General features: G+C 40.8%; 2 protein-coding genes across 4 annotated transcripts; both read right to left on the bottom strand.

The window, feature by feature from the left end:
- Positions 1 to 4,500: 4,500 nt before the first annotated feature.
- On the bottom strand, positions 4,501 to 11,420 carry LOC131736986 (WASH complex subunit 2-like). The gene is made up of 2 exons (XM_059023375.1): positions 11,263 to 11,420; positions 4,501 to 9,475 (listed from the first exon to the last, which is right to left on the bottom strand). The coding sequence occupies exons 1-2, from the start codon at positions 11,370 to 11,372 to the stop codon at positions 5,902 to 5,904; spliced, it is 3,684 nt and encodes a 1,227-aa protein (XP_058879358.1). The 5' UTR covers positions 11,373 to 11,420; the 3' UTR covers positions 4,501 to 5,901.
- A 3,570-nt stretch (positions 11,421 to 14,990) lies between these two features.
- Positions 14,991 to 29,952, bottom strand: LOC117399265 (xin actin-binding repeat-containing protein 1-like). 3 transcript variants are annotated; one of them, XM_059023374.1, is made up of 5 exons: positions 29,745 to 29,952; positions 24,900 to 25,051; positions 23,606 to 23,662; positions 18,116 to 22,834; positions 17,553 to 17,664 (listed from the first exon to the last, which is right to left on the bottom strand). In XM_059023374.1, exons 4-5 carry the CDS (start codon positions 22,832 to 22,834, stop codon positions 17,656 to 17,658), a joined length of 4,728 nt encoding a protein of 1,575 aa, XP_058879357.1. In that variant the 5' UTR covers positions 23,606 to 23,662; positions 24,900 to 25,051; positions 29,745 to 29,952; the 3' UTR covers positions 17,553 to 17,655. The 3 variants fall into 3 exon arrangements, with proteins under 3 accessions (XP_058879355.1, XP_058879356.1, XP_058879357.1); XM_059023372.1 differs by having other exon boundaries at positions 14,991 to 22,834; positions 29,745 to 29,941; XM_059023373.1 differs by having other exon boundaries at positions 14,991 to 22,834; positions 29,749 to 29,941.
- Positions 29,953 to 60,948: the final 30,996 nt, after the last annotated feature.

Genomic DNA, 60,948 nt, shown 5'->3' with positions numbered 1-60,948 from the left:
TTATTGTATTACTTGTATTGTAACGCTTGAAATGTTTTTGCTTACGATTGTAAGTCGCCCTGGATAAGGGCGTCTGCTAAGAAATAAATATTAATAATAATAATATGTCACTGTGTGCAGTCTGATCTATTGAGTGATGGCATGTCACTGTGTGCAGTCTGATCTGTTGAGTGATGGCACGTCACTGTGTGCAGTCTGATCTGTTGGGTGATGGCATGTCACTGTGTGCAGTCTGATCTATGGAGTGATGGCATGTCACTGTGTGCAGTCTGATCTATTGAGTGATGGTATGTCACTGTGTGCAGTCTGATCTTTTGAGTGATGGCACGTCACTGTGTGCAGTCTGATCTGTTGGGTGATGGCATGTCACTGTGTGCAGTCTGATCTATGGAGTGATGGCATGTCACTGTGTGCAGTCTGATCTATTGAGTGATGGTATGTCACTGTGTGCAGTCTGATCTTTTGAGTGATGGCATGTCACTGTGTGTAGTCTGATCTATTGAGTGATGGCATGTCACTGTGCAGTCTGATCTATTGAGTGATGACATGTCACTGTGTGCAGTCTGATCTATTGAGTGATGGCATGTCACTGTGTGCAGTCTGATCTATGGAGTGATGGCATGTCACTATGTGTAGTCTGATCTATTGAGTGATGGCATGTCACTGTGTGCAGTCTGATCTATGGAGTGATGGCATGTCACTATGTGTAGTCTGATCTATTGAGTGATGGCATGTCACTGTGTGCAGTCTGATCTATTGAGTGATGGCATGTCACTGTGTACAGTCTGATCTATGGAGTGATGGCATGTCACTGTGTGCAGTCTGATCTATTGAGTGATGGCATGTCACTATGTGTAGTCTGATCTATTGAGTGATGGCATGTCACTGTGCAGTCTGATCTATTGAGTGATGGCATGTCACTGTGTGCAGTCTGATCTGTTGAGTGATGGCATGTCACTGTGTGCAGTCTGATCTATTGAGTGATGACATGTCACTGTGTGCAGTCTGATCTATTGAGTGATGACATGTCACTGTGTGCAGTCTGATCTATTGAGTGATGGCATGTCACTGTGTGCAGTCTGATCTATTGAGTGATGGCATGTCACTATGTGTAGTCTGATCTATTGAATGATGACATGTCACTGTGTGCAGTCTGATCTATTGAGTGATGGCATGTCACTGTGTGCAGTCTGATCTATTGAGTGATGGCATGTCACTGTGTGCAGTCTGATCTATTGAGTGATGACATGTCACTGTGTGCAGTCTGATCTATTGAGTGATGACATGTCACTGTGTGCAGTCTGATCTATTGAGTGATGGCATGTCACTGTGTGCAGTCTGATCTATTGAGTGATGGCATGTCACTATGTGTAGTCTGATCTATTGAATGATGACATGTCACTGTGTGCAGTCTGATCTATTGAGTGATGGCATGTCACTGTGTGCAGTCTGATCTATTGAGTGATGGCATGTCACTATGTGTAGTCTGATCTATTGAGTGATGGCATGTCACTGTGCAGTCTGATCTATTGAGTGATGGCATGTCACTGTGTGCAGTCTGATCTATTGAGTGATGGCATGTCACTATGTGTAGTCTGATCTATTGAGTGATGGCATGTCACTGTGCAGTCTGATCTGTTGAGTGATGGCATGTCACTGTGTGCAGTCTGATCTATTGAGTGATGACATGTCACTGTGTGCAGTCTGATCTATTGAGTGATGACATGTCACTGTGTGCAGTCTGATCTATTGAGTGATGGCATGTCACTGTGTGCAGTCTGATCTATTGAGTGATGGCATGTCACTATGTGTAGTCTGATCTATTGAGTGATGGCATGTCACTGTGCAGTCTGATCTATTGAGTGATGGCATGTCACTGTGTGCAGTCTGATCTATTGAGTGATGGTATGTCACTGTGTGCAGTCTGATCTATTGAGTGTTGGCATGTCACTATGTGTAGTCTGATCTATTGAGTGATGACATGTCACTGTGTGCAGTCTGATCTATTGAGTGATGGCATGTCACTGTGCAGTCTGATCTATTGAGTGATGGCATGTCACTGTGTGCAGTCTGATCTATTGAGTGATGACATGTCACTGTGTGCAGTCTGATCTATTGAGTGATGGTATGTCACTTTGTGCAGTCTGATCTATGGAGTGATGGCATGTCACTGTGTGCAGTCTGATCTATGGAGTGATGGCATGTCACTGTGTGCAGTCTGATCTGTTGAGTGATGGCATGTCACTGTGTGCAGTCTGATCTATTGAGTGATGGCATGTCACTGTGTGCAGTCTGATCTGTTGAGTGATGGCATGTCACTGTGTACAGTCTGATCTATGGAATACTTAATAATAAGTAAGTAAAATAAAAAAAGCCAATTCAATAACCACTTATCCAGAAAATGTAGTTATGATTCACATTTGTATTGTAATTGCAGAGATTTTATTGACCAGCTTTGGGTAAATCCGTTTGCTGTGCTATAAAAACCAAACTGGAGCCCCTTGACCCTCTTTGAGTTGACATGTCTTACTGGGCAAGTCTTTGAAATGGGATCCTGGCAGACTTGTGCACCTGCAGCAGTCCTTCTCAGGGGACAGGCGTTTTACCTGCTTCCTGTGTCACATGCTTTATCTCTCTAAATTACTCTACTTATGCCAAAAGTCCCCCCCAGTAAAGTGTTTTAATATTACCCATCATTTTACTCTGCTATGATATTTCCAATACATTTTCACCTTACACTGCGTCACTCTAGTATGCATTTCTCTTCTCTGTCTTGACACAGAGTATTTGCAAATTTCTAACAAAGACCCCAATGCCTCAAATAAAGAAAATCATTGATGTTGACTTTTTTAATGTTGTAAGGGCTGTGAGTAATACTGAAAATAAAGTAAGACGAATGAACGAAAAAGCAGCCAGTGATGTGAAAATGACTTGTTTTATTCATTATTCATTTTTCAAATATGTTTGATTGCATTTCATTTTGTGAACGCACACATTTAATACTAGTGCTGGTATGAGTTGATTATTCGATTATTCAGCTTGAGCTCCTCGCAGATATCAGGTGCGGGTTGCTGGTGTCCATCGGGCTGATGTCCCATTCCGAGTGAACAAACAGCTGCTTGGGTTTGGGATGATCGCTGCTTTTCTTTAGACTGTGTAGAGCAGTAATCCACACAAATCAAACAGCTGCCTGGGTTTGGGATGATCGCTGCTTTTCTTTAGACTCTGTGTAGAGCAGTAATCCACACAAATCAAACAGCTGCTTGGGTTTGGGATGATCGCTGCTTTTCTTTAGACTCTGTGTAGAGCAGTAATCCACACAAATCAAACAGCTGCTTGGGTTTGGGATGATCGCTGCTTTTCTTTAGACTCTGTGTAGAGCAGTAATCCACACAAATCAAACAGCTACTTGGGTTTGGGATGATCGCTGCTTTTCTTTAGACTCTGTGTAGAGCAGTAATCCACACAAATCAAGCGGCTGTTTCTTCACTTCTTTCACTTGGAACGGTAAATTAGTCCAATCAACATGCCCCTCACCTGTGGAGAGCTTGATTCGAAAAATCAGTTTGTACAGCACTATTCACGATTGTGATTTAAAAAGTGAATTTATCATACAGTGAAGGCTGGTATAATACAGACAACAGAGTGCATTGCATTCGTATTTAGTGTTATTGGCAGCATACTCAACTTTACATGTTTCATATTGCCATAAACATGTTGCTAAAAAACACAGTGCTTATAGATTTTTACAGATTAGTCTTTAATTACAAAGGGACAGTCGTCTCTGCGTATAGGAACACCTCCTAAGAGAACACTTCAGCTAAGAGAACACCCTTGTGGTGAAATGGATTTTTCCCATTGTAAGTGCTCAAGCGTCATGATGCATACAATGCATATTTATTTATCGATTCCTATTGTGACTGGTGGTGAACTCCGTCTAAGAGAATGCTTCAGCTAAGAGAACTCTTCAGCTAAGAGAACGCTTCAGCTAAGAGAACTCTTCAGCTAAGAGAACACTTTGCTTGCTTCTCGAGGGGTGTTCTCTTAGCCGTTGTACTGATTTAATACATGGTTTATTCTTCCTTGCTTCACACGTACTGTAAATTACAATGAATACAAATCTTCATTCACTTAATCATGTCATCATAGAGGTCAAAAGAAAGTCTGTATAGTTGTATTAACCTCTAATCATATTATTTAAGTGACCAGCCTTAGGAATTAAATTTACAATATAATCCTCATTAGTTAGCTATCGTTTTTTTAACAATGTTTTCATTGTTGTTGTTTTTTTACATCAACAAAAGCACTTTTTAAAAAACAATATGATTACATTTTTTCACAAAGAACTAAAGTCATGACATGGAATGTTGCTTGGCATTATTTTTCACTTTGATATCACTCTCCACATGGAATGGCAGTTGTACAGTATGTAGCATTCATATATATATATATATATATATATATATATATATATATATATATATGAATATATATCTTTCCACAATAAACAATTATTATTTCATCTTTTGTAAATACAAAATATTTATTGATTAGTTCCAGAAGAAAAATAATTTTAAAAAATCAGCTATGTTTTTTATCGTGTAAACATTTTGCCTAAATATTACATTTTATCAGCTGAGAGCAGCAAACACATTACAGCTAAGTAAACCTATTGTTAGTTGTGGAGACAGTGTTTCCCTTTAAACATCAGTCCAACACAATATGGCTTTTAAACACTGTGACCAGCTTTGGTTTTTCTCATCTTGCTTGTTTCAAATGCCTCAGGTCTTCTCCCTTGAACTTTTCATTTTTGTTAACCCTTATCCTACTTGTTGGTTTTATATCCAGTAACACATATTTTGGCAACTCAAATTAGCAATAAAGATTGCACAAATTAACAAATGGAGTTGTCAAAATTTTTTGATTGAGAATCGAGTTGCTAGAATTAGACCATTGCTCTATTTTCAGAAATTCAGTTGACAATTTTTCTACGTGCCTGTGTGTGTTCAGCCAATGATATTGCATTTTCTAATCCCCTGATTTCACTCTCAATATTTGTAAGTAGGAAGTATGGCTACAGACAAGTGGACGCATGAGGAAACTTTGCAATTGATTGAGATCAATTGCAAAGGTAATCACCAGCAGAGGTAAAAGATAAACCACATATTTTCCTTCTCCAGGCAAGATACGGAGCTCGGAGGTTCTTCTGTTTGTCTTTTACCTCCACTGGACCACCTCGAGTGCTTCTATATTGACATTATTTTTTTAAATTTGGAATTGCCAGTTGTTTTTTAGCCCATTTTCTCCCCAATTTGAAATGCCCAATTTTAAACCTGGCCCACCGCTGCAACCCCCGCGCTGACTCGGGAGAGACGAAGGCGAACAAAAGCATCCTCCGAAACGTGTGTCGTCAGCCGTCTGCTTTTTTTCATTCTGCAGGCCAGCCATGCAGCTACCCCAGAGCTACAGCGTCGGAGGACCACCCAGCTCTGGGCCGCTTGTAGGCAGGTCTGCAGGCGCCAGGCCAGTCTACAGGGGTCACTGGTGCGCGGTGAGCCGAGGACACCCTGGCTGACCTAAGCCCTCCCCACCCCGGGCAGCATTCGGCCAATTGTGCGCCGCCCCCTGGGAACTCCCGTCCACGGTCGGCAGTAGAATAGCCTGGACCCGGACCTCCAGACTATAGGACGCATCCTGCACTCCACGCGGAGTGCCTTTACTGAATGCACCCCTCGGGAGCCCCCTACGTATTTTTTAAACTATTCCAATTACTATAGCAGCTGCTGAAACATGTTTACTGCAAACAGACGCCATCTCAATATTTCTTAAAATAATTGCCAATTTTGCCAACTAGAATTAACAATAAAAATTGCTGGCTTTACAGTGACTGTGGGCTCATCCTTAACCCAAGAAATCATCAAGCCATTGGTTGTTATTTGTTTGGTCAGCCATGGCTGTCAAGATGGTGGAATCAAAAACTGGATCAAGAAGACCATCAAGAACATTCTCTGTGGTGGGTTGTGTAGGTGCAATTAAAGACTGTGAACCAAATATATCATCAGAGAAAATGTCTCCCTGGACATCAGGAACAGAAGGGCTGGATACAGTTGTCTGTTCCAGGCCGAAGATATCGTCAAAGTTGTTGGTGGAAATTGCTTGGGTAGCAGTTTCTGTGGAAGCGCTTCCAGCCATTGAAAAATCCCCAACACCAAAGATATCTTCTGGAAAAGAGGAGGATGGCTGCCCTGAGAAAGAGTCCAAGCCTGTAAAATCAGCACCAAACAAATCAACATTCGACTGAGGCGTGCTTTGAATATTTGTGCTGAAAATGTCAAGAGTGTCATCCAGTGTTATCGTATTAACCTCTGCCTGCAAAAGTGAAGCTTGGCTTGGCTCAAATGGAGTGCTGCTACCTTCTGGCTGCTCACTTCCAACATTTAGATTGAAGATATTGAATTGATCACTCTCAGCAGAAGACTGAGCTGTCGATGGATTAGGGAGCACAGGTTCAGTACTGGTTTCAAATATGTCAAGATGATCTTCAATTGGTTTTGCAGAGGTTTGTTCCAATCCAAATGGGTTTCCTGCATTTTCAAAAGCTAGACTTTGAACACTATGCGTGGTCTCAGTTTGAGAATCAAGTGTTTCTGTATTTTCAGTGTTTCTGACATAGGTTTCTGTTTGTGTTAACACAGATTCAAGGGGAACAAATAGATTTGTGGTGTCTGATGGACTGCTGGAATTAGGGCTTCCTTGGTCTGAGATATGAGTACTTGAATTAACGTCTGCCTCCATACTTGGTACTGTTTTCTCAGTGTTGCTCACATCTTCTGTTAACTCAGGTTCAGGGGGTCCAAATGGATTAACAGTTTCGACTGGAGAACTATTTGACATATCTTGTACCAGGTTTGAATCAAGGCTACGCTCGGTTTGATCTGGGGTAGATCTGCTTAAATTGAAGTCAGTCTCCATACTTGTGAGGGTGTTGTTGATGTTCCTCTCAGTGCTGTTGAAGTTGGTTTCAGTTTGTCTTAACAGAGTTTCAGGTGCTCCAAATGGATTGGCAATTTCAGGTGGAGAAGTACTTGACATATCTTTTACCAGGCTTGAATCAAAGGTATGCATTTTTTGCTCTGGGGTAGATAAACTCAAGTCAGTCTCCTTACTTGTGAGGGTGTTGTTGATGTTCCTCTCAGTGCTGTTGAAGTTGGTTTCAGTTTCTGCTAACAAGGGTTCAGCAGATCTATACTGATTGATGTTTTCAGATGAGGAGCCATTTGATTCGTTTTCAATAAGGTTAACATCTATGTTTTGTCTGATTTGTTCTGACTCTATAGCCAAAGTATCCTGAGCTTCAGTCGGGACTGAAGATCTGCCATGTTCATGTTCCTCAGCTGGGACGGCATTCGTGTTATCCTTGCGGAGGATTTCCTCTTTTGGTTCAGCCTGCTCTTTGCCTTCAGCTTTCTCGTGAGCCTCTTTAGGACTATTAGTTTCATTTTCCCTTTCCTTCTTAGATTCTTTGCTCTGTTCTGTTGAGGACTGGAATAATTTGCCCAAGGCAGACCTGGGCTTCGCCTCAGGCTTTTTGCTTTCTGTTTGTTCCTTCTTGTCCATGTTGTCTTTGCTGCCTGGATTAAATAGCTTTAAGAAGGGGCTTTTTCCTAGACCTGTCGCTTTCGACCAGGACTCCTTCCTGGCATGAGTCTTCCCATTCTCTTTGCCTTTGGAGATAGAGGTGTTCAAAGCATCAATCTTTTTAGGTGAGGACTCCGTTGCTTTTTCTGTTTTTTCACTATTTCCATTAACACTGGGCATGCTGTTAGTTACATTATTTTCTGCAATGCTGCCTTTCTCCTCTGAGTTGGGAGTTAATGAATTCTGTCCTGGAGTACTGAGTTTGCTGCCGTCAGGTGCACTATTGGAATCTGTATCCTTCAGTTCTGCATTTGACATGTCGATAACATCTGTTTTCATTTCTGTTTTTCTTTTAAACGAGCTTTCGCCTTCATCACAAACAGCTGGACGGTTTACTTCACTATGAGAATGTTTCATTGAAGTTTCTTCTTTATTGTAAACTGATTGGTTTGTTTCTACTACTTTAGTAGTATTAGTAGTGGTTGTGGTTATGTGCTCTGATTGTATGAACTTGCTCTGAACAGTAGAGTAAGAGAGTCCCTCTTTCATACTTCTATCAACAGTTTTCATGTGGGTTTCACTCAGATGATTGGTTTCTTCTGGTTCTGTAAATAATCCTGCTCTCACATTGAGAGAAGCTGGACTATGCTTAGCTTTCACTTTGGAACTGACCAGAGATTTAGGTTTCTCGTTTGGGGTAGATGCCACTGGACTACTGTCTACTTCATTGCTCTGATTTGTTTTAAGTTTGCTTCTGTAGTTTTCATTTCCTGTATTCAAATTTCTGTCACTGTTAGTCACCTTCACCATGCTGTACTGCATAGTTTTATCCTCTAGGAAATTAACTGATTTGATCTTCTTACCTGAGATAACATTGATAACCGACTGGGGTGTTGTTGCTGATGCTGAGCCAGCGACGGCTGAAGCCAGCTTTGTGACAGGTGTATTCTTTGCAGGTGACTTGTTCTTATTACTTGGGGAAATGTGATTTACCTTTGTAGGTGTGCTGTCTTGAAACATGGCAATCTTGGCTGACACTTCCCCTGACTTTGACGATACTGTCTGTGGTTTGTCCAGCACAGTTACTGCGGCTGTCTGCTTAACCTGCCCAACCTGCCCCAGACTGTTCAACTCTACCCCTTTTTTGGCTTGAGTGGGAAAAACGATACTAGCCTTTTCTTTGCCTAAAATGAAGGGAGACAGAGTAAGTCTTTTGCTTACATCACTTTTTACCAACCTGGGCATGATCTTGTCTGTTAACTCACTCTCAGAAACCTCTTTATTTTGTTCTAAAGCTAGCTTTCTGTCAGTAAATCCCCCCTTGGCTTTATTTTGTTCTAAAGCTAGCTTTCTGTCAGTAAATCCCCCCTTAGCTTTATTTTGTTCTAAAGCTAGCTTTCTGTCAGTAAATCCCCCCTTGGCTTTATTTTGTTCTAAAGCTAGCTTTCTGTCAGTAAATCCCCCCTTGGCTTTATTTTTCTCGGTGTCTTTAGGTGATTTGTTAAACTTTTCACCTGCGTTTGTTGGTGGAGGCCAGCTGACTCTCAGCTTAATTCGGGGGTCTGATCTTCTCTCTAATGTTTGGTTTTGTACAGGTGTTGACAAGTCAGCTAGGGATTGTGAACCTTCAGAAGCACTGGGTTCCCTCTTTGACTCTCTGCAAGCCATTTCCTCATTATCCTCAGGTTCTGTAGGAAGCTGCACACTTTTCTGGAGCCACTGATCCTTGTGTTGCTTGCGTCCAAACCCCTCGTCGTAATTTCCTTTCTCTCTGAACAGTTGCTGGTAGTGAAATATGCAGTAGAATTCCCCCAGAAGAGCAGCGTAATTGCGGAGGCTAAATAAAAAAAGAGTAATGGTGATTAAAAAACGGGATATTGAGCAAATCTTTTTTAGGTCCAAAGTTGTGATTTCATTTTTTTTATTACATAATAAATATTGATTTCAAACAAGTCTGTCTATAACAGTTACCTGGCTTATGAGTCATTTTTTGTAATCAAATTCAGTCAAATGCTATATTAACTGTAGTCATCATTTGAAAATGCAACTGTTTTGAAAAGAAGAAAAAAACATTTTTGGGATAACCAGGTTCTTGTTCTGATCCGGTACTATAAATAATAGGGATGTGCAGAGGAGCCATTGCTCAAACCCATGCTCCTACTTGGAACTGCATGGGTACTCCACCTTGGATCATGCTCAGAAATGGACAGCACTACAATCCAAAGCTCTAAAGGGCTGCATTTCTGGAGCTCAGAAAATGACCAGACAATTCTTTCTATGTAATTTGACAATGATTTTGATCATTTAAAAAAGTTAAAATGTGCATTTTTCTATGTGGACTGAAGGACTTAAATTACTTCATTAAAACATTATGACACTCAGAAAGTTACTTGACAGTGCTATGACATTATCGGACAGTGCTATGACATTCTCTGACAGTGCTATGACATTATCGGACAGTGCTATGACATTATCGGACAGTGCTATGACATTATCGGACAGTGCTATGACATTATCGGACAGTGCTATGACATTATCTGACAGTGCTATGACATTATCGGACAGTGCTATGACATTATCGGACAGTGCTATGACATTCTCTGACAGTGCTATGACATTATCGGACAGTGCTATGACATTATCGGACAGTGCTATGACATTATCGGACAGTGCTATGACATTATCTGACAGTGCTATGACATTCTCTGACAGTGCTATGACATTATTTGACAGTGCTATGACATTATCGGACAGTGCTATGACATTCTCTGACAGTGCTATGACATTATCGGACAGTGCTATGACATTCTCTGACAGTGCTATGACATTATCGGACAGTGCTATGACATTCTCTGACAGTGCTATGACATTCTCTGACAGTGCTATGACATTATCGGACAGTGCTATGACATTCTCTGACAGTGCTATGACATTATTTGACAGTGCTATGACATTCTCTGACAGTGCTATGACATTATCGGACAGTGCTATGACATTCTCTGACAGTGCTATGACATTATCGGACAGTGCTATGACATTCTCGGACAGTGCTATGACATTCTCGGACAGTGCTATGACATTATCGGACAGTGCTATGACATTATCGGACAGTGCTATGGCATTCTCTGACAGTGCTATGACATTATCGGACAGTGCTATGACATTATCGGACAGTGCTATGGCATTATCTGACAGTGCTATGACATTATCGGACAGTGCTATGACATTATCGGACAGTGCTATGGCATTCTCTGACAGTGCTATGACATTATCGGACAGTGCTATGACATTCTCTGACAGTGCTATGACATTATCGGACAGTGCTATGACATTATCGGACAGTGACAGTCTGTATCTATATCACCAGATGCTGACAGGGAGTACAAATCAATATACTTGTTATGAATAATGGATGCTCGATGCTTGTTACTCGGCACACCCTAATAGAAGCTGCATGGAAGTGACCCACATACAGTAATGAGAGGGGCAGGACTGTGAAGCAGCACAGCAATCATGTTCAGAGCACTCTAACATGTTAAACAATTCACAAAGCAATAGATTATTAAATACTGCCAGTACATTTTAATACAGCACAGAGGAGCTGTATGCATGATTTAGTCTCACCTCAATTTCTTTTGGCAGTGCTTGCAGCAGAAACAGGAGTGATGGAATATGAATGAATCCGCTGCCATCCTCTCCATGGGGTACACAGGCTTAAAACAGGCAGAGCACATGTCCTGAACTGGAGACTGGAACTAGGATAATAATTAGACATCATTATTATTAAAAATATGATAAGTAGCAGTAGCAGTATTTTTTATCATTATTATTTAAGCATAGAACCCAAAGAGGGCTTTACCGTCTGCTTGTATATTTAATTTCCATGTGAGAGTGTGGATGGAATGGAGTCAAATGTGGACCTTGATAAGCGGTCCAATTAATTAATTATTCAATTTGTTTTAATTGATGCAGGTGTATAAAGGGAGAGTCTGTATTTCCAGTCTCATAGAGGCTGTGGCTCAGAAGGAGCACTAGTAAGGGACAGGGGACAGGGGACAGGGGACAGGGGGTGCTGCTGCCAACAAGTATCCAGAAGTGTGAGTGTATATTGATATTATCTGTTTAAAAATGTCTCCATCACTTCTTTAACAACCCTAGTATCACTGAGTAGTTTCATCACTACCATTCATAACTTGAAAAAGGCAGGGAGAATATGATATTTTCTTATACAATGACATCACCACTTTAATTAATCAATAACTCAGATCATGGGTTCTCGTGTTTATGGGTCCTCGTGTTGCTGTAAGAATACCCTGCTACAGTACAGCTGTTAAATATACTGCACCGCACAGCTGACCTGCCAGTCATTCAGAAGGAATTCATTGCACCTTTGCTCTTGTGACCTTTGCTCTGATGTTATTGTTTAAAGCGTACTGTACATTCCAAATGAAACATGAACAAATGAGCAATATTATATTACCATTATAGAAAAACTGTACATCTGACAAATTGAAGCAAAATGAAGAGCACGACCAGTAAGATTACACTATGTAACACAATTTTTGTTCCTGGGTAGAAAGTGTTATTTCCTAATTGCTTATGCCTCAAAAGTATAGAAAATGGCTATTATTCCCTACAAACTTTGCTTTTGTGACCAGGACAGTGATATTTTGAAATTTACCTATTTCCAATGAGAAAACGGGCGAATTTGTGTCTTTTCGTTCACATAAAGTCAACATATGAATCCAAATTAACATGTATTTATACTAAAGTAATACAAAAATGACTACAAAAGATTTAGAAGTGAGTAGTTTTTCGAGATTTACGATTATACTGTAAATCACTTTCACGAATCAGCCCCCAAATGTAGTCTCCCATCATGTTCTCGTTATACTGTCCTTGGTAGCGGCGTTCAAAGTCCAGTATATCCTGGTGGAAGCGCTCGCCTTGCTCCTCTGAGTACGCTCCCATGTTCTCCTTGAATTTATCAAGATGAGCATCAAGGATATGGACTTTGAGGGACATCCTACAGCCCATTGTGCCGTAGTTCTTCACCAGAGTCTCAACCAGCTCCACATAGTTTTCGGCCTTGTGATTGCCCAGGAAGCCCCGAACCACTGCAACAAAGCTGTTCCAAGCCACTTTCTCCTTACTAGTGAGCTTCTTGGGGAATTCATTGCACTCCAGGATCTTCTTTATCTGTGGTCCGACGAAGACACCGGCTTTGACCTTTGCCTCAGACAGCTTAGGGAAGAAGTCTTGAAGGTACTTGAAGGCTGCCGACTCCTTATCTAGAGCTCTGACAAATTGTTTCACAAGGCCCAATTTGATGTGCAGTGGTGGCATCAGCACCTTCCGGGGGTCCACCAGTGGCTCCCACTTGACGTTGTTCCTCCCCACAGAGAACTCGGTCCGCTGTGGCCAGTCCCGCCTGTGGTAGTGCGCCTTGGTGTCCCTGCTGTCCCAAAGGCAAAGATAGCAGGGAAACTTGGTAAAACCGCCTTGGAGACCCATCAGGAATGCCACCATTTTTAAGTCTCCTATGACCTTGATGCCATCTCAGAAAAATGCAGATATGTATCCACTTAGGCAGCTGTAACTAAACTGAATTTAAGGCTTAAGGCCCCTGTATTTATACTACTATTTATATTACTGGAAATTTCTAGAAAGTTCTAGAAGTTACTCCAAGTTTACTCAGCACTGAATCTATCTGGAATGTTCTGGAAAATAGGTACATTTCAAAATATCACTGTCCTGGTCACAAAAGCAAAGTTTGTGGGGAATAATAGCCATTTTCTATACTTTTGAGGCATAAGCAATTAGGAAATAACACTTACTACCCAGGAACAAAAAAAAAAAAAAAAATTGTTACACAGTGTTATTGAAATTGTTTCGTTAGCTACAATCACCCAATAAATACATGAAACAATAAATAAATAAAGTGACGGATGACATGGTCCTGTGTGAATGTGAAGTGTGGTTGTGAGCAGTCCAAACTCTTGAGTTCTTGAGTCTTGATTCATAATGCTTCTTCAACCCCCCTGGCCTACACAATGCAATCCATGTTCAATTAAACTGAGCCCATGTCATACGTGAGGACTTTTTTTTAAGGGTCATTTTGTTTTTAACTCTCAAAACAAGACAAGACAAAAAGAAATCTATATTCTGGCAAACTTTTTTTTTAAAGTGTCTTTAATTTATGAAAGTCTTGTAAGCTGCAACCCCTTTAGGGTACTCTCTACTCACTCTCCATTATATACAGCTGTGCTCATCTCGTTTTAGGGTACTCTCTACTCACTCTCCATTATATACAGCTGTGCTCATCTCGTTTTAGGGTACTCCCTACTCACTCTCCATTATATACAGCTGTGCTCATCTCGTTTTAGGGTACTCCCTACTCACTCTCCATTATGTACAGCTGTGCTCATCTCGTTTTAGGGTACTCTCTACTCACTCTCCATTATATACAGCTGTGCTCATCTCGTTTTAGGGTACTCTCTACTTGCTTCTGTAGTTCAGCAGTGTGCACATGTATTAGAACACCCCATTGCTTCTGTAGTTCAGCAGTGTGCGCATGTATTAGAACATCCCATTGCTTCTGTAGTTCAGCAGTGTGCGCATGTATTAGAACACCCCATTGCTTCTGTAGTTCAGCAGTGTGCGCATGTATTAGAACATCCCATTGCTTCTGTAGTTCAGCAGTGTGCACATGTATTAGAACACCCCATTGCTTCTGTAGTTCAGCAGTGTGCACATGTATTAGAACACCCCATTGCTTCTGTAGTTCAGCAGTGTGCGCATGTATTAGAACACCCCATTGCTTCTGTAGTTCAGCAGTGTGCGCATGTATTAGAACATCCCATTGCTTCTGTAGTTCAGCAGTGTGCGCATGTATTAGAACACCCCATTGCTTCTGTAGTTTTGATTTGTTGTGCATTTGAAATCAAACCACTGGAACTGAAAATCATGGACAATTGTCAATATAGGCAAATTAGTGATGGTCTAATTTGATTGATCATTTTAATAGGCCACACATGGTAATAAAATAAAAGGAACACACAGCCACAAACGGTAAAATGCATGGATTTTATATAAGTTGCTTGATGCCAAATTAAAGCACAAAGTGTTCTAACATTTTCACACATGAGTGCCTATAGTATACTGATTACTGACTGCAAATTGAAATTTTCATACCGAGAAGTTTTCCTGCAGGTAGGTAGATAAAGGATATAAATGATGAATCTTGAAGTGTTCTAATAAATTTGCACACCTACTGTAATTTTATTAAATTTTTATTGAGAATTGGTTCAGAGAAAAAGAAAACAACCAAAAAAAAACCCCACATAAGAATATATTTTTAAAGATTTAATAATATGTTTGTAACGATACAAAAGATACAGGAAAAGCTGCCTGTAACATAATGAAAATCGTCATGCAAGTCTATAAATAAAAGTTTACAGAACATATATTAAATAAAAGTAAGAAAGATTATGAAACACGTCTAGCAGTGAAACTAAAAGATTTACAGTATGATGGCATATATTTTAAAACAAATGAATATGTCAGAAGATTACATACATAGTCTAAGTAATCTTCTTGCAGCCTGTGTGCTAAAGTATTATTAATGCAGATTTTTGCCTGCTTTTGGTGTACCAAATGTAACACACACCATACCGCCTTCATTGACTCTGTTTTCTGCTGAGTGGCAAAGTGGTCTTTTCACAAGAGGGGATGTCATGACTTCATACACAGCTGGGTTGGCAACCACCTCGTATGTGGAGGAGGTGTTCGTTTCTGACTGCTTGGTGACAGTCGTGGAGGTCTTGGATGTAATGATCTTGTTCCCAAAACAATCAGTCTCTTCGTATTTTTCGGTAACAGTCTTTGTGCCAACTCTTCCTGCGGCTTCGGGAACCGTTTTCAACTCAAGCATGCTTTTCTGTCTTCTTGGGTTCAGTGGGCTGAATACATTGTTCAGGGTTGCCTGCTGCAAAGGATCTGAATGTCTGCTGACGTCAGCATTTCTAGGCTCACACCCTGCGGGCCTTGTATTTGAAGAGTTACTTTGTGGTAAGTCAGCCGCACCTTGTTTTTCAGACATTGCCACCTTCGTTTTTCTAGCGGCTGACTGAATTGAGATATAAGAAGGTGATGATGGAGAACTGGCTCGGGGTTTACCAGTTGGGATTTCTAGTGTTGGATTTTGCACCTGGTCTGACTTCCCCTGCAACACAACATCTTCTTCCTCATTTCTTCCTGAGACCTGCTTTGTATTTTCCGTTTCGGCTTTGTTGGTGCTGATACTAATCTTCCTAATATTACTGGAGGAGGATGAGCATTGCTCGGTTCCCAAAGACTCTTTGAATAGACCCGAGAGCCCAGCAATGTCAGACTCCGATTTCAAATTAGAGACGGAAAATAAAGCCTTCCTAATGGATTCCTCTATGTCCATAAGTCTTGCTAACGTTTGCTCCTTCAGATGAATTATTTCCGCACTTGCTCTTTCAAGATCCTCAAACACAAGCTCCACAGAAGAAGTGCTTTCTGTATCATCTTTCTTTGGCTCAATCCTTTCAACCTTCTTTTGCTCTTTCGGTTTAATCTGCCTGACCTTGTTGCTGGGAACCACAATCCATTCAGGTACGTTCTCAAACAACTTCTTCAGTGATCTCACATCAACCTTAAAAGTCTCCCCTTCAAATTCCTCAACTTTTGACAGAATTATCTGAAGTTCCTCCCGTTTCTTCAAGTTTTCAAAAATATCCATCGCTGCGCTGACGTTTCCTCTTATTATTTCATCCCTGTGGAATGACAGCCTTTGGCGTCGCTCATCTTCAGTCTCTCTTCCAGTTTTCTTCTTTCTTAAAACGACCTTGTTTTCTTGTTGCTCAATCTGTTCTTTAGGCTGGCAATTGAAGCTCACCTGCACTGATGGTGTATGGATTTCAGACTGAATCTTGGAGCCTTGCTCAGAGCTTGTAGCTTCAGTGGCACACTGTAGAGCCTGGTTATACGTCTGCTGTGTAATGGACTCCTCTTGTTCTGTGCATCTTTTTCCCTCTGACGTACAAATTATGTTAGTTGCATTTGCTTGGGAGATCTTTACTTTCTTTGGCAATGCAGGAGCAGTCACAAAGACACCTTTATTTGTTTCAGTGGGTGGGCTTACGTGCACAGAGCCAGTCTTCCTTCCTCCAAAGCTCTGAAGAGCAGTTTGAAAACTCTCATGCATTTCATTTGCGGTTGTGCTATCATCAGAATAAGATGGCATAAATCCTTGCATTTCTTCTGTGGCTTGGGTTTTGTGGGGCACATGCTCAATCTTCTCAGTTACTTCACCACGGGTCTCAGGGTTTACAGTTGAAGGCTTCTTCTGTGTCAGCTGTTTATTTGAAGTATTGTCTTTGCTTTGGCCTTCCTTCCTGTGTTTATACTTCTCCTCTGCTAGCTGAAGTGGGGTTCTAATGACTTTTTTGGTACTAACAGCTGTACTTCCAGTGACACACTGAACCCCAGATGCCTCACAGTGCATATCCATGTGTTTGGAGTTCTGTGAAACCTCTGCATGGAAAGACTCCTTTTCAGATGTTTCTACAGATTTGGTCATTGAGGTCTCCTGATAGCACGAAGGCTTAGGAGGTAAAGGAGGTGGAGTGAACTTTGCTGGCAGCTGTCTTTGAGCTTTTGGAGGAATTGTTGGAGCTAGCTGGTCTTCTCTAAGGTGCTTTGGTGGAGGAATAGGTCTCTTTGCTTGTGCAGCAGAGGAGCCTGCAGCCAAGTGTTCTGGTTTTGGTGGAACAGCTGGCTTAGGGGATGGTGCTTTTTCACAAGTCTTGGGAGGGAGAGGAGTGGAAGAATTGGTAGAGTTGTTAGTTTTGTTTTCCTTACAGGTGTGGGTTACAGTTGCATCACTCAGTGTTGTGGAAGAATCGGTAGAGTTGTTAGTTTTGTTTTCCTTACAGGTGTGGGTTACAGTTGCATCACTCAGTGTTGTGGAAGGCTGCCGTTCTCTGTCAGTCACAGCAACTGGAGAAGGAAGCTCAGTGTCAGATGGAGGTACTGAAACTACCACAGATTCAGTGTTGTTTTTCTTTGTGCTAACTAAATAAGACTGTCTTGCATTTTTGTATATCATAGCTGCTTTGTAGTCTCCTTTAGAAACATTAATGCTAGATTTCTCCAAAGACTGAAGAGTTGCGTGCAAATCACCTCGAACAACATCTTCCTTATCTACTGCTCTCTGCCCTGCTGCAGCATTCTGCAGAGATTTAATAGCAGCCTTTACATCTCCTCTTACAGCAATCTCTTGTTCTGCCTTTTCTTGTGATGACTGCATATCATAATCTGAGTTTATAAAGGGATTGACAACAGCAGCCAATGGCTGTGAAACCCCATCATAAACATTATTATCTGCACTCTTTGCAACTTCACTCTGCTGGCAAGCTCCAATGGGATGAATCTCCACAGAATCACTGACCTTTTGTTGTGCTGATGTTATCTTCTGCTGGCTTTTGGAGGACACAGTTGATTCCTCTACCCTTGTGACACTGCTAAGTTGTTTCTTTTGCTCAACAGTTTCTTTCATCTGCATGGATGTCTGCACAGTCCTTGTATGCTGGACACTGGTCTTCTGTTGAGCAACGTGTTGAGTGTGCTGTTCTCGATGGGCTTGAGAAACTGCATGGTGCCTCTCTTGGACATGGTGCTGGACAGTTTTTGCTTCAGCTGTTGCCTGGCGGAGGCTTTTCATTGCTGCCTGAAGATCAGAACTGTGTGCATCTTCCATTACTACACATGTTGCTGCTTGATTGCCCTGCTCTATGCCATGCTTTTCTGCACAGGTATCTCTTGTAACAAGCACTACAGTCTCATTCCCATTTGTAGTGGAACCTGTTTCCTCCAGTGGGACTGTTATATCATATATTGTTCCAGGAACAATGATTTCACGTTCCAGCTGCTTGCTCTGAATCTTTGCACGCTCCAGGGACTGCAGTGTTGCCTTAATGTCCCCAGAAACAATTTCCTCTTTTTCTACAACAATTGGCTGACTCATTGCCTGTCCAAGTGACTGCTTAGCAGCAGTGATGTCCCCACGTAAGATTTCTTCTTTCTGAACACTGCTTTGCTCTGACACATTTTCGGACAAGAACACTTGTTTGGTGGACTTAATGTTCCCTGGCACTATGTCCTTGATTGATTTCTGTACCTGCTCTTTATGTTGATGGAGATGCCTTTTAGCACCCTCCACATCCCCTTGGACAATTTCAATCTGTTCCTTGGGAGGAGAATCAGTATCATCCTCACAGGTTTCCTCCTGAAGGTTCTTCAGATAGTTAAGGTCTCCTTTCTCAATGCAGCTCCTATATAAGTGAACGTTTCCTTTCTCACTTTGACCCAGCGTGACTGAGGCAGCAGTCTTTTGCTCTTGTGTTGTAGCCAGAAGACTGCCAATGGTGGATTTCACATCACCTTTGATGACCTCTTGGCTTTCTGCCCTGCTTTCCTGGTGACTGAAGAGGGAATAAATGGTCATTTCAGCATGACCCCTTTCAGTTTCTTGGATTAGGATTCCTTTTGTCACAGATGTATCTTGGCTGAGAAGGTTGTCAATAGCTTGAGCTACATCTGCCTTCATCAGTGCCCCTTCAGTCTTTGTACTGGACTGTTGTTGGCTCACAGATAGCTCTAGTTTTGTTACTTGCACATTTCCCTGTTCATCCTCTTTAAGAAGAATTCCCTGGGGCTCTACGTTTGTCCTGTGCAGCAACTGCAGCATTATTCCTTTAATGTTGCCTTCAATGACCTCCTCCTTCTGAATCACTGGGCCCTGGCTCTCTATTAGCTGATACTTTGCCATTTTTACACTTCGACATTTGTTGGCTTCAATAACAATACCATGGGACCGTATTGCATTGAAGTTGAAGAGACAATGTAAAGTCTTTCTCACGCTCTCCACCATTTCCATAGTTTCAGTCGTACTTTCTGAACTAAGTTTATCAAGGGGTGTTGACTCAAATAGCCAGGTTGTACTTTTCACATCTGCCCGGGGCATTTCTTCCAGAATCTTGACATTGGGTTCAGACTCTTTGAGAGCATCTAATGGCTGTGTTTCAAACAACCATGTAGACCTCTTCACATCTCCTTTCTGATTGTCTTCTCTGTGCACGGTTTGCACAGACACACTTTCCTGGAATTCACCTTTCAGGGTGTCGATGGGATGATTCTCAAACAGCCAGGTTGAGGTCCTGACATCCCCTTGTTGAACATCACTCACGCTAACCATTCGCACATACTTCTTTTGGTTGACATCTTGAGATTCAAAGAGTTGTTTGTTTAACTGTACGTCCCCCTCTTGGACATCTTCAACGGTCTTCACTGGAGGCTTTTCTCCAGTCGTGAGGGAGTCCAGTGGCTGTGTCTCAAACCTCCATCGAGCTGTTTTAACATCACCCTTCTGGATGTCCTCCTGTGTGACAGCACGGATCACAAAAATCTCATCCTGCTGCTTAATGGCGTCTAGCGGCTTTGTTTCAAACATCCACCTGGCACCTCTTACGTCCCCACTCATGACCTCCTCCTTCTTTACTGTGGTGACTTCATGAAACTGTCCTTCTTTATCTCTGATTGCGTACAGAGGCTGGGTTTCAAACAGCATTGTACAGGACTTCACGTCTCCCTTTTTCAGCAGCTCCTCGGTGGGAACTGACTTGCATTCCATCACCTTGTCCTCATTGTGAATTTGGTCCAAGGAAAAGGTTTCGAAAATAAACTTTTTATTGCCAACATCTCCACCTTTAACATCACTTAAGATGTGCCTGTTTTCACTGGTCTCTTCAACTTCTTTAATGGTATCGATGGGACGGTTTTCAAAAAGCCAGGTAAACTTGTGAACCGATCCCGACTGGATGCTTTCATCTTTGTCTTCAGCTTCTGTTATTTTTACAGAGGCTGTACCTATTGTGTCAAGAGACTTTGTTTCAAAGATTTCTTTTACTCGAGATACATCTCCTGATTGGACATCCACTTTGCTAACATATCTAACACCTTGCTCAGCGAGACTGTCTAGCGATTCTGTTTCAAAAAGATGTTTTACTGTTTTCACGTCAACGGTCTTCACATCGTCTTGATAGACATTGCATACCTTCAAATACTGCTCGGAAGTTTCTTTTATGGCGTCCAAAGGTTGGGTCTCAAAGAGCCAAGTGTGGGATTTCACGTCAGCTTTCGGTATGGTTTCTTCTTCTTGTTTCATCTCAGATTTCTCATATAAAATATCCATGGGTTGTGTTTCAAACAGCCATCTGCAGGTCCTGACATTCCCCTTTTCTGAAACCTCCTTTTTGACAGATGAGTGTTCCTCCGTCGGATTGATTTGGTTATGGATACAGCCGAGTGGCTGAGTCTCAAAAAGCCATTTGGCTGTCTTGACATCCCCAGCTTGCACTTCTTGCCTGGTGATGCCTTTGATGATCTCAACTTTCCCTGCTCCTTCCTCAAACTGATCCAAGTACCTAGTCTCAAACATCCACTTGTAGTTTTGGACATTCCCATTGATAACCTGCTCCCGGCTTACTGTGGTCACTTCATGGTAATTTCCAGTGCTGTCCTTAATTGCATACAAAGGGCTGGTCTCAAACAAAGCTCTGTTGTCCTTGACGTTTCCAGTCATCAATTCTTCTTGCTTGGCAATAGATTCACTCTCAGTATGAGAAATGCTGCCCAGAGGAATCGTTTCAAAAAGGTGTTTATAAGATTTAACATCACCCTTTTCTATCCCTTGGCCATTGGAACTGCTCTCTTCATGAGAAGCCTCTTTGCAAATACTATCCAGAGTGCATGTCTCAAACACTTCTTTTCTTTCCTTCACTGTTCCCCTTTCATCCTCGGTAACAGTCACTTTCTTCAAACGTCCCACTTCAAAGCTGTCCTTAAGGTTTTCCATAGGCTGTGTTTCAAACAACCACATGGTTGATCTCACATCCCCTCCAACTATCTCTTCATTGGAGGAAGTGTCCTTTGAACATTCCCATTTAAGTGCAGCTAGTGGCTGGGTCTCGAAGAGAATGCGTTTGTTATCAACATCAGCCCTTTCCACTACCTCTGTGCTTGCTTGGAACTTTTCCTCTTGGATGCTTTCATGGATGGTGTCCAAAGACTGAGTTTCAAACATCCATCTTTTTTTATCAACCCCTCCCTTTTGTGCCTCTTCCAAGGAGATTCCCCTAATGATCCTGACCTCTGATCTGTCCCTGTTTATGAAATCCAAGGGCTGAGTCTCAAACAGCCAGCGTGCTGTCTTGACACTGTCGCTCTGAATTTCCTCTCTGCATATGGACTTTATTTCATAAATGTTCCCAGTGCCATCCCTAATGGCACAGCAAGGCTCTGTTTGGAAGAGCTTCACAGTTTTTTGAACATCCCCTTTCTGTTCCTGTATTTCAGATCTCAGCTTCAGGATGCTGCGATCTTCCACAGAGTTGCAGCGCCCCAGTGCATCTAAAGGACAGGACTCGAACAGAAGCCGTGCTCCTTTCACGTCTCCTCTTTGCATGGGCTCTTTAAGCACTGCTTCCACCATTTCATCTTCCTCTGGGTACAGTTTGTTTAAGCAGTCCAGCGGCTGTGTCTCAAACAGCCATGTAGCCGTGTGAACGGCCCCTTTTATTTGCTCATTCTCGCATGCTGTTTTTGAGGTGGAGAGTAGGGTGCTTTGTTCGGACTGGTGTTCAAATAGGGAAGAGGTGCCCTTCACATTTCCACCCGGGACAGTTTCGTCCTCCAGCATCTTTTTAGTAGCATGGTGCTCTCCAATGGAGTCCAGCTTCCAGTTCTCAAAAATCCAACGCATGGACTGAACCTCCCCCTGAAGCCCAGCTTCAGCAGCTGCAAGGGCTTGGATTTGGTCTGAGTTCATCATATCCTCCAGCTCCTTGCACACAACCACCTCTAGTTTGTTTCTCAGCTCTGGGTGCATGTGCCTGTAGAGCCTCTTCAGCTCGTTCTTCTGTTGCTGTTGATAGAAAGTGCAGAAGGTTTCTTTGGGAGGAGGTACAGGTATGAAGCTTGGGTCCTGCTCTTCAGTTGGGGCCAACCCTTCCTGCTGGGGTCCAGGTGGTGGAGGGGGTGGCAAATCTTCTTCCAGTTTATGACCATTTGTTGTTTTTGAAACCTGTGTCTGTTTGGTGTTCTCTGCCATCTTGGAGGAAAGAAATACAAATATTCAGGTTATTTTTGTTTTTCTCTGTTGTATTACCAAGGTTAGTAATAATACAAAAATAACAAGTAATCATGCAGAAAACAAATTATAAAACTCATACCTTTTCTTGGGAGCGAGGCACAACACAGAAACCAGGTACTGATGTGAGTAGCACTTCAAACCATCTTCAAACGTGTCAAAGTTCAAAATGTTAGCAGAACTCCAAAGCAGTTAGTGATGCAGTCCCTGCAGCTACCCCAAATGTATGTACTATACAAGGCTTGAATGAAGATATAGTAGTCAAAACATTACAATTAATGTGTGGTAATTCAATTCACTAGAAACCATTTTAATGTATACATTCCCTGAAAAATTGTACAAATGCTGTACAATTCAACAGTTACTTTGCAATAAGACGGCATGCTATAATTAATGTAATTAAGTAGTTTCAGTGTCTTACATGGAAATACGGTAAGTTACTTTGCCTTGACTGCGCTCCCAGTCTCTTATGAATTGAATTATTTTTCCTAGACCTTTTTTGAGGTCTTCAGTGTTGACATTTTTTTTTAAAGTTATAACTGGTACAGTATTTAATGATTTTTTACGAAATTTAAGCCAGTCTCATAAAAAGCCCTCTACTAAACAAGCGATGCTGAAAGGTTGACTCAAATAAAAAGCAAAAGTGCAATATTAACAAGGCTGGAACAAGTGAGTTAGCACCACTGCACACGCTGTTACCCTTAAATGTGATGAGTCCAGTTTGAATCTTACCTTCCTTGCTTTAGAAGTGTTATCAGAAACAATAGCACTATCCTGTGTCAAAACAACCTGCGGGAAAAACATTTACATCTGCATTAAGTTTTTCCTTTCACATTCTCAAAATCATTGCTAGGATATTGAAATAAACAATGCTATTTTATTCACTATTGTAATTTACATGATAAACTAAGAAACAGACACCAAGGAATTATATTGAAAGTAAAGTCAGCTAACAGAATAATTCCTGAATCGTACTTGTTGTGCATTTCCATTAGCAACATTAGGATACGATGCACAGTTTTTTAGAGAAATGCCTGTTGTAGCAAACGTGGATTTTGTGTTTAAGAATCAGGTACTACTTTAGGTTAAAGGAAGTTCTCAATTTCTATGTCTTTTTTTCAGGTCATCTTTTACAGTTCCTGTGCTATGTATTCTGGGTCAAAGCATGTTACTGATTGGAAAGCATGTCAGTCAATAGGGGAAGCATCTAGCCAATTTATCACAGGAAAGAAGCCATTGCAGGGAAGGGGGCAATTCCACCCTCCAGGTGACCAAGCAAGTGCAACACTAACTGAAAGCACGACTTACAAAACAGATTTCTCTGACCAAGTGTGGCACCATATATCAATATAACAAATAAATGTGTACTGTAACATAGGGTCTTTCAAAACTGAGTCCTATATAACAGATAGAAGCACACAACAGATATGCTTTATGGGAAAAGATTGTTAGATATACTCATTTTAAAGCGGAAGGAACACAACGCCACTTTTGTCAGGAACAGTGGCTTGAACCCTGGTTCCAGGAGACCGTGGCTTTGTGCTCCCTTAGCTTTAATTTTTCATTGACACATGATTGTGGGACATGGCACAGGTTGCCAATGGAAAGCTGGTATTTACACTTCCATAATGCAGCCAACGAGCTACTTTAAAGGTCGTGTTCTCAAATGAGAGTGATCTTAACAGAATAGAAACAGAGCAGCCTTATCAGAGAAGTTGTGATAATGGAATGACTGATAAGAAAGTGCAAGTCTATTTAAAACGCTTGCCACTTCAATACACAAGCTTATTTAGGGTTTGACACATTGGAATGTGTGCGGTTTGAAAATAAAGATTATTAATATTGTGAGCATCCTTGCAGCATGAAGTCATACGTATTTGTTTGTGGGATATCGAGATGACCGGGTATCTGATGACACTGTGCTTAACATTAGCTCTTTGAAGCTCTTTAACCCCCACACGACATTTCTGAGTTTGAACTGGAACGAGGCACGGTGGAAACAGTCGGAGGAATGACAAGCTCTTACCAGCTTTACAGGGCTGGCTCTGGGGCTCACAGCTGCTGTTCTCGACAGGTAACGAGCAGATCGCTCTTTCACAGAAGGCACAGGTTTGTCGAGGTCTTGGTCTGCTGTGCAGCTCGTGGCTCTGGGTTCTGAAATCGATGGCCTCTTCTCACCTGAAACACACATGTTGGAACAACAAGGATATATATTTATCATTGATTCATGTACTGTATATCATTGATTCATGTATATCAAAGCTTCTTTTTATAAAAAAGATGCTGACCAATGCAAGGCGCTTTGCATATTAAAGAATGTCTCTTAAAGTCATAAAATAATTCTTAGCAATGGTAAACCAAGCATACATACCTCGCTTGATTGTTGATATACAAATATATAATTCAACAACTAGATTATTCATTTAATTATTCATATAATTACACCCTCATCAGGACAAGCAGAAGTTGCAAAATGTTAATGTAAAAACAAGCAGGCTTCAGCAGTCCTGAAATCCAGCCTGTTCTTCAAAGCATTGTGTTGCTCTATTGGGTGGCAGTGGGGGTAATCAATACTGCCACTGTTCAGATCATTAAAACTGACCCCCTGGCCTCTGACCTGTACGAGTCCCTCCTTTCACTAAATACACAACTGCTGTTTTTAAATCACTAAATGTGTCCCAATGTGTTTAGCTACAGCAGTCACCAAGGGAAAGGCTTTTCTAGAATCGCTGTATTTCCTCAGTTTTAAAGTGCATAACAAACCCTGTCTTCTGAAATGTCTCTATCTTTCTGAATGACATCTACCAGTGGTAGAACGATAAGAACAACAGGATGTGGTCTTTTATCTGTTTACAACTGCTTGTGCAACAGAAATGTGGGCGGGGCATCCATGCAAACCCCATGGGTGGGAAAGCACTCAGGCCCTACTTAAACAGCTGATCTCAGAAAGGCTTTCATTTATTCACTTGCAATCCCTTTACTTATTAGTTTATCTGATTGTTCAGTTGTCCAAAAACTATGTACAGTAAACAAACAGGCAAATAGTGAATGAAAGAAACAAAGTAAACAATACAATCCTTTAAATAAATTTCTATATTTGGAGGGAAATAATTACTGATTATACCAATTGAAATTTGTAAAGGCAACTTTAGTGATGGACGACCATTGCCTCCCAACATCTGATATTATACTGTTTCCTACCATGTGTAATGGGTAGTGTTGTGTGATACACTGCCATTGCGGATTGTGTACCCTGTCGGTGAGATGAGAGGAGGTTAAAAGGGCTCTTTTGCATTGTGGTTTAAGACGCTCGCTTGCGGTGTGTGGGGAAGCCGGATCACACCCAGCCTCTGCTCTGTTACACATCCACAACCAAAACATCCGAGATGTCTAAGATCTTCACTTCTACAATGAGACTGCTACTATATATATATATATATATATATATATATATATATATATATATATATATATATATATATATATATATGGACGGATGGATGGATGGATGGATGAATGGATGGATATCTTTGTTTTTATGAAATTACAAGTTTTACATACATACATAGTGTCCCACTTGCTGATGTGAATGAGAGGCCAGACTCACCCCTGGTATGCGTACAGTCTGGCCAGTGTTCAGCAGTAACAATCCCCCGGCCGACCGTATAACCCAGGAGAAAAAAGGAGCTGCAAGCTCAGCTGTAGCTCATCCTCCATCAGCAGCCAAAAAATGTGTGAAAGGCTTAGCTCTGAATCCACCAGCACTAAATGAACAAGGGCATCATGAGAAGGGCATGTCCTTTCCTGTCATTGTGTGCGCTTGCCATGCGGGAGATATTCTAATCCAAACTGGAAATGCTTCGGATGTGACATTTATTTCTTAGCAGACGTTTTGACAAAACCGAGGTTTGTCTTGAGAAGAAGTGACTACAATAACTTTACCCTCTCTCAAGCAAACTCAGATTATATATTAAATCCATATACAATGATCAATATCAAGCAAACTCAAACTATATATTAAATCCATAGATAATGATCAATATCAATACACTACCTTTTGCTGAGCTGAATTGTTTTGCATTTTGCGGGCAAATCAATCAGATTCGAGATAAATTTCTTAACATTTCCACTCATGTGTGGATATGTATCACATCTGTACCAGGAGCTCCTGCTGTATCTCTGGTTAAACTTGTGCGACGCTAAGCCAATCACATCTTTACACACATGTGACTTCCTACTGCATACTGTGTTGCATTTGAGCAGGGGTATCCAATCACAGCTCTGGAGGGTCTGGATAGAGGTTTCATTGGTTCAATTAAACAATTTAGACCCGGGATGGAACAAAGACCAGGACTGGAAGGGCCACCCCTTTGGCCACCCCTGCATTAGAGCCTTTGAGGGCAAGCTGCCTTACAGCGAGGGGCATCTACTGTACCTGAAACCAGAGGTGGGGTCAATTCCTGTTCTTCAATTCCAATTCCAATTCCAATTCTAATTCCAATTCCCTTTTAATCAATTCTAACACATCCTTGATCAAAATTGCAATTAGCAGTTTGCTGTTAAAATGAATTTCTCACAGTTGCAAAAAATGACTTACATTGAAGACACTTTAGTCAATTAAACTGGCTTCCAATGAAAGCAGTTGAACAATGAAAAGACTTATTATGTCTCTAAATGTCAATTCCAGTTCCTTTGAAGTGTGCCAGACCTACATGGAAGAGTGTTTTTTGTTTGAGTTTTTTTTTTTTTTTTTTTACACTAGAATTAGCAAAAACAACTCGCCCAATTGCAAAGACTAGAGGCTAATAAGTAAAGTGTAGCTCGTCCCTGTTTTTATGCAGTAAGCTCACAGTGGACAAACGGGCTGGTGCACAGTGGCGCCGCTCACATTGATACAGATGGATGAACATGAAGAATAGCTGCACAGAACCCCATGTAAGCTGAGCCGGGGTTATGACTGCAGCTATATCCAGATCCAGTGCGTGTGGCTTTTCTTTTGTGATGCCAGTGTTATAAGAAATCAAAATCTGTTCCATTCAAAATATTACAGATTTCTAAAACACATTTATTAGCTTGATTGCCTAGTCAAATACTCTGATTGTGTTATGTATATATGATTATTCTGCATCGGATTGCTTGTGTACCAGTGTGTCTGTCTCTCAATAATATGTGTGTACCAGTGTGTGTGTGTGTATCTGACAGGGCAGTGTGTCTGTCTCTCAATAATATGTGTGCACCAGTGTGTGTGTGTGTATCTGACAGGGCAGTGTGTCTGTCTCTCAATAATATGTGTGTACCAGTGTGTGTGTGTGTGTATCTGACAGGGCAGTGTGTCTGTCTCTCAATAATATGTGTGTACCAGTGTGTGTGTGTGTGTATCTGACAGGGCAGTGTGTCTGTCTCACAATAATATGCATTGAATTTTGTTTTTTTAGGTTTAAGGTTCTTGCTGCTTCCTTGTATCTTATCAGTTCCTGCGCTGTAGGTCATTTTCTCTCACAGTGCAATGCAAGGGAAGCATTATTGACCGCTATATTATTTGAATGGAGAGTATTTTAGGGGTATACTATACTGTATCCTAATAAATATACTGTAAGGTACTAGTATTTAACGCGATGCTATGTAGCTGTTGTTAACATGCTATGCTGGGATGAAGCATACAGTCCTCTATTGTGCTCCCCAATACCTTTTACAATGGCCTTGCCCCCAAAGCACGACTTTCATGCTATTCTGTCAGCTGTTATCATAGGACCAATGGCTCTAGCTCAAGCCTCTTTAATGGCCCCAATCCTGTATCCAAGGAGTCCCCTCTATATCAGGTGGTGCTTTAGATAAATTCCTGGTATGTGCTGCTCATTGAGCATTCCTGCAATTGTCTGATGGAATGTATAGGCGCTATTCGAAGCTCAGCTATGTGAGGAGGTTTCACTCAGAGACAGCTGTTCACAAGGCGCAGTTGGTTCTATAACACATTTCAGTTTTAGAATGACAACCCTGCCAAAGCATCGTCTGCCTTCTCTTGCCCTGCTGAGGAATTTCGATTGGGCTTAGTTCTGGAAAGCATGAAACCAGCCCTGTCTAAAAATGTTGACATAAAATACTTTGCATTACAAGATCACCATACTAATAGTACTGACCTTTCTGTGTGGCTGGACAAGTTATATCTTAGAATGGGATAATAACGGGATATTTAAATTCCTTCTTATGCCTTTCTGATTAGCATAACTACTTTCCTGCAAATCGTTTTTACAGTCTGTAAACCCATATGTCCTCTGCCACCACACTGCAGGTTTGCTTCTTGTGCAGCAGCTATTAGGATCCCACCTGACACCTCTGAGAATCTGAGGTGCAGCAAAGGAAATTTCATGAACAGTGGCTTGAAACCTGGTTCCAGGAGACCGGGAGACCTAGTATGAGGCAACTTTGCTGTATCAAACTCCAAGTCTCCCCTGCAGTGACATGTAGTTGCCTGAAACCTAGTCTCCTGTATCCAAGTTCTAAGCCGATCATTGGACGTATTGTTTATCGAAATAATCTATTTTTTTAAGTAATTGATCCGCTGTGACATATTTAAATGTCTTTTAAATGCTGGTGTTAATATTGTCAGTAAAGACAGTGGAATAAGGTCTGCAAATGACAAGAGGCCTGCTTCTTCATTTAGGGAATCACGGCAAAATCAGTAAACACCCACGACAACAACCAAACTACTGTAACAAACATGGGCTCATTCGTAAAGTTAGCCCCTGACTTTACTGTTCATTATTTCAGCCTACTTCAGAACTAACATTAATACACAGACACAGTACTGGTTCTCATAGCCAAGCCTTCATAATATTATTTAGAAACTAGAAGTAATAAGATAGCTACTCACTTACAAAAGCGAGCCCCCCTTTTCCTCAGTTATTTCTTCTTGTCCTAGAGGAATGATTGTAAATGTCCCTTTAGTTCTCTGCTGGTCTCTTGCTGTGTGTGCAGGAGCCCTGCTCTGCACTCTGTTCTGTGTCGCTTTGTGTTTTCACTCCCCTGGCTTTGTGGCAGCTGGTTTTATCGTGGCGCAGCAGCTATGTTGGGAGGATGAAGCCAGTGCTCTATTTTTGGAGTGCTGGGTGGCTGGTATTCCATCAGGCTGAGTCAATCACTGATTGTGGAAAACACCAGGGACTGGGGGCAGCCTTACTGACCTTCCGTGAGTGGGATGCCACCGGCACCTGTTCACAAGACACGACCCACCCCTAAGACTATGACATCACAGGGTCCTTGGCCAATGGATGCACAGAGCTCCCAAATCACATCCCTGTAATGTATTATTATTAGTTCTGATGCCTCAGTAACATACTGAATGAGACCTTCATTACAGAGCATGATGTACCTTTCCTGTAAATGAGTTGATCAGTAGCTGTGTCAGAGAGCTGTAATGGGCTTAACATATAGTAACAGCATCATCTTCACTTCTCTGTGAACTACTTCCCAATAAATCCTTGTTTGGATTCGGTTGGTATTTCATTATAATCTCTGTTTTGATCTGGTGTCAATGCTAATGGCAGATTGGAAATACAGTAGATCTTCAAAGAAAAATACTGTTTGTGTTGTGGAGTTCGAGAAGTTGCAAGAACTTTGAAAAAAACATGCATGCATTATAAAATAGATACTTAGTTAGGAAGTTTAACGTGGTACAATTATGCACGCAGTGACGAAGGAGATATAAGGAAATAGTTTAACATGTATTACAATTAAAGGCATGTCTGCAAGCACGTGTTAACACTAGTGGTGTGCGTGAGGTAGACACAGAACTGAGGTTTTGTGGGTATAACTAACCCTAACCCTAACCCTAACTGTTATAAAAATACACAAGCAAACTTGCACTTTATTAGAAAATAATGATAATTAAACACAAGCAAACTTTGCCTGCGTTCTTGGTCTGTTCTATAGAGACTAACTATTTCAATGGCATTTGAAGCTAAATGGGCTCTGAAAAATAGTCTATTATTTCTATTTGAAATAAATAACATGTGTTTTCTCCTTCCAAGAATTATTAGTCAGTGAATAAGAACACACCTCTCAGCGGGGTCTATTGTAATGTCTTACAATGTATAGTCCTGATGTCACTGTATGTGCTTCAGTGAATAAGAACACACCTCTCAGCGGGGTCTATTGTAATGTCTTACAATGTATGGTCCTGATGTCACTGTATGTGCTGTTGTATGTGGCAGTGCGGTGTGGGTCAGTAAATCATCCCTGGAGGGAAACCCAACTGGCTTCATTTAGGATTAAAGAACTTTGGGTAAGACGTGACATTAATTACTGTGTATTTATATAGTAGTTATTCAGTAAATACATGTGTACTTACACATAATTACAATGTTATTATGCATTGTTACAATGTACTTAAAGAGTAAGTAGCGGGGTTCTGAAAAATATAGCGTTACAAATCCACTACAACTGTTTAAATAATGGACCTGTCATTTTTCTTTTCATTGTTAACATCCTGACAATTTTTTACACTTAGAACTTGTCTGTTTCGAAACTCTTTTCAGAATGTCTGCTCCAGTGCACTGATCATGTAAGGATTATTGCCCACATTGTCACACAGGTAACACAGCAATAACGATCCATGATGTGGTACGGAACAGAAAAGCCAGAGCACTTGTTGTTATGTCGTTCTTCTTGCAGTAACTTAGAGGACAGATCTCAAACCCCAGTGCACTGGAGCAGACATTCTGAAAAGAGCTTTGAAACAGGCTTTAAAGTTCTAAGTGTAAAAAGTTGTCAGGATGTTAACAAAGAAAAGAAAAATGACAGGTATGTTATTTAAACAGTTGTAGCAACACATGGGGGCGGGTAACGCTATGTTTTTCAGAACCCCGCTACTTACTCTTTAAAATGTAATGTAAGCATGATATATGTAAGTCTGCAATTGTATCAGAAAAGGGTTAGGGTTAGGGTTAGGGTTATATTATGCAAAAGATGTTTACACATTAAGTACATTGTAACTCTGCATAATGACATTGTAATTATGTAATTATGTGTAAGCACACAAGTATTTACTATATAACTACATTGTAAATACACAGTAATTAGAGACTATGTAAAGTGTTACTGAACTTTGTATCTGCCCCTGTTAATTCACAGTGTGTTAAAGACCCCATGGTGAAACAAACAACATGCGACATAAAGAAATGACGATGTGAAGGTTAATATTTATTTTTACTGAAGGTTTGGTTAAAGTGTGTTTAAGCTGCAGTGTTACCCTCTACCAGGCTAGTATTAGCTGATGTAAAAAAAGAAAAGAAAACCTAGGCATGGATGATGAGTGACACAGCAAGAAAGGATTTCTGGACTGAGTGACCTATTCCAGTCACAGACTGACTCACCCTGTCATCACTGACCATGTAACTGTAGAACGCACGACATGGACCTGCTGGCACACAGCTCAATAACACTGTCCGCGTCCCCCCTGTGTGTGAGTGTGTCACATCTAAAACTAGGACAGCGAGTCTGTGCCGGTGCATGCTGCGTTCTCTTTTTAGGTACTCTTCTCAACGGCTATTTCTACATCAAAAAGCATAACCATGTGAACTCTACAGTTCAAACGCTGCAGTACAGTGTTGGGTCATGCCATTTTAATATGTACCCAAGATTAAAAAGATGTACATTGGAGAAACTAAAAACCTGTTTAAAAGCAACTAGCACACCATCTCGACAGCATCAGACACAATCTAGAAGCACAGGCATCTTTAATCACACATTATAGGGAATGGCCTAGACTCCCTACAAATGACAGGACTGCAAACTAATGTTGATTGGACAGACAAACTTAGCAAAAAAGTAGAAACTGAACAATATTTTTGTAAGTAAATGAGATAAATAATATCTTTCCTTTTTTTCAATAACCAAATTTATACGACCCTAAAACATCAACCAGAAAATCTGTGGTGTTCCACTGGGGCTGATTTATCGACCCAAATTCTTACCATTACAACATGCAATAAACAGCGTGTCCAACCAGGTTTCTACATTTTAGTATTCGTCACTGTTTAGATCATAAATATAGCCTCCTTTATCTTCAACAGTGTTCCTATCTTCACTGAGGTGTCATTACTGGCCTTATGATTCATTACAAAAGCACAATACAAATCCACATATAATTCCCAGGCCAATATTCTTTAACACAGTATATGTATAAAGATGTACAGAGCGTAGATATTAGGCTGTTCTGTGTTTCCAGAGAATGGAGCAAGTATGCAGTATGTGTATCACTCTGACCTCACAAGCCTCTGATTAGTATGTTCTGTGCTGCAAACTGTTGTTTTTCTGATCTTCTACATCCTGAGTGGTTCTTGCTGTTATAATCTTGCTGATCTTCTACATCCTGAGCGGTTCTTCTTGTAATATTGCTGATCTTCTACATCCTGAGTGGTTCTTGTTGTTGTCATATTGCTGATCTTCTACATCCTGAGTGGTTCTTGTTGTTGTAATATTGTTGATCTTCTACATCCTGAGCGGTTCTTGTTGTAATATTGTTGATCTTCTACATCCTGAGCGGTTCTTGTTGTAATATTGTTGATCTTCTACATCCTGAGTGGTTCTTGTTGTTGTAATATTACTGATCTTCTACATCCTGAGCAGTTCTTGTTGTCATATTGCTGATCTTCTACATCCTGAGCGGTTCTTGTTGTAATATTGTTGATCGTCTACATACTAAGCGGTTCTTGTTGTCATATTGCTGACCTTCTACATCCTGAGCGGTTCTTGTTGTCATATTGCTGATATTCTACATCCTGAGCGGTTCTTGTTGTTGTCATATTGCTGATCTTCTACATCCTGAGCGGTTCTTGTTGTTGTGTAATATTGCTGATCTTCTACATCCTGAGTGGTTCTTGTTGTTGTCATATTGCTGATCTTCTACATCCTGAGTGGTTCTTGTTGTTGTAATATTGTTGATCTTCTACATACTGAGCGGTTCTTGTTGTCATATTGCTGACCTTCTACATCCTGAGCGGTTCTTGTTGTCATATTGCTGATATTCTACATCCTGAGCGGTTCTTGTTGTTGTCATATTGCTGATCTTCTACATCCTGAGCGGTTCTTGTTGTTGTCATATTGCTGATCTTCTACATCCTGAGTGGTTGTTGTCATATTGCTGATCTTCTACATCCTGAGTGGTTGTTGTCATATTGCTGATCTTCTACATCCTGAGCGGTTCTTGTTGTAATATTGCTGATCTTCTACATCCTGAGCGGTTCTTGTTGTAATATTGCTGATCTTCTACATCCTGAGCAGTTCTTGTTGTCATATTGCTGATCTTCTACATCCTGAGCGGTTCTTGTTGTTGTCATATTGCTGATCTTCTACATCCTGAGCGGTTCTTGTTGTTGTCATATTGCTGATATTCTACATCCTGAGCGGTTCTTGTTGTAATATTGTTGATCTTCTACATCCTGAGTGGTTCTTGTTGTTGTCATATTGCTGATCTTCTACATCCTGAGCGGTTCTTGTGTAATATTGCTGATCTTCTACATCCTGAGTGGTTCTTGTTGTTGTCATATTGCTGATCTTCTACATCCTGAGTGGTTCTTGTTGTTGTAATATTGTTGATCTTCTACATACTGAGCGGTTCTTGTTGTCATATTGCTGACCTTCTACATCCTGAGCGGTTCTTGTTGTCATATTGCTGATATTCTACATCCTGAGCGGTTCTTGTTGTTGTCATATTGTTGATCTTCTACATCCTGAGTGGTTCTTGTTGTTGTCATATTGCTGATCTTCTACATCCTGAGCGGTTATTCTTGTAATATTGCTGATCTTCTACATCCTGAGAGGTTCTTGTTGTAATATTGTTGATCTTCTACATCCTGAGTGGTTCTTGTTGTTGTAATATTACTGATCTTCTACATCCTGAGCAGTTCTTGTTGTCATATTGCTGATCTTCTACATCCTGAGCGGTTCTTGTTGTTGTAATATTGTTGATCTTCTACATACTGAGCGGTTCTTGTTGTCATATTGCTGACCTTCTACATCCTGAGCAGTTCTTGTTGTCATATTGCTGATATTCTACATCCTGAGCGGTTCTTGTTGTTGTCATATTGCTGATCTTCTACATCCTGAGCGGTTCTTGTTGTTGTGTAATATTGCTGATCTTCTACATCCTGAGCGGTTCTTGTTGTAATATTGCTGATCTTCTACATCCTGAGCGGTTCTTGTTGTAATATTGCTGATCTTCTACATCCTGAGCGATTCTTGTGTAATATTGCTGATCTTCTACATCCTGAGCGGTTCTTGTTGTCATGTTGTTTTGTAGAAGTCTGTGTTAATGTGTCTGAGTTCAGCTGATCTTCAGATCGGCTCCCTCTAGTGTACTGCAGTGTATTACCAGCAAAACGAAAAGGGCCCTTCGTTAAAAGTAACCCCAACTCTCAGTTCTGTAAAGACACTGGCTGATCTAGCCTATGTTCCATGTATACAAAATATAAAATCAATACAAAATGAAGATACTGTACCTGAAACTGTATGTTTAAATTAAAAACGAAACATTAAAAAAATAGCCAAGAAGCAAAAATAAATACAAAAATGTAAATGTAATAAATAACCAGAAAGACTCAGAAAAGTGCTCCCCAAACATCTCCCCTTGCTCATGAAGACTCTTCAACGCAGGAGAGCTGGACCTGTCTTCTACTAGATAGATACCATCTCCCCTTGCTCCTGAAGACTCTTCAACACAGGAGAGCTGGACCTGTCTTCTAAAAGTCAAGGACTACTATATCAGGGTTTAGGGGATGATTTAATGCACTACAAACACACAAGACAGTTGTTAAGTGCCGAATGTCCGGAATATCAAACTGCACAGTTGGAAGGAGTTTAAGATGCCAATCACCAACTGCCTCTGCATCCAAGTGGAGAATGTGGGGCATGCTGCAGAGCCCTATCAGGGTTATACACATCTGATGAACACATTCTCTCTCAAAATGTCCAGTGTGAATTCAGGCACTACCTGTCCCTGCATCCAAGTGGAGAATGTGGGGCATGCTGCCGAGCCCTATCAGGGTTATACACCTGTGATGACCACATTCTCTCTCAAGTGTGAATTCAGGCACTGCCACCGCTATTGGGCGTCACACTTGAGGCTGAGAATGCTCTGTGTTATAAAGTATGATATGAACTTCACAAATAGACATTGAGAGATGAGCACAGAATTGTAACACACTGCTCTGCAAAATATAATAGTTTGTTCTGCTCAGTTTTATAAGGGTTGCTGTTTGATGGTTGATACATCACTTCTTGATCTGATAACAAAATACCTGAAATCTGTTTTTAAATGTGACTTGTGATTTAGTAATTGCACACACACACATATATATATATATATATATATATATATATATATATATATATATATATATATATATATATATATATATATACATTTTTCTCAAAAGAGCAAACTTCTGAACATTTTGGTATGTTTACCATACGTTTGTCAATGGAAAGTGTGTTGGAAAACAAACAGTGGAGGTACTTCTAGGCTTTTGATGCCATGGTAACTGCACTCTTTATATATATATCAACTTTAAAGAAGGACATATGAAGGGAGTGTTAACCATGCCAGGCCGTCCCACTAAGCCTACCTGTTTAAAGCACTCTCACTCTGAATTGTGCTGTAAACACCTGACTACAAATACTGGTACAGTTCTGACAAGCAGCTGACTCATCACATGACACATGAATACTTACAGTTCTGACAAGCAGCTGACTCATCACATGACACATGAATACTTACAGTTCTGACAAGCAGCTGACTCATCACATGACACATGAATACTTACAGTTCTGACAAGCAGCTGACTCATCACATGACACATGAATACTTACAGTTCTGACAAGCAGCTGACTCATCACATGACACATGTATGCCTCCTATCGTCTTTCTTCTTTCAGATCTGTCTCGCCTGCTGGATTTCACCTGCTGTCAAGAAAAACAGATTCATAGACCTATCAACATCGGCCTCTTCAAACCGTCTACAGTATTTTATATAACAGCACAGCCTGGCCCGCTCTATATAGCATTGTGAGCCATTCCACATTTTAATATTAACTTAATTAGCCACTGCACTGTATGTATGTAAAAGGTGCATCTAATTAAACTAACAATAAAACCATTCCAGGTTTTACTGCAAGCTTGATTAGCCACAGCGTATAGGCAACAAGCTCAGGTGTGTCTTATTAAACTTGTAGTAAAACCAGGAATGGATCAAACTGCTATGCAACGGGAGACTTATCTCCATTCCTGTAATGGCTCAAACTACTGTGCGACTTGTGCGCAATTTTTATTCTTTATTTTTCATCCGACAAATGCTGCATAAGTCTCAGGGGTCACCATTGTCATATATATATATATATATATATATATATATATATATATATATATATATATATATATATATAAAATATGCAATGAAGTTGTTGTGCATTGGTTTCACATGCACATTGATACCCTTTGGGAATCCACTAGAAGAGTATATTTCATACATACAGTATAGACAATGAAAAGCAGCTTCCACAGTGCGGTCTCCTGCAATACTAACGTTTTTAATGCATTCCTCCTCCTGGGCTCTTCTCGTCTGTGTTTTGTTTATTTCTTCTGGCCCAGGTGCCTTGTTCCAGAACGTGGCGGCTGACCCCTTGGTTTTGTTGTCAGGCTGGAGCTGGCTCCTTCGAGGGCTGCTGGAGGAGCCCTTCTTGACGATGACATTGACTTCGAAGATGGCCCTCAGTGCATCAATGGCAGTACTGGCGCCCTGCCGGGGAAGGCTCTCCATGGACTTGCTCCTCGACAGGTTGCTGAGAGCAGCAGGAGAGGATTGCGGCTTCTCTCTCTTCTCAAACTTCTTCATCAGAGCCTCCATCTTCGTCTCCACTGGCTCGTCTCTTGTCACAATCTAGCGAGGACAGAAACAGAATCACTTGGAAAGCAGGGACAGCACAAGGGATGTTATTGCACTGTTAATCGAGGTATTCATGATAATAGCTCTGAAGAGTCGATACTGTTTACGAAATTGCATCATTTTATACAAACACTAGGTTTCAACACCTCAAAAGTCTCTTCTTTGGGTGTAAATAGAAACTTAAAGAAGCAGAAGTTCTTGTCTACCATGAGTGTAATTTACACAGGGGAATATCCCCCTAACATTGCAGCAGCACTGCAGCTTCCATTTCTCAATCATTTATTCAGATAATCACTAGTCAGTATAGAAGTCTCCACTAGGACCTGGCGGAAACGCCAATCAACTTAGGCAGCGTTGGTGCGCAATGCATTATGGGCGATCTCAACCAGAGAAGGGAAAGTAAAATAACAGTTTTTTCTTCTTTTCAGATGTCTATGGTCTCAATACTATAAAAACATTTTCTGTTTGAACACTAGGATCTGATTGTTGTAGGTGGCTGTGAAATACCCCCTCCTGTCCTCCGAACAGGGAGTTCACGACCGCAAAGAGGCGCCACTCTGAATGAAATCAATGCTTATTTGTCATTTTCTTACGCTATGCCCCAGCTACAGAAACTGCCCCCTACTCCCTTGCACACTTTTGAAACCTGTTGTCTACATTTGCTCATCATATTGGACACTTCTCCTGATATGCAAACGAGAGCAATAACGCATGCTTATTTAAATCTCCACTCACACCTGAAGAAGATACTTTGAAAACAAGTGTTTGTTTATCAGTTAATCTAATAAACTGAATGAACTCTTCAAATCTATATTCATGTATTAAACGGAGTTATCTTATGATATTACATGTTTCTGAATATAGGAGTCATATATCCTTGTAAGATTTATGCTGTAAACTACAAACAATCCATAAGCAGTGATGGTGTAACAGTAAGACTGCTTTCTTTTTAAAGTAACTGGCGGATTTGCAGAAATCTACTAGTGGTGGTAATACTGCTGTGTTTTATTTACATTTAGAATATCTAAATATAGTTAAATAGTGAATTAAACAGACAGACAGATAAGCACACTCTGTGATGACATACATTTTGCTTTTCTTCTTCTGAACCGGCATTCCTTAAGTCTATTGAACTCTGGTACCTGTAGAAACAAAGTTAGAATTACCAGCAACATCTGATCCATTTTGTTATGATGTTTCTCTAACGCAAAAGTTGTTCTGTCATCTTATAACATATAAATATCACTCTTGCTTGACCGTTTGCACCATAGCTTACCCGGATGTACTTGGGGGGAGGGGGGGGGGGGGGGGGGGGGTATACGTGATTCTGAGATCTTCATTGAAGCCATGGGGTTGCCTTAAATTTCTGAGTTTTGAAAAGTCACCAGGAAGTAATAGAAACACCAAAGGATACAAAGTGAATCTACTGTAAACAGCACGAAGGATGCATTCGTTTACACTTGACACTGTTTAGCCTATACCAAGTTCCTCTTTAACGCCTTGTGAAAGTAAGCAGTATAGAAATGATGATACTATTCTTCCATGGTTATAATATTGTGCAACTCTTCATAGTGCTGAACCAGTTAGAGAAGATCGTAGCTCCCATTTCCCACACTATGCATCTCCACTTGCACACATCATTCATCATTAGATGATAATGGATTTGAACTGTCTAAAGAGTGGCAGACGGGAATACAACCAACCTGTAACTATATAAACTGCACCTGCATTTCCTCCTGGCTTATTAACTGAGCCCTCTGTTAAGATCACTAAATACAAGACAAGTGCAGTTTAAAGAAGTGTATCGGTGAGACTTTACAAGACTTAGGGGGGCAGTATTAGGATGAGCTGCAGTTTAGATCATTAATATGAGCTCATCTTAGCACAGTGATTAGGATGAGCTGCAGTTTATATCATTAATATGAGCTCATCTTAACACAGTGATTAGAATGAGCTGCAGTTTATATCATTAATATGAGCTCCTCTTAACACAGTGATTAGGATGAGCTGCAGTTTATATCATTAATATGAGCTCATCTTAGCACAGTGATTAGGAGGAGCTGCAGTTTAGATCATTAATATGAGCTCATCTTAGCACAGTGATTAGGAGGAGCTGCAGTTTAGATCATTAATATGAGCTCCTCTTAACACAGTGATTAGGATGAGCTGCAGTTTATATCATTAATATGAGCTCATCTTAGCACAGTGATTAGGATGAGCTGCAGTTTATATCATTAATATGAGCTCCTCTTAACACAGTGATTAGGATGAGCTGCAATTTATATCATTAATATGAGCTCATCTTAGCACAGTGATTAGGATGAGCTGCAGTCATTAATATTAGCTCCTCTTAACACAGTGATTAGGAGGAGCTGCAGTTTAGATCATTAATATGAACTCCTCTTAACACAGTGATTAGAATGAGCTGCAGTCATTCATATGGACTCCTCTTACAAAGTGATTTTAGATGTACAGTAAACTGAGATCATTAACCCTTTAAACCACTCACTTGGCCACCAGTTGTGACACCGACTTTATTGTCTTCCCTTTGCTATCCTCAGTAGAATCCACAGAGACGTTTCTCAGGGACTGAGCTCTCCTCAGATTACTCATCCTGTCCATTACTGATCTTCTCAAAGTGGAAAAGAGAATGGAATCAGCCAGAACCCCTGGAAGAAAAACCCATACTGTAGATAGAAATGACCAATACCTCTGTAGAAGCACAAGCAGCTGCAATGAAGATGCATGGCCTGCTATGGGTGTATAATGGGCATTCTGCAGGTAATCCCGTTTATGTTTACCAGGCTTTGCTGCACTTAGCTACCATTATACCTTGGTATACTAATATCATAAACTAATCGTTGTGAAAACCAATTGCTACAAAAAATGCATTCATGACTTTTTTAATGTTCTCGTTTTTTGAGCTAGCGTCCACTACAGTAACTGTAATCTGACTCAGAATGATGACTGAAATAGAAAGCGCACAATAAGGTACACTCTCCAGCACAAGCACACCCCACAAACTAGTGCCCTCCTTATCCTGCCTTCATCTGGACTGGTGAGTGGGACCCTCAGCCCCACCAGTTTAGTTCCTAATGCATCAGAGCACAGGTCTGTATTCCTCTGAGTGCCCAGTGCCTCAATCCGAGTCATCAAAGTAACCGAACCCTAAACTAACTAACCCCCATTTGAGTCCAGCATTCACAGTCGCTCTTGCAAGGCCTGTGTTTAACCAAGCATGTACTGTATGTAATATAACAGCCAGAGCCCTTGCACACTCACATGACTCTGTTAATGTGTCTCTTTCCTTACTCAACCTTACACAATCGCAATTACATTTTTGTTTTAAGAACAGTTCATTACAAGACATGTATCCTTGGATTAAAAAACCAAAGTAATAATAATAAAGAATCTGTTCTGAACTGTGTTTGTTTGCACTGAGCACTTTATCCTATCCGAGTGTGCAAGGCCATTCAAACTCTTGTGTGACAGAATAATTCTCACCATACACTATGTAACATTTTTTGAAAAATATTAAAAAAATATATAATAGTATGCAAATCTATTAGAACACCACAAGATTTCTCATTTATATTCTTTATATACCCGCCTGCATGAAAACCTCTGGGTGTGAGAATTTCAATTTTACGTCAGTAATCAGTGATACAGAAACAATAGGCACTCATGTGTGAAAATGATAGTCCACTTCATGCTTTTATATAAATCTAAACAACTTCTATCATACATTTTGGCTACATGTGTGGCTATGTGTTCCTTTTTTCTTACTATTTTAAATGAATTGCACGCGTGGCCTATTAAATTCATCAGTTAAATTAAACAATCACTAATTTGCCTATTTTGACAATTTTCCAAGATTTTCAGTTTCAGTGGTTTGATTTCATATGCACAACAAATCAAAACTACATGTGCACACTGCTGTATATATATATATATATATATATATATATATATATATATATATATATATATATACTCTGAGACAAAACATGAACATTAGTTCAAACAGACATGTTGTGACAAAATAAAATACAGTCTAGTGCATATACAGTGTGGGAGGACGCCTGCATTGATCTGTGAAGATGACTGCTATTCGATTGTAATAGCCGCGCTTTGCAGTGGAGATGGAAACTGTGAAAACTTGTTAACATAGGAAGAAAATAGACGCTTACCTGCTTGAAGGATCTTTTATTCAGTTCTGTTTTCTGAGATCCAGCAGTGTTGTTGCTGCTGCTGCTACCTCCAGGCTGGCTGGTCCTTGCAGTATTTTCTCCTGATGGTCAAAGTCTACAGATTATTGCACTTCCTTTTAGGAGCAGGAATGCAGGTGAAGGATAACACGCTCTTCTGTTTTAAATGCATTGTTCATGTTCAATCCTGAGTGGTTAGAGATACAAATGCAAGCACATGCAATACGAAGCACACACCTTGATGTGCCCCTCACATGATGCATTCGTTTGTTATGCAGATCAATCCATTGTATGGTTTTCTGCAATATTTAAAAGCTGCATCTCCCCATTGTTAATACGTTTTATTCACATTTTACAAGACATCTGATCAACAGTGGATTCAGCTGACAAGCGATCACAATAATTTGTTTAAAAAATGACTTCAGCCCTTTTGCATTGTGGACGCTCCCATAGTAAAAAGCATAGCAAAGTGTAATAAAGCACAGTGGATGCATGGTAAAGCACAGGGAAGTCTGGCTCTTCTACATTGTGGTTTAGACACTCGCTTGTGGTGTGCAGGGTCGCTGGTTCACACCCAGCCCTCCGCCATGTTACATAAAGCATATAAAAAACAGGGTAAACTATAGTAAATGCATTGCATGGGAAAACTGCCAAAAATACTAAACTTTTAGAAGGGCACCAGCTACCCTTTTATATGAGCACTGTAGTGGTTGAAAGAGCACAATGTGCTTCATTCTCAAACCTTTTTCTCCCCAAATTGTCATTAGCATAGTTGTTTATATCTGAGTGCATACCACCTCGGCTAGTCCACCATATCCCCCAACCTGTCATGCTACAAAGGTGTTTTAAACACAGTGAAAGCAAAGCAAAGCACAGAGATATATGATACAGCATGGTAAAGCACAGTAAACGCATTGCGCAAATCTGCTTAATGAGTACAGCTTCACCGCATTTCTAGGGGATGTGGTCTTCTTGTGCATCACTCCTGTGTTGATGTTCTGGAAGCATCATGCTGGGTGGACACCCTCAGCACTCGCTGCACATCTTCACGTGCCTGTCTAATGAATGTCACGCCTGCTGTTCTGCAAGGATCATGCTGCCCAGCAAGTGCTTTTGGATGCTTCACATTGCATGGCACAGGTCCAGAATAAACACACATCTGATACTGGATCAGTTGTACCATGTGATATCTGCTCAGATCTTAAAAACCTTACACTCCAGAGGATCAGGTCTACCTATGCAAGCTGAGCTGCAACCTACAACTACTGTCCAATGTGAATATTATCCACTTCATCTAACTCATTCTCCTTATCAAGCAGCCAGCTTGAGAGAGAGGGGATGTTCAGATCAGGTGCTCTCACAGAGCTCTGCGGGGAAGAGCTCATGGGTCCTTATTTTTTGGAGCATTTTACAGCACCAACCTTGATATACCTTAAAGCAATGCAGGGAGGTTCCTGAGTACTGTAAAAATTGTCCAGCTGTGGCTTATCTGGGCGGGTCTAGGTTTATCAAACACACCTGTTAAAATGAATCCAGTGCTCAGATATTTTAAAGATGTTTCCACTTGTGCAAGCCACCCCCTCTGCTTCACAGAAGCCATCTCTTCATTCCCACTAGGAGAAGCAGGGCAGGAATGCAGCCAGTGCCGGTCAGAGACAGCTCTTCTTTTAACATTGTATTGGGGGGGGGGGTTAACTGTTGTATTTTTACAAACTGGCCTTTTATCTTAGATTTACAATTAAACAGTTTTTAATTATTTTTTTTATTAATATTTTTGTTTGGACTATTTTAATTGTTCTATATCTACACACTAGCTTTGTATCTACAAACTAGTTCAGTTTTTCAATGTGTGTTTTAACAAATTCTGTTGTTGTTGTTGTTCTTGTTGGTGTTGCTGTTGTTTTGTTGTTGTTGTGTTGTTGTTGTTGTTGTTGTTTTGTTGTTGTTTTATTGTTGTTGGTGTTGTTTTATTGTTCTTGTTGTTGTTGTTCTTGTTGTTGTTGTTGTTGTTGTTGTTTTGTTGTGTTGTTGTGTTGCTGTTGTTGTGTTGTTGTTGTTTTATTGTTGTTGGTGTTGTTTTATTGTTCTTGTTGGTGTTGCTGTTGTTTTGTTGTTGTTGTGTTGTTGTAGTTGTTGTTGTTGTTTTGTTGTTGTTGTTGTTGTGTTGTTGTTTTGTTGTTGCTGTTGTTGTCTTGTTGTTGGTGTTGTTCTTGTTGTAAAGCATGTATGTGTGTTTCCATTGTGTTACACTTAAGGAGTAAGCAGCTTCATATGTTTTATTAGTTATATATATTTTTTGATTTAGTTATTTAGTTACATTCCCTTCTAAATTTAGATGACTGCAAACATTCCGTGGGTCTGGGTTCTGTTGATCACATGTTTGAGTTCTTTCATTTTTCTCTAAACCTGCCTTTACCTGGCTTGCTTTGGGCTTGCTTTGGGCTTGTCTGGAGAATCCTAAATGCCTGGGCTAAACAGACTTCATTATTTCATTCAATTCATGCCACTATGTGATCTTTCAAGCACAGGCAGATTTGGATAAACAAATACCATATAATAATAACCCAGTCTTGGATCAACAGAACCAGGAATGACAGAAACTGCTTCAAACTCAGAACCCAAAGTGTTGATTACTCATAATTAACACTGGAGCTGAGCGAGGGCACATCCTGGTTAGGCTGCGCAGCCACTGAGCCGTGTTTGTCTGTGTGGGGTACAGTAGTTACTTGACCTCTTAGTGGCTCGATCGTACCCTGTTAGAAATTAGGACGATCCTGTTGACCTCATAGTGGCTTGATTGTACCCTGTTAGAAATGAGGATGATCCTGTTGACCTCATAGTCGCTCTATCGTACCCTGTTAGAAATGAGGATGATCCTGTTGACCTCTTAGTGGCTCTATCGTACCCTGTTAGAAATGAGGACGATTCTGTTGACCTCTTAGTGGCTCTATCGTACCCTGTTAGAAATGAGGACGATCCTGTTGACCTCTTAGTGACTCGATTGTACCCTGTTAGAAATGAGGATCCTGTTGACAGTGGCTCTATCATACCCTGTTAGAAATGAGGACGATCCTGTTGACCTCTTAGTGGCTCTATCGTACCCTGTTAGAAATGAGGATCCTGTTGACCTCTTAGTGGCTCTATTGTACCCTGTTAGAAATGAGGACGATCCTGTTGACCTCTTAGTGGCTCTATCGTACCCTGTTAGAAATGAGAATGATCCTGTTGACAGTGGCTCTATCATACCCTGTTAGAAATGAGGACGATCCTGTTGACCTCTTAGTGGCTCTATCGTACCCTGTTAGAAATGAGGATCCTGTTGACCTCTTAGTGGCTCTATCGTACCCTGTTAGAAATGAGAACGATCCTGTTGACCTATTAGTGACTCGATTGTACCCTGTTAGAAATGAGAACGATCCTGTTGACCTATTAGTGACTCGATTGTACCCTGTTAGAAATGAGAATTATCCTGTTGACCTCATAGTGACTCGATTGTACCCTGTTAGAAATGAGAACGATCCTGTTGACCTATTAGTGACTTGATTGTACCCTGTTAGAAATGAGGATCCTGTTGACCTCTTAGTGGCTCTATCGTACCCTGTTAGAAATGAGGACGATCCTGTTGACCTCTTAGTGGCTCTATCGTACCCTGTTAGAAATGAGGACGATCCTGTTGACCTCTTAGTGGCTCTATCATACCCTGTTAGAAATGAGGACGATCCTGTTGACCTCTTAGTGGCTCTATCATACCCTGTTAGAAATGAGGATCCTGTTGACCTCTTAGTGGCTCTATCATACCCTGTTAGAAATGAGAACGATCCTGTTGACCTCTTAGTGGCTCTATCGTACCCTGTTAGAAATGAGAATGATCCTGTTGACCTATTAGTGGCTCTATCATACCCTGTTAGAAATGAGGATCCTGTTGACCTCTTAGTGGCTCTATCATACCCTGTTAGAAATGAGGACTATCCTGTTGACCTCATAGTGGCTCTATCGTACCCTGTTAGAAATGAGGACGATCCTGTTGACCTCTTAGTGGCTCTATCATACCCTGTTAGAAATGAGGATCCTGTTGACCTCTTAGTGGCTCTATCATACCCTGTTAGAAATGAGGACTATCCTGTTGACCTCTTAGTGGCTCTATTGTACCCTGTTAGAAATGAGAATGATCCTGTTGACCTCTTAGTGGCTCTATCATACCCTGTTAGAAATGAGGATCCTGTTGACAGTGGCTCTATCATACCCTGTTAGAAATGAGAACGATCCTGTTGACCTCTTAGTGGCTCTATCGTACCCTGTTAGAAATGAGAACGATCCTGTTGACCTCTTAGTGGCTCTATTGTACCCTGTTAGAAATGAGGACGATCCTGTTGACCTCTTAGTGGCTCTATCGTACCCTGTTAGAAATGAGAATGATCCTGTTGACAGTGGCTCTATCATACCCTGTTAGAAATGAGGACGATCCTGTTGACCTCTTAGTGGCTCTATCGCACCCTGTTAGAAATGAGGATCCTGTTGACCTCTTAGTGGCTCTATCGTACCCTGTTAGAAATGAGAACGATCCTGTTGACCTATTAGTGACTCGATTGTACCCTGTTAGAAATGAGAACGATCCTGTTGACCTATTAGTGACTCGATTGTACCCTGTTAGAAATGAGAATTATCCTGTTGACCTCATAGTGACTCGATTGTACCCTGTTAGAAATGAGAACGATCCTGTTGACCTATTAGTGACTTGATTGTACCCTGTTAGAAATGAGGATCCTGTTGACCTCTTAGTGGCTCTATCGTACCCTGTTAGAAATGAGGACGATCCTGTTGACCTCATAGTGGCTCTATCGTACCCTGTTAGAAATGAGGACGATCCTGTTGACCTCTTAGTGGCTCTATCATACCCTGTTAGAAATGAGGACGATCCTGTTGACCTCTTAGTGGCTCTATCATACCCTGTTAGAAATGAGGATCCTGTTGACCTCTTAGTGGCTCTATCATACCCTGTTAGAAATGAGAACGATCCTGTTGACCTCTTAGTGGCTCTATCGTACCCTGTTAGAAATGAGAATGATCCTGTTGACCTATTAGTGGCTCTATCATACCCTGTTAGAAATGAGGATCCTGTTGACCTCTTAGTGGCTCTATCATACCCTGTTAGAAATGAGGACTATCCTGTTGACCTCTTAGTGGCTCTATCGTACCCTGTTAGAAATGAGGACGATCCTGTTGACCTCTTAGTGGCTCTATCATACCCTGTTAGAAATGAGGATCCTGTTGACCTCTTAGTGGCTCTATCGTACCCTGTTAGAAATGAGAATGATCCTGTTGACCTCTTAGTGGCTCTATCATACCCTGTTAGAAATGAGGATCCTGTTGACAGTGGCTCTATCATACCCTGTTAGAAATGAGAACGATCCTGTTGACCTCTTAGTGGCTCTATCGTACCCTGTTAGAAATGAGAACGATCCTGTTGACCTCTTAGTGGCTCTATCGTACCCTGTTAGAAATGAGAATGATCCTGTTGACCTATTAGTGGCTCTATCGTACCCTGTTAGAAATGAGAACGATCCTGTTGACCTCTTAGTGGCTCTATCATACCCTGTTAGAAATGAGAATGATCCTGTTGACCTATTAGTGGCTCTATCGTACCCTGTTAGAAATGAGAACGATCCTGTTGACCTCTTAGTGGCTCTATCATACCCTGTTAGAAATGAGAATGATCCTGTTGACCTATTAGTGGCTCTATCGTACCCTGTTAGAAATGAGAACGATCCTGTTGACCTCTTAGTGGCTCTATCATACCCTGTTAGAAATGAGAATGATCCTGTTGACCTATTAGTGACTCGATCGTACCCTGTTAGAAATGAGGATGATCCTGTTGACCTCTTAGTGGCTCTATCATACCCTGTTAGAAATGAGAATGATCCTGTTGACCTCTTAGTGGCTCTATCATACCCTGTTAGAAATGAGAATGATCCTGTTGACCTCTTAGCGACTCTAATATTGTGGCTTCTGTAATACCATTTTGTAGGTGATGGAAAACTTTTGGCCTTAGCAATGCACTTTGGGATTTTAAAGAACAGAGAACAGAAATCAACAGATGAGTTTTCATACAAATGAAGTGAATGTTTAGAACCTCTTCATTGCAGATTACAATTACAAGAGCTTTCAGGCTAGACAATCATTACCTGGTATGTGTAATCCAAAGCAACCTTTGACACATGGGATGCATTGCAGGTCCTCCTCGGTGTTACAGATCATGTGAACTCCTGTTTACTTCATTTGAACATGTGCTTCCTTGTGTAGTAGGCTGCATACTTACATTGTTCAAATGGACTTGAAAGTGGTGCAGAGCAGAGCACCCTGCCAAGATTATAAGCAGCGCATTGAGTGGTTATTGTTTTTAAACATACTGCCGACACTTGTTACATTTTTAATCATACATTATGGGTAATCAACTGGGCAATACATTTTCCATACCATACCAGTTTCATTTGTGTAGCGTCCTTTATCTGCAAGCATCACAGAGCGCTTTACAGAAATAAACAGCAAGCCAAAAAGAGCTCCAGACTGCTCGCTCGTGAAAGGACTAGTCATTGAGAGATTTTAAAACACTGACAGACTCAGTGTTCCGGATCACATTTGGAAGTGAGTTCCAGAGTGAGAGAACACTGACAGACTCAGTGTTCCGGATCACATTTGGAAGTGAGTTCCAGAGTGAGAGAACACTGACAGACTCAGTGTTCCGGATCACATTTGGAAGTGAGTTCCAGAGTGAGAGAACACTGACAGACTCAGTGTTCCGGATCACATTTGGAAGTGAGTTCCAGAGTGAGAGAACACTGACAGACTCAGTGTTCCGGATCACATTTGGAAGTGAGTTCCAGAGTGAGAGAACACTGACAGACTCAGTGTTCCGGATCACATTTGGAAGTGAGTTCCAGAGTGAGAGAACACTGACAGACTTAGTGTTCTGGATCACATTTGGAAGTGAGATCCAGTGTGAGGGAGCTCGAGGACTCAAAGCTAAAAGCGCTGCAGGCTTTTAATAGAGTTCTTGGGATTGCCAAGAGACCACCCTTTGGAGATCTCAAAATGAGAGCTGCTTTATAGGGAATAAGTAACTCAAGCGAACAGGCAGGGCCAGAACCATGAATAGCCTTGTAAGAGAGGAGCAGCGTTTGGAATAGCGACGTATGGTAAAGCATATTAATAAAAAAAAAGCACAGCAAAGTGTAATAAAGCACAGTGAATGCATGGTACAGCATAGGGAAGCCCTGTAAAGAATTGCAAGGTATGGTAAATGTAAGATACAGTGTTGTGTGATGCATTGTCATTACGAATTCTGTCCAGTCCCCTGTGGTTACATTGTGGTTTAAACACTCACTTGTGGTTTGCAGGTCGCTGGTTCACACCCAGCCCTCCGCCATGTTACATAAGGCGTATTAAAAACATGGCAAACAAGGGTAAACTATAGTAAATGCATAGCATGGGAAAACATGAGAAAACTGCCAAAAATGTACATTGTCCTCATGTAATCTATTGACTGGAGAATGCACTGTGCTCATTGACCTCATGTAATCTATTGACTGGAGAATGCACTGTGCTCATTGACATCATGTAATCTATTGATTGGAGAATGCACTGTGCTCATTGACCTCATGTAATCTATTGATTGGAGAATGCACTGTAGGGGGGAGGGGGGAGACTGAGGCACAGGTTTTCTAGCCAGCTGCTTAAGTGACTCTTAGATTCTTAAATCCTAGAAGGAGATGATTTAAGGGTTCCTTTGAAGAGCCCATTCCAAGGGACATTCTCACATTCATAAGAACATAAGAACATAAGAACATAAGAAAGTTTACAAACGAGAGGAGGCCATTTAGCCCATCTTGCTCGTTTGGTTGTTAGTAGCTTATTGATCCCAGAATCTCATCAAGCAGCTTCTTGAAGGATCCCAGGGTGTCAGCTTCAACAACATTACTGGGGAGTTGGTTCCAGACCCTCACAATTCTCTGTGTAAAAAAGTGCCTCCTATTTTCTGTTCTGAATGCCCCTTTATCTAATCTCCATTTATGACCCCTGGTCCTTTTTTCTTTTTTCAAGTCAAAGAAGTCCCCCGGGTTGACATTGTCTATACCTTTTAGGATTTTGAATGTTTGAATCAGATCGCCACGTAGTCTTCTTTGTTCAAGACTGAATAGATTCAATTCTTTTAGTCTGTCTGCATACTACATGCCTTTTAAACCTGGGATAATTCTGGTTGCTCTTCTTTGCACTCTTTCTAGAGCAGCAATATCCTTTTTGTAACGAGGTGACCAGAACTGAACACAATATTCTAGGTGAGGTCTTACTAATGCATTGTAGAGTTTTAACATTACTTTCCTTGATTTAAATTCAACACTTCTCACAATATATCCAAGCATCTTGTTAGCCTTTTTTATAGCTTCCCCACATTGTCTAGATGAAGACATTTCTGAGTCAACATAAACTCCTAGGTCTTTTTCATAGTTCCCTTCTTCAATTTCAGTATCTCCCATATGATATTTATAATGCACATTTTTATTGCCCGCATGCAATACTTTACACTTTTCTCTATTAAATTTCATTTGCCATGTGTCTGCCCAATTTTGAATGCTGTCTAGATCATTTTGAATGACCTTTGCTGCTTCAACAGTGTCTGCCACTCCTCCTATTTTTGTGTTGTCTGCAAATTTAACGAGTTTGCTTACTATATCAGAGTCTAAATCATTAATGTAGATTAGGAATAGCAGAGGACCTAATACTGATCCCTGTGGTACACCACTGGTTACCTCACTCCATTTCGAGGTTTCTCCTCTAATCAGTACTTTCTGTTTTCTACCTGTTAACCACTCCCTAATCCATGTGCATGCATTTCCTTGAATCCCTACTGCGTTCAGTTTGAGAATTAATCTTTTATGCGGGACTTTGTCAAAAGCTTTCTGGAAATCTAAATAAACCATGTCGTATGCTTTGCAGTTATCCATTTTCAATGTTGCATCCTCAAAAAAGTCAAGTAGGTTAGTTAGACATGATCTCCCTTTCCTAAAACCATGCTGGCTGTCTCCCAGGATATTGTTACCATATAAGTAATTTTCCATTTTGGATCTTATTATAGTTTCCATAAGTTTACATATAATAGAAGTCAGGCTTATTGGTCTGTAGTTACCTGGTTCGGTTTTGTCTCCCTTTTTGTGGATTGGTATTACATTTGCTATTTTCCAGTCTGTAGGTACAACCCCTGTGTCAAGAGACTGTTGCATGATCTTGGTTAGCGGTTTGTAAATAACTTCTTTCATTTCTTTGAGTACTATTGGGAGGATCTCATCCGGCCCAGGGGATTTGTTTATTTTAAGAGCTGCTAGTCCCTTTAACACTTCTGCCTCTGTTATGCTAAAGTTATTTAAAATTGGATAGGAACAGGTCGACATGTGGGGCATGTTGTCCGTGTCCTCCTTTGTAAAAACCTGTGAAAAGTAATCATTTAATATATTTGCTATTTTTTTTTCTTCATCTATGATTTTGCCATTTGTGTCTCTTAGACATTTAACCTCCTCTTTGAATGTTCTCTTGCTGTTATAATATTGGAAAAACATTTTGGAATTGGTTTTAGCCCCCTTAGCAATATTGATTTCTATCTCTCTCTTGGCCTTTCTAACTTCCTTTTTGACTTGTGTTTGCAGTTCCAAGTGCTCTTTCTGTGTGCTTTGTTTTTGGTCCCTTTTAAACGCTCTGTAAAGTGCCTTTTTTCGCTGAATATTTTTTTTAATTGATCTATTAAACCATTTTGGCCATTTTGTTTTAGATTTAGATTTGTCTACTTTTGGGATGTAATTGTTTTGTGCCTCTAGTACTACATTTTTAAAAAACAGCCACCCTTTTTCTGTGGATGTTTTCTCTATTTTACTCCAATCTACTTCTGTTAGTCTCTGTTTCATACCTTCGTAGTTTGCTTTTCTAAAATTGTAAACCTTAGCTTTAGTCATTACTTTTGGGGTTTTAAAAAATATTTCAAATGAGACCATGTTGTGGTCTGAGTTTGCCAATGGCTCTCTGACCTCTGTTTTAGTTATTCATTATTTGAAAAGACTAAGTCAAGGCATGCCTCCCCTCTAGTCGGTGCCTTGACAAATTCCGTTAGGAAGCAGTCATTTGTCATTTCCACCATTTCAATTTCGTCCGTTGTGCCCCCAATTGGGTTTTCCCATTTTATACAGGGGAAGTTGAAATCCCCCATTAGTATGGCTTCTCCTTTTCTACACGCATTTCGAATGTCATTGTATAACAGATTATTTTGCTCAGCGTCTGAATTTGGCGGTCTATAGCATGCTCCTATTATTATGCCCTTTGAATTTGTGTCCATTATTCTGACCCATATTGATTCTGCATTGTTTTCTTTGTTCTGATTTAACACCTGGGCTTCAAGGCGATTTCTTATGTATAGCGCTACCCCTCCGCCTCTTCTGTCCTGCCTATTATCAGGGCATGGTCTATTTTTTGATGTGGTGAATCAGCAAGCGTGCCACATGTGATCTGAACCTTGGTTGGTTGGTTGGCTTAGTGACATTCAACATTCCTACCCAAAGTTTGTTTTTAATTATTTATAACTCAAATACACTCTGGGAAAGTGATGTATAGCGCTGAGGCTGTCTCTCCTCACAAACTATGCCTAACAAGCCCCATTAAGAAATGTTATGCACAAACCACATAGTAGAATCAAAGGTAGATAATATTAAAGGGGAAGTAGTTTAGGCACATGTCAGACTTTTAGAGACTTTGCGTGGGTTTAAACACTCGAGACCATTCCAGATATCGTCTTGAACAAGATGACTTAATCAGGGTCCAGCGATACAGCTGTTCATTATTAAATCACTGACTGCTTGATTAATCAGGGTCCAGCGATACAGCTGTTCATTATTAACTCACTGACTGCTTGATTAATCAGGGTCCAGCGATACAGCTGTTCATTATTAACTCACTGACTGCTTGATTAATCAGGGTCCAGCGATACAGCTGTTCATTATTAACTCACTGACTGCTTGATTAATCAGGGTCCAGCGATACAGCTGTTCATTATTAACTCACTGACTGCTTGATTAATCAGGGTCCAGCGATACAGCTGTTCATTATTAACTCACTGACTGTTTGGTTAATCAGGGTCCAGCGATACAGCTGTTCATTATTAACTGACTGACTGTTTGATTAATCAGGGTCCAGCGATACAGCTGTTCATCATTAACTTACTGACTGTTTGATTAATCAGGGTCCAGCGATACAGCTGTTCATTATTAACTGACTGACTGTTTGATTAATCAGGGTCCAGCGATACAGCTGTTCATTATTAACTGACTGACTGTTTGATTAATCAGGGTCCAGCGATACAGCTGTTCATCATTAACTTACTGACTGTTTGGTTAATCAGGGTCCAGCGATACAGCTGTTCATTATTAACTCACTGACTGTTTGGTTAATCAGGGTCCAGCGATACAGCTGTTCATTATTAACTGACTGACTGTTTGATTAATCAGGGTCCAGCGATACAGCTGTTCATCATTAACTCACTGACTGTTTGATTAATCAGGGTCCAGCGATACAGCTGTTCATCATTAACTCACTGACTGTTTGATTAATCATGGTCCAGCAATGCAGCTGTTCATCATTAAATCACTGACTGTTCAGCCGTTACATAACAAGCCACTCGCTTTCTTACTGACGACAGACATGCGTTACTACTAAGACATTCCCTCCAGGAAACACTCATTCTTGTGTTGCTTCCATTACATTTTAGTGCATTCAAAAGTTCCTATTAGTTTATATATAAAGAACACATTTGGCAACTCTTATTATTTTAGTTTTAAACATTGTACTTAGTTTCACTTTCAGTTGTTATCAATACATGTTATCTATAACACTATGTAACACAATTTTTGTTCCTGGGTAGTAAGTGTTATTTCCTAATTGCTTATGCCTCAAAAGTATAGAAAATGGCTATTATTCCCTACAAACTTTGCTTTTGTGACCAGGACAGTGATATTTTGAAATTGACCTATTTCCAATGAGAAAACGGGCAAATTTGTGTCTTTTCGTTCACATAAAGTCAGAAAATAACAACATATGAATCCAAATTAACATGTATTTATACTAAAGTAATACAAAAATGACTACAAAAGATTTGGAAGTGAGTAGTTCTTCGAGATTTACGATTATACTGTAAATCACTTTCACAAATCAGCCGCCAAATGTAGTCTCCCATCATGTTCTCGTTATACTGTCCTTGGTAGCGGCGTTCAAAGTCCAGTATATCCTGGTGGAAGCGCTCGCCTTGCTCCTCTGAGTACGCTCCCATGTTCTCCTTGAATTTATCAAGATGAGCATCAAGGATATGGACTTTGAGGGACATCCTACAGCCCATTGTGCCGTAGTTCTTCACCAGAGTCTCAACCAGCTCCACATAGTTTTCGGCCTTGTGATTGCCCAGGAAGCCCCGAACCACTGCGACAAAGCTGTTCCAAGCCGCTTTCTCCTTACTAGTGAGCTTCTTGGGGAATTCATTGCACTCCAGGATCTTCTTTATCTGTGGTCAGACAAAGACACCGGCTTTGACCTTTGCCTCAGACAGCTTAGGGAAGAAGTCTTGAAGGTACTTGAAGGCTGCCGACTCCTTATCTAGAGCTCTGACAAATTGTTTCATAAGGCCCAATTTGATGTGCAGTGGTGGCATCAGCACCTTCCGGGGGTCCACCAGTGGCTCCCACTTGACGTTGTTCCTCCCCACAGAGAACTCGTCCGCTGTGGCCAGTCCCGCCTGTGGTAGTGCGCCTTGGTGTCCGTGCTGTCCCAAAGGCAAAGATAGCAGGGAAACTTGGTAAAACCGCCTTGGAGACCCATCAGGAATGCCACCATTTTGAAGTCTCCTATGACCTTGATGCCATCTCAGAAAAATGCAGATATGTATCCACTTAGGCAGCTGGAACTAAACTGAACTGGTGGGCTTAAGGCCCCTGTATTTATACTACTATTTATATTACTGGAAATTTCTAGAAAGTTCTAGAAGTTACTCCAAGTTTACTCAGCACTGAATCTATCTGGAATGTTCTGGAAAATAGGTAAATTTCAAAATATCACTGTCCTGGTCACAAAAGCAAAGTTTGTGGGGAATAATAGCCATTTTCTATACTTTTGAGGCATAAGCAATTAAGAAATAACACTTACTACCCAGGAACAAAAAAAAAAAAAAATTGTTACACGGTGTAATTCCTTGTTCTGTCTCAACATCAATAGCAACTTCTCCAGGCTATTAAAGCTTTATTCAAGCATGTTTATTTGCCACATCGTGGTGTGACTGAACAATGACTGAACACAAAGTGCAAAGTCCTATCTAGCTTTATGTGTAGAATGAAAGTGTCTCTTGATAAGAACTACTTGCACTGTACTTTACTTCTCAGGCATTTTAAACACAGTTCTGCTTTTCTTGTAGAACATTAATCTTTACTCCCCTGTAGTAAAAACTGCTCTGTGATGGGGGGTCAGGCTCGTGCTGATCACAAAACCTGACATAGCAAGATTGCAAGCTAAGCGATCCGGGGGGTTGGGTGCTGTGTGTGATTTTTTTTAAAATAATAGATGCTTAGTAATCGGATCCTGGTAAGCAGTGAATGGCAAAATAACGCAGAACACATTTCAGTGTAGTTCTCAAACTTAACAGACCAACAAAAAAAAAAAAAAGAAAACGTTTGCACAGTGGACTGGCTCAGCGAGAATGGAAATACCCAATGAACAGTGAGTAAGCAAGATTCACAAGAACCAGACTTCTGCTGACCGGTCGGTGGTTCTGACCACACATGGTACAAATTCCCTTGAAACCGCATGTCCGGTCCCAAACCCTATCTGTGCATTAGTAGTTCGAACAGCAGCTAGCACAGGCTGTATATATGTTGCATGTGTTCTAAATGTGCACTCTAGGCTAGTGTCGGATACAAAGGGGTGGTTGTCCGTTGGAATAACCTTGGCAGTGTGTGTTCTGCCACCACCTTCAAAGACAGGGAGAGGTCTGGCATAAAGAACCCACAATGCCTTGTGGACGCGACAGTTGAAAACCAGACACCAGGAACAGCCTGCGCACACAATAAAGCACATTTTCCTGAAATGTAATGCATGTCCAGTTCAGCTGATAAACAAGCTGGGCTGGTGTCATTCTCAAGCCTTTCCCATGCTGGCATCCTCAGCATTCATTACAATTCAAACATGATTCTGACAGCTGCTGACAATGAGCTGTGTGGTATTTGATGTTCCTTCCAGAGCAGGAGCTGATTGGCTACAGCATAGCAACCTATCCGAATGCTGCACTTTGTATTACATTCTAGAATTGTTTTGTTTTTTATATAAGTAGGCGCTGTCATGTTTTGTAATACAGACAAAAAATAAAAAAATACAATTATTGTCAGACCAAAAAAAAACTGGCTTTCACTTTCAGATTTGTAGGCTTGTTTTCAATGTGCAGGTGAGTGGTCTGTTTATTTTCTATTCAGCACCTGTTGCATTATAGAAACATTTGGAATGTTTTCTTTCTTTCAGTGAAGTAACATTACAGGAACTCTCACTACTGAATGAAAATGCAATACTGCCCCCTTGTGGTAGAATTCATAAAAGACAGGTATGTTTATTTATTTTCAATCGAGCTGCAAAAAACACAGTGCAGTGGTTATGCATAACAATATGCATGTGTTCATATTTAAAGTCAAGTGTAATATAAGAAGTAATACCTTAGAGCCGGGGGTTGTAATAATAGAATGAACCAGGACAGGCACAATTCCAATCTTTTCTTTGATCTAGGGATAAATCTCACCTCAGCCAAACTACAGCACCAAAGACATGTCCCTTTATTGACCCATTAACACTGCTTTATGAAGCGTCCAATTTATTTATTTTATTATTTTTTATATTCATTTAATAACATAAGTGTCATTTACATAACACAAGATGCATTGTATGTTCAATGTAGCCGATTGGCTAATTTCCATTGGGCAGACATTGGTGACAGCTATAAAATAATACCCCTACTACTATTCCTACTCCTAAATTATGTAATTAATGCTAGAGTTACAATCATAAATAACCAATATAATACAGAGTACTCTCAATCAATATGTCAGACACACACTACAACAATTCAAAAATGTCATATAATAATACATAAATAAATCATCTATTAAAAAAAGAATTACCTGTTGTACATACATCAGCAACTTACATAATAGTCCTAATGCATTATTAGCCACTGATACAGTTACTAAAAACATCCCAAATAAGTTAAAGATTACACAATTGAGTATGTTTAAGCCAAATCTTACCTTTGTTGCAAAAGATTTTAAAGGTACTTAAGACCTTAATTTTAGAAGGAAGTGAGTTCCAGAATAGAGTGCCTTTAATTGAAAAAACTGTTTGAGCAAATGTTGTTCTACTTCTATGCACTCTACAATTTCCCCACACAGCCTCTCTTGTAAACCTTTTAGAGAATAGATGGTGATGTTGAAGTGGAAAGAAACTAAACCAAATATCCAACACCAAATACAGACAGAGTCTGAAAATACATGTCACTACATGTAGTGTTTTATAATAGAATCTATCTGGTACAGCGCTGGCTGGCCAACAGCTAAATGAGCAAGAGATTAATAGAGTTGGATAAACAGGGGCTGACTGTACATACACACTGTATACACGGGGAAGCATATTAGTGCTGCACAGGCTTCAGTGCCCAGTGCTTCATCTATGGGGCTGACTGTACATACACACCGTATACACGGGGAAGCATATTAGTGCTGCACAGGCTTCAGTGCCCAGTGCTTCATCTATGGGGCTGACTGTACATACACACTGTATACATGGGGAAGCATATTAGTGCTGCACAGGCTTCGGTGCACAGTGCTTCATCTATGGGTCTGACTGTACATACACACTGTATACATGGGGAAGCATATTAGTGCTGCACAGGCTTCAGTGCACAGTGCTTCATCTATGGGTCTGACTGTACATACACACTGTATACATGGGGACGCATATTAGTGCTGCACAGGCTTCGGTGCACAGTGCTTCATCTATGGGTCTGACTGTACATACACACTGTATACATGGGGAAGCATATTAGTGCTGCACATGCTTCAGTGCCCAGTGCTTCATCTATCGGTCTGACTGTACATACACACTGTATACATGGGGAAGCATATTAGTGCTGCACAGGCTTCAGTGCACAGTGCTTCATCTATCGGTCTGACTGTACATACACACTGTATACATGGGGAAGCATATTAGTGCTGCACAGGCTTCAGTGCACAGTGCTTCATCTATGGGTCTGACTGTACATACACACTGTACACATGGGGAAGCATATTAGTGCTGCACAAGCTTCAGGGGGCTGCAGTCCATAGTGCAACACTGATTATATTTTTTCTCCTCACCAGAAGTAGTCTTTTCAAAAAAAATAGTTACAGTAGCAAATATGGAAAATAGTGATCTGGCAGAACCAACAATAGAGATTCATTCAGATGGTCGTAATAGGATTTAGAAAAGGAAGCAATTGAATACTGAGGAAAGAGAGATGACATCATGTATGGTAACCAAGGTACAAGGGTTTATTTACACTATCAATGCTATTATTGCTGGTCCCTTCATTCTGCTGAAGACTGTGTGCTTCTTTGCTAGCATTGTTTGATGTATTTGACACACATTTTCTTCAGGTTTTTGTTTGGCCTGAACTCCCCCCCCCCCCCCCCCCCAACTCCCCCACCAATGGCTATGGTTCTGGGTTCAGCTTTGTGCACTCCTTAATAATGCATTCAAATGCTCGGTATCCCCAAATGAGCAATAGCAGGGCTTCTCTAACCATCAACTGCACATGAATTGACAGGACTTCAAGCAAAGAGGTAACAAAAGACTTATGCTAGTTGGCTAAACAACACTGTCTTCTCTTACTGCTAGTGCTCCGATGGACTGCAGTCATGAACTTCCCTCTCACTTCAGTCACTTGTGATTGGGAGAACGTGTGCCTCTCATATCAAGCAGGCTGACCTGTGGAACACAAAGCCTTTCTCATGTTGCTGATTTCCCTGTGAAAGCACTGGCTGCAGCTCTGCTCTGAGAAGCCCCACCCGGTGTGGGACAGCCCTGTGAAGTAAAGCCCAGCCAGCTGTATGCAAAGCAGGGCAGCGTGCCAGGAAACCCTGCAGGCTATTTATGTACAATGTATCTTATTCATCAGGCCAAGTTCATAGCGATGCAGGGCTAACTAGTTACAGCACACTTTCAATGTGCACCTCTATTGCTTTGGAGTTTGTAATTCAGTCCTGGACTCTCTTTGTAAGACAGACTCATCGGCACAGCAGTCAGAAACTCACTGCCATGTCTTACTTCCATGACAATAAGCCACTGCTTCTTTTTCTGTTTTCTTACTGTACATTGAAGGCAGGCTGGTTTAAATACTGTGTAGTTAACCCTAAAAATGTATTTTTTGTCATCAATTAAATGATTTAGTTAACATTAGTGAAGCAAGCTGCTTGTACCTTGTGAAATGCCAGTGTGGTTTAAGTCTGCTGTGCTAGCTTGCTTGTCTGGCAAAACGTTTTTTTCTTTGCTTTCCGCTGCAATACTGCACGATGACCAACAGGTGGCAGACTTGCTCACTGATCTATTAGCCTTGGTGGTCTCGTTACAGAAGTTGTACGTTAAAGCAGAGAAAACAGTCAGCTTTTCTGTACTGTACTTGTACTGTACCATGCTGAGGTGTGCTATACTGGGGCATGCTATATGATTGTGATCATTCAGACTACTATAGTTACATTTTAATCAGCACAGTACTTCAACACACAGTATTTAAAAGAATTAAAAAGATGATTATAAAATGTCACTCTTTCGATAGAAACATTACTGTTACTGTATTATTCTTACCTATATCTCGCTCACGTTTTTAAATATATATATATATATATAATCATATTATCCTTCGACACAGCTTTCCCACATGACCTGGTTTAATGAGCACACAGCGATGGTCGTGTTCCCAGTTGAGCGTGTGTGTCGGTGTTTGGTGCACATTTAGCACATTCCTTCTCCAGGGAGGGGATGAGACAGTTCAGTAGAAGCTGTTGTGAATTCAGTTCGCTTCTGAAGCTTCTGAAGCACGCATGGTATTTCACATGAAATCCAAGTGGATTATGAAGGAACCGTACTGTACCAACACACACACAGCGCTATGACTGGCTAAGTCACACAGAAATGGACATGTAGACAAAGTGTTGTGTACAGAGGACAGGGGGAGCATTGTGAATAGGTTCTGGTTCCTCTGCATCACACCGTGACTTGCGTAATTATAAGTGCATCATACAGTGATTTATCGCAGGAAGAGGCAGCAGCACAGGGCTGAATTATTATGAGTCACACACTCTCGATGACCTCAGTGTGCCACTGTTCTGAACATGAGACCATGAGCATTAGAGCCAGCAGCACATTACAAACAAGCATCACAGGAGAGATCTGTCGTGACTCGTTCTTTATACAGTATATATACTGATTAGAGCCAGCAGCACATTACAAACAAGCATCACAGGAGAGATCTGTCGTGACTCGTTCTTTATACAGTATATATACTGATTAGAGCCAGCAGCACATTACAAACAAGCATCACAGGAGAGATCTGTCGTGACTCGTTCTTTATACAGTATATGTACTGATTAGAGCAAGCAGCACATTACAAACAAGCATCACAGGAGAGATCTGTCGTGACTCGTTCTTTATACAGTATATATACTGATTAGAGCCAGCAGCACATTACAAACAAGCATCACAGGAGAGATCTGTCGTGACTCGTTCTTTATACAGTATATATACTGATTAGAGCCAGCAGCACATTACAAACAAGCATCAC

This window comes from Acipenser ruthenus, chromosome 4 (genome assembly GCF_902713425.1).
Source record: "Acipenser ruthenus chromosome 4, fAciRut3.2 maternal haplotype, whole genome shotgun sequence".
Classification (NCBI taxonomy): Eukaryota; Metazoa; Chordata; class Actinopteri; order Acipenseriformes; family Acipenseridae; genus Acipenser; species Acipenser ruthenus.
Note: the sequence above shows the minus strand (reverse complement) of the source record. Positions and strands in the feature narration are given on the sequence as shown.

Excerpts from the sequence above, each read along its gene's own strand:
- LOC131736986 (XM_059023375.1), bottom strand. The coding sequence starts at position 11,372 with ATGTGCTCTGCCTGTTTTAAGCCTGTGTACCCCATGGAGAGGATGGCA. Across the intron at positions 9,476-11,262 it reads CACTGCCAAAAGAAATTGAG|CCTCCGCAATTACGCTGCTC; the intron begins GTGAGACTAAAT and ends TTTTTTATTTAG.
- LOC117399265 (XM_059023372.1), bottom strand. The coding sequence starts at position 22,834 with ATGGCAGAGAACACCAAACAGACACAGGTTTCAAAAACAACAAATGGT.